This window comes from Tachyglossus aculeatus, chromosome 1 (genome assembly GCF_015852505.1).
Source record: "Tachyglossus aculeatus isolate mTacAcu1 chromosome 1, mTacAcu1.pri, whole genome shotgun sequence".
In the NCBI taxonomy this organism is placed as follows: Eukaryota; Metazoa; Chordata; class Mammalia; order Monotremata; family Tachyglossidae; genus Tachyglossus; species Tachyglossus aculeatus.
The window spans coordinates 43543847-43615935 of NC_052066.1; the positions used below are offsets into that span (position 1 = coordinate 43543847).

The 72089-nt window shown below is 43.1% G+C and overlaps 1 non-coding gene across 1 annotated transcript; it reads left to right on the forward strand.

The window, feature by feature from the left end:
- The first annotated feature begins 22472 nt into the window (after nt 1-22472).
- On the forward strand, nt 22473-22610 carry LOC119936665. The gene has a single exon (XR_005453819.1). It is a non-coding gene; the product is annotated as a small nucleolar RNA SNORA7 (small nucleolar RNA).
- Nucleotides 22611-72089: the final 49479 nt, after the last annotated feature.

Genomic DNA, 72089 nt, shown 5'->3' on the forward strand with positions numbered 1-72089 from the left:
CTCATCTTGCTTTGGGAGCAGTCATCCAAACTCTGAGTTCTCTGGCACCGTGCACACTACTTTTTCGATCAGTGACACTTAGCACACATTCATGCTGCACGTGTGCCAAGGCCATCCTCTGCACTGCACAACTTTAAAGTGTGAGATGTCTCCTCATTAGTATTGCTGCTACAATCTTAGTTTTTGTTTTTCCGGAATCAAACATCCCACTTGACATCTCATCGATTTGACTTTCGTGGTTTTGCTCTGCACAGATAAACAACCACGCTCCTCCACACTCTGTTTCGGCTATTGCTGGAATGGGATTGAGCTGCCATATACCTTCTTGAGAGCAAGCAACCTCCTCCTCCTCATCATCAGTGGAATTTTTTGTGTGCTTACTGTGTGCAGAGCACTATACTAAGCTCTTGGGAAAGTTCAGTATAACAAAGTTGGATATGTTCCCTGCCCATGACGAGCTTACAGTCTACAGGGCATTGAAGAATACTTTCTTTTCCTGATTATTATGTAGCTTGTTTTCCTGTGAACAACGGGGATCCTTGACTGTGAGGCCCCTGTGGGACAGGGACTGTGTCCAACTTGATTATCTTGAATCTATCCCAGTGCTTACTATAGTACTTAATAATAACAATGATAATGATAATAATGGTATTTATTAAGCACTTACTATGTGCCAGGCACTGTTCTAAGTTTTGGGGTAGATGCAAGATAATCAGGTTGGACACAGTCCCTGTCCCACATAGAATTTACAGTCTTAATCCCCATTTTACAGATGAGGGAACTGAGACACAGAGAAGTTAAGTGACTTGCATAAGGTCACACAGTAGACAAGCAGCGGAGCTGGGATTAGGACACAGGTCTTTCTGATTGCCAGGCCCACGCTCTATCCCCTAGGCCATGCTGCTTTTCATTATCATTAATAATAATAATATTAATAATAATGATAATGAGGGTGTTTATTAAGTGATTACTATTTGCCTGGCACGGTCCATCAGCCCTATTTTTGATGAAAATCCTCTGAGAATTTCAGAAATTTTGCAAAATTTCTCTCTTGGCACAGTTTTAATAATAATGATGATGATAATAACTGAAACAATACTTATTAAGCACTTTCTATCTGTCAAGCACTGTTCTAAGTGGGGGTCAGTCCAAGTTAATCGTGTCAGACTAGACTGTGAGCTCATTGTGGGCAAGAATTCATTCATTCAATTGTATTTATTGAGCGCTTACTGTGTGCAGAGCAATGTAGTAAGCACTTGGAAGGGGGAACTACAAATTGGCAACATATAGAGATGGTCCCTACCAAAAAATAGGCTCACAGTCTAGAAGGGGGAGAGAGATAACAAAACAAGTAGACAGGTGTCAATACCAACAGAATAGATAAATGGAATTATAGATATACACATATCAATAAAATAGAGTAATAAATATGTACAAATATACACAAGTGCTGTGGGGAGGGGAAGGGGGTAGGGCAGAGGGAGGGAGTGGGGGAGATGGGGAGGGGAGGAGGAGCAGAGGAAAAGGGGAGGCTCAGTCTGGGAAAGCTTTCTGGAGGAGGTGAGCTCTCAGTAGGGCTTTGAAGGGAGGAAGGGAACTAGTTTGGCATATGTGAGGAGGGAGGGCATTCCAGGCCAGGGGTAGGACATGGGTGAGAGGTCGATGGTGGGACAGGCAAGAACGAGGCACAGTGAGGAGGTTAGCGGCAGAGGAGCGGAGTGTGTGGGCTGGGCTGAAGAAGGATAGAAAGGAGGTGAGGTAGGAGGGGTCAAGGTGATGGAGAGCTTTGAAGCCGATAGTGAGGAGTTTTTGCTTCATGTGAAGGTTGATAGGCAACCACTGGAGTTTTTGAGAAGGGGAGTGAAATGCCCAGAGTGTTTCTGTAGAAAGATAATTCAGACAGCAGAGTGAAGTATAGACTGAGGCGGGAGAGACAGGAGGATGGGAGGTCAGACAGGAGGCCAATGCAATAATCCAGTTGGGATAGGATGAGAGATGGAACTAACAAGGTGGCGGTTTGGACAGAGAGGAAAGGGCGGATCTTGGCGATGTTGTGAAAGTGAGACCGGCAGGTTTTGGTGATGGATTGGATATGTGGGGTGAATGAGAGAGCGGAGTCAAGGACGACACCAAGGTTGCAATCTTGTGAGATGGGAAAGATGGTAGTGATGTCCACAGTGATGGGAAACTCAGGGAGAGGACAAGGTTTGGGAGGGAAGATAAGGAGCTTAGTCTTGGACATGTTGAGCTTTAGTTGTTGGGCAGACATCCAGGTGGAGATGTCCTGAAGGCAGGAGGAGATACGAGCCTAGAGGGAGGGAGAGAGAACGGGGAGGAGATGTAGATTTGGGTGTCATCTGCGTAGAGATGATAGATGAAGCCGTGGGAGCAAATGAGTTTACCAAAGAAGTGAGTATAGATGGAGAACAGAAGGAGACCAAGAACTGACCCTTGAGGAACCGCAATGCTAAGGGGATGGGAGGAGGAGGAGGAGCCTGCGAAGGAGACTGAGAATGTATGGCCAGATAGATAAGAGGAGAACCAGGAGAGGATAACATCCATGAAGCCAAGGTTGGATAACATGTTGAGGAAAAGGGCATGGTCCGCAGTGTTGAAGGCAGCTGAGAGGTCGAGGAGAATTAGAATAGAGTAAGAGCCATTGGATTTGGCAAGAAGAAGGTCATTGGTGACCTTTGAGAGGGAAGTTTCAGTGGCGTAGATGGGATGGAAGCAAGATTGGAGGGGCTTTAGGAGAGAGTTCGAGTTGAGGAATCGAGGCAGAGAGATTGTGTCTGTTGTTATATTGTAGTTTCCCAAGTGCTTAGTACAATGCTGTTGCACGCAGTAGGCACTCAATAAATACAATTGAATGAATGAGTGAATGAATGAATGAATGAATGAACGGGGTTTCTGTCCTAAATGGGGCTCACAATCTAAGTAGGAGATAAATGGGTATATCCCATATCAATCAATGGTATTTCCTGAGAACTTACTCTGGGCTGAACACTGTGATATCTTCCCTGTCTTCTCCTTTCTGCATCATGTAAGCTCTTTGGTCTGTGCCATTTATGTTAATATCTGTTTCCCCTGCTAGACAATAAGCTCCTTCTGGGCAGGAGTTGTGTCTGTCAACTCTGTTATGTTTTACTCTCCCAACACTTAGAACAGTACAGACAGTAAGTGCTCAATAAATACCATTGCTTGACTGATTGTACTGTGTTTTTATTTATTTTACTTGTACATATCTATTCTATTTATTTTATTTTGTTAGTATGTTTGGTTTTGTTCTCTTTCTCCCCCTTTTAGACTGTGAGCCCACTGCTGGGTAGGGACTGTCTCTATATTGCCAACATGTACTTCCCAAGCGCTTAGTACAGTGCTCTGCACACAGTAAGCGCTCAATAAATACGATTGATTGATTGATTGAAATGTATAAAACTGTAACTTTAGGATGGAGATATGGCCCCTATATATTGTTTTTACATCTTCGATGAATATAAAGAAGTCATTCTTATCCCCTGCACATATCTCCTAAGTTAGAATTTTGAAACTTTATTATTTTGCAAAATTCTCTTGAGAGTGGGAATCTCCAGAGGAAGGCAATAACTGACTGGTGGCTGGAAGCGCATTTCCTTCTGCTTATTTGAGACTCAGCACTGCTTTATTAGCATCCCGTTGCCACCTGTAATGAATATCACACTTATTTTTAATTTGTAGTATTCCTTCCCTTTCTGATTATACAAGATTGACTCATTCATTATTTAATCCAGTCTGTCTGACTGCTGGGCTTCCAAGTGTCAGGCTTAGCCATTTCCAGCTAGTGAGTTTATACCCTCGTATTGAAAACAACTGACTTTAGAGCTTGGGAAGCTCTCTTGATTATGGTATATGAGCTAATTTAGTATAAGTATATATCCACAGGGCATAGGGCTTCTTTCTCATTTTACTATTGTCCATGGTAAAGGGAAACAAGTTCCAGTATTCGTCTGTCATTAGCAGACAAAGGTTTTGAGGAGCAAGGGGAAATATTCACTCATTGCGACTTTAAATAGTCTGGAAATGAAAATACCACAGAAAACCAAGAAATGACCCTGATCCCTTCCCCCAGTCAGGTAAACCCTGATGAGAACAGACCATACTTTGGTCTCTAGGATGAAAATAGCCAACAGCTGACAAATGGATCACTATTTTCAGCTCCCTAATGTAACAGTAATAATAGTAGTACTAGTAATATTAATAGTAGTAGTCTTAGTAGTATTTGTTAAGCACTTCCTATATGCCAGGCAGTGTACTAACCTCTGCGGTAGATACATGATAATTAGATTGGACACTGCCCCTGTCCACATAGGGCTCACAGTCTTAATCCCCATTTAACAGATGAGGTAACTGAGGCGCAGAGAATTTAAGCGATCTGCCCAAGATATCTGACTTGTCCAAGAGAAGCAGCATGGCATAGTGGGTAGAGCATGGGCCCAGGAGTTAGGAAGGCAAGGGTTCTAATCCCAGCTCCGCCACTTTCATTCATTCATTCAATCGTATTTATTGAGCACTTACTGTGTGCAGAGCACTGTACTAAGTGCTTGGGAAGTACAAGTTGGCAACATATAGAGACAGTCCCTACCCAACAGTGGGTTCACAGTCTAGAAGGGGGAGACAGACAACAAAACAAAACATATTAACAAAATAAAATAAATAGAATAGTAAACGTACAAGTAAAATGAATAATAAATCTGTACAAACATATATACAGGTGCTGTGGGGAGGGGAAGGAGGTAGGGTGGGGGATGGGGAGGGAGAGAGGAAGGAGGGAGCTCAGTCTGGGAAGGCCTCCTGGAGGAGGTGAGCTCTCAGTAGGGCTTTGAAGGGAGGAAGAGAGCTAGCTTGGCAGATGGGCAGAGGGAGGGCCTTCCAGGCCAGGGGGAGGATGTGGGCTGGGGGTCGATGGCGGGACAGGTGAGAACGAGGCACAGCGAGGAGGTTAGTGGCAGAGGAGTAGAGGGTTTGGGCTGGGCTGTAGAAGGAAAGAAGGGAGGTGAGGTAGAAGGGGGCAAGTTGATGGACAGCCTTGAAGCCGAGAGTAGGAGTTTTTGCCTGATGCGTAGGTTGACTGGTAGCCACTGGAGATTTTTGAGGAGGGGAATAACATGCCCAGAGCGTTTCTGCACAAAGATGATCTGGGCAGGCAGCGGCGTGTCTGCTGTGTGACTATGGGCAGGTCACTTCACTTCTCTGTGCCTCAGCTACCTCATCTGGAAAATGGGGATCGAGACTGTGAGCCCCGTGTGGAACAGGGATTGTTTCCAACCCTCTTTGCTTGTATCCACCCCTGTGCTTTGTACAGTGCCTGGCACATTGTAAGGGCTTAACAAATACCCTTATTATTATTATTGTTGTTGTTATTGAGATCACACAGTAGACAAGGGGTGGAACTGGGATCAGAACTCAGGTTCTTCTCCTACTGATTCCCTGGCCCACTTTTTTTACTAGTAGTAGTGGAGTGATATTTACTGATTGCCCACTGGGTAAAACGCACTGTATTATAAGAGCTGGAAAAAGTACCCCAGAAGCATGCAACATATTTCCAGCACATAGGGTTCTTACCTTTTAGTAGGAGAATCAGTCATTCACAAATTGGGTAAACAGAATAAATAAATGGACTATAAAATTGATCATGCACACATACATAAGTGCAGAGGGAAGGAATAAATGTTTACATTTGTAAGTGCTAGAGGTGGCTGATGGGTGGCATTAATGATGGTATTAAGTGATTACTCTGTGCTAAGCACTGGGGTTGGTACAAGTATACAAGGATAAAAGGAAGTAGTATTTCATTCATTTGTTCCATCATATTTATTGAGAGCTTACTGTGTGTAGAGTACAATATAACAATAATGTTTGGGAGAGTGCAATACAACAGAGGTGGTAGACACATTCCTTGCCCACAGTGAGTTTACAGCATAGAGGGGGAGACAGATATTAATATGAATAAATAAATTCCAGATATGTACTAAGTACTGTGGGGTTGAGGGAGGGGTGAATAAGGAATGCAAATGAATGGTGATGCAAAATCAAGTGGGAGAAGAGGAAATGAGGGCCTAAGAAGGATTCTTGCAGGAGATGTGTCTTCAAAAAGCCTTTGAAATATACTGTTGAATATGAAGAGGGAAAGTGTTCCAGACCAAAGGCAGGATGTGGGTGAGGGGTCAGCGGTGAGATGGATGAGATCGAGGCACAGTGAGTAGGTTGACATTAAAAGAATAAAGTGTGCGGGCTGGGTTTTAATAGAAAATAGAGAAGCACTGTGGCCTAGTGGATACAGCATGGGTCTAGGAATCAGAAGGTCCTGGATTCTAATTCTAGCTCTGCCGCTTGTCCGCTGTGGACCTTGGGCAAGTCACTTAACTTCTCTGTGCCTCAGTGGCTTCATCTGTAAAAATGGGGATCAAGACTGTGAGCCCCACATAGGACAGGGACTGTGTCCAACCTGTTTTGCTTGTATCTACCCCAGCGCTTAACAAGCAACAGAATAATAATAATTATTATTATTGAGAGCTTTACAGCCGATAGTAAGGAGTTTAGTAAGGAGCAGTTTTGCTCTGTCCCCAGATGGCCTCCATTATTGCTTTTGAACCCATGAAAAGCAGTCCAGCTGCACACTGGTGTGATCTGGTCACCTTTCCAATGAGGCAGTGTGATCTAGAGGAAAGAACAGAGAGCTGGGAGTCAGGAAACCAGCTCTGTCACGGGCCTGCTCTTTCATCTTGAACAAGTCACAACATCTCTGGTTGTTTCCTCATCTGGAAAATGGGTATAAAAATAATCGCCTTTTCTCTATTTCATAGGGATTTTGTGAAAATACAATGAGATAATGTCAGATTTTTTAGAAAAAATTACAAAGTGCAATAGGAGGGACAAGGTGTTATTTCCAGTCTATTGCTAGCTTCAATTTCTCTAGTCAGGGATTCTTTTTCAGTTGCCATTTCCTGGACTACCGTTTTAGAGTCATATTTACAGTCCCATTTTATTTTCTATTTATGAAATTGTGCTATCTGATTTACTGGAATGACTTTTAAAGAGACTTGGGCCTGTAACAAGCACAAGCCAAAGTGGCACAAAGGTCAGCCATCGTTTAGTTAATTGAAGGAAAACAAACATGCATGTTCCTTGCATAAATAGTGCAAGTTAACATCAAACTCAACCCTCATGATTTGTTAAGAAAAAGAAATCCAATGAAAGTAGAAAAGAGAGGATGCTGAAATAGCTAAGCCTGACACAGCATAATATTTTTCTAATTTATTAAAAGTCATTACATTATGAAATTAGGATATTCAGAAACAGCTTTTCAGCTTTTAGCTCTTCTCTTTTAAAAAGTTAGGCACAAAAATTTCTCTTTGTACAGTGGTTTCTTTTACCCAAGGAAAGATTGATAAGGACTATCACTACATAACCTTGGAATAATCTAGATCTATTATCAGACTTCCAACTTTCATAAAGCCTTGAATACAAGATTTGATACCAAGAAGAAAAAAACAAACATAACTGAATGTAAAGATTCACTTTTTTAGGTGTCCACTTCGGCGACACAGTAGCAAATATTGAAAGGCTGGAGGATTCTTTAGCATTTGTAGAAAATTCTCTCTCATAAGGCTGCAACACTGGTAAAAAGGAATGTGTGTGTGTGTGTGTGTGTATGTGTGTGTTTAAGGGGAAGGAAAAGACAAGGAGCCAGAAGTTTTGGTGAAAAAATATAAAAAGAAAGAAAAAAACTATTGCTTTAAGTTTGGGAAAATATTTGTGTGATTGCCCAAGAATAAATTCCTTATTATAAAAATTTATAATAAGGAGCCCAACGCATCTGTTGTTATGGTAACTGGGGGAGCATCAAGATATTTCTGCCTCCCTCCACTAAAGCCGACCTGGGCTTCTTCGATCTAAGAGTCACTGTTTAGGCAGAGGAGCTGCAGTCCTTTTCTGTTGTTCCTCTATATTTCAGAGTCAGGAAATTGTCTAGAATTGGAAAACCCTCAGTTTAGAGTATGGCTTCATACTAGAGCTCTCCTCCCCTCCTGAAGCAGCATGGCTTAGTGGCTTGGGAGTCAGAGGATGAGGGTTCTAATCCCAGCTCCACCACTTGTCTGCTGCGTGATTTTGGACAAGTCACTTAACTTCCCTGTGCCTCAGTTACCACATCTGTAAAATGGGGATTAAGACTTTGAACCCCAAGTGGGACAACCTGATTACCCTGTATCTACCCCGGTGCTTAGAACAGTGCTTGACACGTAGTTAGCGCTTAACAAATAGCATTATTATTATTATTATTATTACTGCATTGGCCTCTTGACTGGTCTTATTGGCTCCAACATCTTCCTTCTTCAGTCTATCCTACATTCATCTGTCTGGATCATCCCTCTAAAATGCCAATGGAACCCATTATTTCTTTGCTTATGAAACTACCAGAATATGTATAAAATGGTAATAGTAGTCATAGTATTAGTAGAAGTAATAGTAAATGCCATCATTATTAGTAGAAGGAGGAGGAGGAGAAAGAGGCATGATCTCCCTAAAATCTCCTCAGCCCCTCCCCAGTCCCTCCCACCTCCTGACCCTCCTTCAACTCTCCCACCTTTCCCAGCAGTATTTCAAGAGGGGATCTCCTGACTTCTCTCACAATCCATCCCCTCCACCTGCGCATCGGACCCCATTCTTTCATACCTTCTCAAAACAATTGTCCCCTCCCTTCTTCCTTCCATTGGAGAAGCAGTGTGGCTCAGTGGAAAGAGCATGGGCTTTGGAGTCAGAGGTCATGGTTTCAAATCCCGACTCCGCCAATTGTCGGCTGTGTGACTTTGGGCAAGTCACTTAACTTCTCTGTGCCTCAGTTACCTCATCTGTAAAATGGGGATTAAGACTGTGAGCCCCCCGTGGGACAACCTGATCACCTTGTAACATCTCCAGCACTTATAACAGTGCTTTGCACAAAGTAAGCACTTAATAAATGACATCATTATAATTATAACCACCATTTTTAACTGTTCACTCTCCAATGGCTTCTTTCCCACTGCTTTCAAACATACCATATCTCCCCATCCTAAAAAAAATCCTCCCTTGACCAACTGCTCCTTCCAGATTTTTCTTCATCTCCCTCCTATCACTCCTCTCCAACCTCCTTGAGCGAATTGTCTACACTTGCTGTCTCCATATCCTTTCCTCCAATTTTCTCCTTCACCCCTTCAATTTGGTTTCTGTCCCTTTCACTCTTTAGAAACCACCCTCTCAAAGGGCCCAAATGATCTCCTTCTTGCTAAATCCAATGGCCTCTACTCCATCCTAATCCTCCTCAACATCTCAGCTGCCTTCAACACTATCACCCCCTTCTCCTGAAAACATTATCCAACCGTGGCTTCACTGACACTGTCCTCCCCTGGTTCTCCTCCTATCTCGCTGGCTTTTTTGTGGGCTCCTCCTCTGCCTCCCACCCCCTAACTGTGGATATCTCTCAAGGTTCAATTCTGGGACCCCTTGTATTCTCCATCTATACCCACTCCCTTGGAGAACTCATTCTGTGTACATATGTACATATTTATAATTCTATTTATATTATTAATGGTGTGTATATATCTATAATTCTATTTATATTGTTGCCATCGATGCCTGCTTACTTATTTTGATGTCTAGACTGTGAGCCCATTGTGGAGAAGCAGAGTTGCTCAGTGGAAATAGCATGGGCTTGGGAGTCAGAAGTTTGGGTTCTAATCCCGGCTCCACCACGTGTCAGCTGTGTGACTTTGGGCAAGTCACTTGACTTCTCTGTGCTTCAGTTACCTCATCTGTAAAATGGGGATTAAGACTGTGAGCCTCCCGTGGGACAACCTGATCACCTTGTAACCTCCCCAGCGCTTAGAACAGTGCTTTGCACATAGTAAGCGCTTAATAAATGCAATTAGAAAAAAAATAGGGATTCAATACCTGCCCCCCTTCCTCCCTAGAACGGAGCTCCATGAGGGACAGGGATGGTGTCTGACTTGATTATCTTATATATCTACCACAGCATTTAGTACAGTGCTTGGCTCACAGTAAGTGCTTAACAAATGGGACAACCTGATTATCTTGTAGCACCCCCAGCATTTAGAACAGTGCTTGGCCATTTGTTGCTGAATTGTACTTTCCAAGTGCTTAGTACAGTGCCCTGCACACCGTAAGCGCTCAATAAATTCAATTGAACGAATGAATGAGTGAATGAATGGATTCACTTCCATGGCTTCACCTACCACCTCTATGCAGATGATTCCTAAATGTACACCTCCAACCCTGATCTCTCTCCCTCTCTGCAGTTTTGCACCTCCTCCTGCCTTCAAGACACCTCTACTTGGATGTCCCACCTTCACCTCAAACTTAACAAGCAGCATGGAGTCATGGATAGAGCTCGGGCTTGGGAGTCAGAGGGTCATAGGTTCTAATCCCGGCTCTGCCACTTGTCTGCTGTGTGACCTTGGGCAAGTCACTTCACTTCTCTGTGCCTTAGTTCATTCATTCATTCAATCGTATTTATTGAGCGCTTACTGTGTGCAGAGCACTGTACTAAGTGCTTGGGAAGTACAAGTTGGCAACATATAGAAACGGTCCCTACCCAACAGTGGGCTCACAGTCTAGAAGGGGGAGACAGACAACAAAACAAAACATTAACAAAATAAAAAAATAGAATAGTAGATACGTACAAGTAAAATAAATAGAGTAATAAATATGTACAAACATATATACAGGTGCTGTGCGGAGGGGAAGGAGGTAAGGTGGGGGGATGGGGAGGCGGAGGAGGGGGAGAGGAAGGAGGGGGCTTAGTTATCTGTAAAATGAGGGTTCAGAGTGTGAGCCACACGTGGGACAACCTGATTACTTTGTATTACCTGAGTGCTTAGAACAGTGTTTGGCATATAATAAGCGCTTAACAAATACCATAATGGAGATTGAATCTGTGAGCCCCAAGTTAGACAGGGGCTGTGACCAACCTAATTGGGTTGTATCCTCCCCAGTACTTAGTACAATGCCCGGCATATAGTAAGCGCATAATAAATACCACAATTATTACTGTTTCTCCCTGGAAGCCACATGGCTTATCCAATAGATTTGTTAGTGTCACTTCCAAGCCATATTCACCATCAAATGGCAAGACAGACATTATGATAATGAGATCATGGAAGGTAGTCAATTTTTCAGCATTGAGTTATGTTCACAGCTTTACAGCTTTGATGGGTAGGACTTGCGAGGAGAATGACATCTTTAGCGACCTGTGTGCTCCACTGACAGCTCAAACTAAACTAAACATGTCCAGAACAGAAATCCTTTATCTTCCCACCCAAACCTTGCCCTCCCCCTGCCTTTCCCATCACTGTAGATAATATCGCTATGCTCCCTTTCTCACAAGCCCATAACTTGGCATTATCTTTGTTATCTCTGTAATACAACCCACATATTAAATCTGTCACCAAATTCTGTTGGTTCTACCTTCCCAACTGGCTAAATCTGCCCTTTTCTCTCCATCCCTCTAGACTGTAAACTGGTTGTGCACAGGGAACGTATCTACCAACTCTGTTGTGTTGTACTCTCACTAAGCCCTCACTAAATACCACTGATGATGTTGTTGATGATTATCCAAACTGCACTATGTTGGTGCAAGCACTTATGCTTGACTACCACAATAATAATAATAATGGCATTTATTAAGCGCTTACTACATGCAAAGCACTGTTCTAAGCGCTGGGGAGGTTACAAGGTGATCAGGTTGTCCCACGTCAGGCTCACAGTCTTAATCCCCATTTTGCAGGTGAGGTAACTGAGGCACAGAGAAGTGAAGTGACTTGCCCATAGTCACACAGCTGACAATTGGCAGAGCCGGGACAGACGTGGGGTGGAGTCGGAATTAGAACCCATGACCTCTGACTCCCAAGCCCGGGCTCTTTCCACTGAGCCATGCTGCTTCTCTACCTCATCTACTTCCTCACTAACCTCCTTGACTACCGTCTCTCCCCGCTCCAGTTCATACTCCCCCATGTTGCCCACTTCCTTTTTTGAAAAAAAAAATTCAGTTTGCAACTCTCCACTCCTCAAAAACTACCAAGCATTGCCCATCCACCTCCGCATCAACCACAAACAACTTATCATTGGCTTTAAAGCACTCAATCAGTTTTCCCCCTCCTATTTTACTTCACTGATGTCTTAACAACTTGTACTTCCCAAGCACTTAGTACAGTGCTCTGCACACAGTAAGCACTCAATATGATTGAATGAATGAATGAATGTACAGCCCAGCCTGCACCCTTCACTCCACTAGTTCTAGCTTGTTCACTGTGCCCCCACCTCACCTATCTTGCTGCCGACCCTTTTCTCATGTCCTTCTTCTGACCTGAAACTCTCTCTTCCTCCATGTATGCCAAATCCCCACTTTCCCCACCTTCTAAGTTTTATTAAATTCACATCTTCTTGAGTAGGCCTTCCCCAGTTATAATAATAATAATAATAATAATAATAATGGCATTTGTTAAGCACTCAACTATATGTGAAGCACTGTTCTAAGTGCTGAGGGGGGATACACTTGGATCTGTACCTTTTGGACACTTGGTAGTCACCCCACCCTCAGCTCCACAGCATCTTTATGCATGCCTGTAATGTATGTATTTTTATTAATGTCTCTCTCCCCCTCTAGACTTTAAGTTCATTATGGGCAGGTAACATATCCTCCCACAGTATGACCTAGTGTATAGAGCAGAAGCCTGGGTGTCATAAAGACATGGGTTTAGATCCTGGTTCCACCATGTGTCTGTTTTGTGACCTTGGACAAATAACTTCACTTCTCTTTGCCTGTTGTCTTGTCTTATGTTATTGAGTCGTGTCCGACCCATAGCAAAGCCATGGACACTTTTCTTCCAGGACATCTCACCTCCATCTGCAATCGTTCTGGTTGTGTATCCATAGAGTTTTCACGGTAAAAATACAGAATTGGTTTACCACTGCCTCCTTCAGTGAGGAAAACTTGAATCTCTGCCCTCAACTCTCTCCCCTGCTGCTGCTGCCCAGCACAGGTGAGTTTTGACTTGTCAGATTGCCTTCCACTCGTTAGCCACTGGCCAAGCTAGGAATGGAATGGGTATGCCTCTGTTTGACTCACCCTCCCATAGTCGTGACTGGTAGAGTACTGGAAACTCCTCAGGTGTGGTCTTGAGAGGGGCTGTACCTGTTACCACATCTGTAAAATGGGGATTAACACCTTGTGCCCCATAAAAGACAAAAAACAGAAAATGCGGAGCCTTCTAGACTGTGAGCCCACTGTTGGGTAGGGACCGTCTCTATATGTTGCCAACTTGTACTCTTCAAGCCCTTAGTACAGTGCTCTGCATATAGTAAGTGCTCAATAAATACGATTGATTGATTGCAGTGTACTCTCCCACGTGTGCTCTGCACACCTTAAGTGCTCAATAAGTACCACTGATTGGTTATTTGATTGAATGGATGGCAAAAGGATAATCATGAAGCAATTTTATGGTGAACTGAAATGGAGTAGTCAGAAGCAGCGAGGAGAGAACAGATGTTTCAAAGGAGAAAATATGTCCTGAAAAATGTGATTTAGCTGTAGATTATTGGGATACAATTATAACAAACCAAGTTAAGCTGATCAAGAAACAAAGTAGTTTGAAAAAAACAACACTGTGTAGCAAGCAGCACGTGCATCATGGGACTTCTCATCTTCCCTCCCTCTCTCTTACCCCAACTGTCCTATCACTGTAGACAACACCACTATCCTCCCTGTCTCATAAGCCCCAAACCTCAGCACTGCCCTGGATTCATCTTCCCGCTTCACCCTATGCATTTAGTCAGTCACTAGACTTTGTTGATTCTTTATCCACCAGATCCATAATCTGCTCCTTCCTCTAATTTATAATAAAAATGGCATTTGTTAAGTTCTTACTGTGTGTCAAGTACTGTTCTAAGCACTGGGGTAGAAGCAGCGTGGCTCAATGGAAAGAGCACGGGCTTTGGAGTCAGAGGTCATGGGTTCAAATCCCAGCTCCACCAATTGTCAGCTGTGTGACCTTGGGCAAGTCACTTAACTTCTCTGTGCCTCAATTACCTCATCTGTAAAATGAGGATTAAGACTGTGAGCTCCACGTGGGACAACCTGATCACCTTGTATCCTCCCCAGTGCTTAGAACAGTACTTTGCACATAGTAAGCACTTAACAAATGCCATTATTATTCATCATCATCATCAATCGTATTTATTGAGCACTTACTATGTGCAAAGCACTGTACTAAGCTCTTGGGAAGTACAAATTGGCAACATATAGAGACAGTCCCTACCCAACAGTGGGCTCACAGTCTAAAAGGGGGAGACAGAGAACAAAACCAAACATACTAACAAAATAAAATAAATAGAATAGCTATGTACAAGTAAAATAAATAAATAAATAAATAGAGTAATAAATATGTACAAACATATATACATATATACAGGTGCTGTGGGGAAGGGAAGGAGGTAAGATGGGGGGACGAGGGGGAGAGGAAGGAAGGGGCTCAGTCTGGGAAGGCCTCCTGGAGGAGGTGAGCTCTCAGCAGGGCCTTGAAGGGAGGAAGAGAGCTAGCTTGGCGGAGGGGCAGAGGGAGGGCATTCCAGGCCCGGGGGATGACGTGGGCCGGGGGTCAATGGCGGGACAGGCGAGAACGAGGTACAGTGAGGAGATTAGCAGCAGAGGAGCAGGGGGTGCGGGCTGGGCTGTAGAAGGAGAGAAGGGAGGTGAGGTAGGAGGGGGCGAGGTGATGGACAGCCTTGAAGCCCAGGGTGAGGAGTTTCTGCCTGATGCACAGATTGATTGGTAGCCACTGGAGAGTTTTGAGGAGGGGAGTAATATGCCCAGAGCATTTCTGGACAAAGATAATCCGGGCAGCAGCATGAAGTATGGATTGAAGTGGAGAGAGACACGAGGATAGGAGATCAGAGAGAAGGCTGGTGCAGTAGTCCAGACGGGATAGGATGAGAGCTTGAATGAGCAGGGTAGCAGTTTGGATGGAGAGGAAAGGGCGGATCTTGGCAATGTTGCGGAGCTGAGACCGGCAGGTTTTGGTGACGGCTTGGATGTGAGGGGTGAATGAGAGAGCGGAGTCGAGGATGACACCAAGGTTGCGGGCTTGTGAAACGGGAAGGATGGTATTGCCGTCAACAGAGATGGGAAAGTCAGGGAGAGGACAAGGTTTGGGAGGGAAGACAAGGAGCTCAGTCTTCGACATGTTGAGCTTTAGGTGGCGGGCGGACATCCAGATGGAGATGTCCTGAAGGCAGGAGGAGATGCGAGCCTGGTGGGAGGGGGAGAGAGCAGGGGCAGAGATGGAGATCTGGGCGTCATCAGCGTAGAGATGATAGTTGAAGCCGTGGGAGCGAACGAGGTCACCAAGGGAGTGCGTGTAGGTTGAGAACAGAAGGGGACCAAGCACTGAACCTTGGGGAACCCCCACAGTAAGAGGATGGGAGTGGGAGGAGGAGCCTGCAAAAGAGACTGAGAAAGAACAACCGGAGAGATAAGAGGAGAACCAGGAGAGAACGGAGTCTGTGAAGCCAAGGTCAGATAGCGTGTTGAGGAGAAGGGGGTGGTCCACAGTGTCGAAGGCAGCTGAGAGGTCGAGGAGGATTAGGACAGAGTATGAGCTCTTGGATTTGGCAAGCAGGAGGTCATTGGTGACCTTTGAGAGGGCAGTTTTCATGGAATGTAGGGGACGGAAGCCAGACTGGAGGGGGTCAAGGAGAGAGTTGTTGTTGTAATTATTATTATTATTATTATTATACAAGTTAACATGTTATTATACAAGTTAAGATGAGGAAAATGAGTCACAGCAAAGTTATAAATTGCCCAAGATCACACAGCAGGCAAATAAGTGCTTTAAAATCCATGCTTATATGTTTGGCATTGAATACTTGAATAACAGACTAAACAGTAGGTGTTATGGTACTGATTTTTTTTAAAAAAATAGAAGGTAGCTAGCCCTTAATGCACCCACCAGAAATAAAGTTCACGCGTGTGTGTATTTTTGTGTATTCCTAAATTCAGGAATGAGATAAAGAGGACAAGTGTGCTGTCCTCTATGGAATCCCTCCCATTTTGAACATCAGTTTTGGTCTGTGATTGTAACCTATGTTAAGCTAATTTATCTAAATTTAATCCTAGGATTTATAACAGCAAGTAACCTCTTTACAGTGTTTAAAAACGGAGACAAAATCATTTAGAAGCTCATTATAATGAAAATTTAGGAATATGGTGATTTTATGTGTTTTTCCAGCCTTCTTGGGTCTTCTTCCAAGAGATCATAGGAACCTTCAAAAAAATATGTCAACTGCAGATTTTTTTTTCATTTCTTTTATTTCTGAAGCCGCATGTGAGATTCACTTCTTTCCTAATGATCACTAAGTACCCGATACTTTATGCAGGAAGCTTATGTCAAACTAATTAACTTTTAATGAGAGGAAACTTACTGATTAGAATGTTTTTCTCGGTGCTTGAGCCAATAAATTCTGTATATAAAGTTGACTGCATTGAATTAATGTAAGGCTCTTTTCAGTAGAATTTTGCTAGAAACATGGCTTTATGCATGAGGAATGTTTGAGCTAAATATGGTCTAAGTGGATGCAGGGCTAAATTGAGGAAGATTGGGCCAAATTACTGGGAAAAATATTTCAGTTCAATTTAGTCGGAGTAGCAAATGAAAGAAGTTTCTGAATGAAAATGCAAAACCTTTCCAATGGTGCATGATATAAAGCACAGCAAAGTTTCCTCCAGAGTAAAAGCTGCTTTGTAAGAGCCCAGGATAGTGAAAAAGGTATTTAATTGCTGTTTCCATACCTAATTGGTGGTGCATGTCAATAGCACTTGAGGCAATAACTTCTGGGCAGAGTGGTAATTTATAGGCATAAACAGCTCGTAAATACATTTCTCAGTTCAAGACCTCTCAGGAAGGGAACGTTTCTCCCAAGCGTTTAGTACAGTGCTCTGCACAGTAAGCACTCAATAAATAACATAAATTGAGACAATGGCCAGGGAGTTTCAAGTGTGGTTGGTTTCTTGATCAAATGCTTTAAAACAGCCCTATTCTACTTACAAGAATCCTATGTTAACTTGAGTTTGGGAAGAGTCTCACTGAGCCTCTGAGAATCATGACTTAGATTAAGCCATGAGAAGGAGCATGGCTCAGTGGAAAGAGCCTGGGCTTGAGAGTCAGAGGTTGTGGGTTCAAATCCCAGCTCTGCCACTTGTCAGCTGTGTGACTTTGGGCAAGTCACTTAACTTCTCTGTGCCTCAGTTCCCTCATCTGTAAAATGGGGATTAAGACTGTGAGCCCCCCGTGGGACAACCTGATCACCTTGTATCTCCCTCAGCGCTTACAACAGTGCTTTGCACATAGTAAGCACTTAGTAAATGCTATCATTATTATTATTAAGCAGAAAAAAATAATGAATAATAGTAATTGCATTTTTTAAGCACTTCCTAGATGCAAAGCTGTATACTGAACACTGGGAAAGAAGCACACTGATACTCTTTTTAATTTTCCCTCTAGAATGTTCATCTTTCAAATATTCAATTTAATAATCACCTCCATAGGAATCCAAGAACCTAAGCCAAGGATGCTTGAATGGATTCTGTAAGTATGCAAGATAGTCACTGGCTAGAAGTCAGACATTAGGAATGTAGGCCAACCCTTTTCAGGCTTGTTATTAATGCCTGTCTCCCACTCGAGACTGTAAGCAGGGAATGCTTCTGCTAATTCTGTTATATTATGCTCTCCCAAGAGCATAGTGCACATAGTAAATGCTCAATAAATACCCATGATTGATTGATTGATTGATTTAGGGTGAAAAAGGGTGGAAAAGAAGAATAGACTGATTAGTTTAAAAGCATGGTGGATTGAGGCTTAAATTCAACCAAAGACAGGTCAAACAACTCCGCGAATGAGAGAGAGAAATGTTTGGCCCGATATCAGTGTCAAAATACTTGCCCTTCAACACAACCTGATCCGATATGAAGTTAAAAATAAATCCTAGGCAAAACTCAATGTAGAGCCCTAATCCCTGGCTGATGCTTAGCCGTATCCTCTCTTTGAAGCAAAATACCTTTCTCATTAGTGGACTTTTCTCCCACAGTAAGCAATTGGTATACGGTACTTCAGATATCAATATTTTAAGAAAGTAGCCAATGAACCAATCAAGTTGGAAACTGCTGTTGTAGGACATGCTGAGTATGTATACATTATTCATATTAAGATTCTTGATTCTCATTGTGCATTACAATGTAAATATGCAGTTGCTAGCTAGTTCATAGCCCAGATAGACTTTAACTAGCTTGGTACTACAGCTGTGCTGAATTATCCTCTGGGAATTTCATACAGTAGTTTTCTTGACACGGAAATACCAAATAGAGGATAATAAAAACATTTACATAGGATGGAAAAATATACCCAAAGTTTTGGGTGGTGATGTGGCATATCCAGCTCCTACTAAGAAGGAAGTTTATTTGAAACACCTTTTGAAAAATGTATACATAATTTTTCATTTTTGAAAGATTTAAAAAAAGTTTGCCTTAAATAAGATCACCTTTAAGCATTTTAAGGCAACAACCATTGGAATAGCAACACAAAGCAACTGCTAAACAGCTTCTTAAATGAAACGTTGTAGGAAGAGAATCGTGAGGGGTGATGAACATTTGGACTGAAGTGTGGGTTGAATTTGCCAAGGATATCAGGTAACAAGGATATCAGGAAGGACGTCAGGCTTACTGAAGTTAAAATGTAAAGTACCAAAGGTGAAAGGACTTCAATCTAGGTGCAGTGTGCTGGAAAGGGGAAGTTTTTTGATGGTTGTTTTTCCCTTGTCTTATGCTGTCAAGTCATCTCCAACCCATAGTGACACCATGGATACATCTCTCCCACAACGCCCCACGTTCTGGTAGTGTATCCAAAGTGTTTTCTTGGTAAAAATATAGAAGTGGTTTACCATTTCCTCCTTTCACACATTAAACTTGAGTCTCCACCCTCAACTCTCTCCCATGTCGCTGCTGCCCAGCACAGGGAAATTTTGACTTGCATCAGACTGCCTTCCACTCGCTAGCCACTGCCCAAGCTAGGATTAGAATGGGTATGCCTCTGCTTGACTCTCCCTCCCATAGTCAGGATGGGTAGAGTATTGGAAACTCTCTAGATGCAACCTTGAGAGGGGTGTTGTTTCCTACAACTCTGAATAATTACGATTCTAAGTAAGATGGATGGTGTTTGTCTTTCTAGCTTGGTTGCCTGTTTCCTCTGATGTGGAGTTTTCAGTGACATGAAAGGGAGCTCTCAACCCATGGCAAGAAGAGATGCTAATAGTGATATAATGTGAATAATGTAATGCATTGTTGTAGGTTATGGTACCATTGGCCAATCAATCAATCAATCATATTTATTGAGCGCTTACTGTGTGCAGAGCACTGTATTAAGTGCTTGGGAAGTGCAAGTTGGCAACATATAGAGGCGGTCCCTACCCAACAGTGGGCTCACAGTCTAGCAGCTAATCAGTCTATCTCCCTCTCTAGACTGTAAGCTTGTTGTGTACAGGGAACTTGTCTACCAATTCTGTTACACTGCACTCCTCCAAGTGCTTAGTACTGTGCTCTGCACACAGTAAATGCTCAATAAATAAGATTCATTGATTGATATAATTACTCTTTTGTATTGTACTCTCCCAAGTGCTTAGAACAGTTCTCTGCACACAGTAAGTGGTCACTAAATACCATTGATTGATTAATTGAAGATGACAACCTCTAGATAGGTGTCACCTTTTCCTGAACAACAGAGACTCAGAGATGAGTAAGGGAAGAAAGCAAAGTTGCAGGAAGACAGAGAGGAGAGAGGAAAGTGATGCAGGGAAATAGAAAAGATTGAAGAGAGATTTAGACAAAAACAAGATAGTGATAAAAGAAAGGTTACAGGCCCAGAGAATTGACTGACCTGAACTCCATTCTAGGTGGTTAATGATAATGGTAATAATAATAATAACAATAATAACAATAATAATAATAATAATGGCATTTGTTAAGCACTTACTATGTACAAAGCACTGTCCTAAGCACTGGGGAGGATACAAGGTGATCAGGTTGTCCCACATGGGGCTCACAGTCTTTATCCCCATTTTACAGATGAGGTAACTGAGGCCCAGAGAAGTTAACTGACTTGCCCAAAGTCACACAGTTGACAATTGGTGGAGCTGGGATTTGAACCCATGACCTCTGACACCCAAGCCCATGCTCTTTCCACTGAGCCACGCTGCTTCCCTGGAGTGCCACTTCAATCACTTCATCATATTTATTGAGCGCTTACTGTAAGCAGAATCACTGTACTAAGTGCTCGGGACAGTACAATATAACAGACCATCCCCTGACCCATCTAGATGGGGAGACAGACCACAATAAAATTCAGTAAATACAGATATATATGTAAGTTCTGTGAGCCTGGGAGAGGGGATGAATAAAGGGAGCAAGTCCAGGTAACCCAGAAGGGAGTGGAAGACAAGGAAAAGAGAACTTAGTTAGGGAAGGCCTCTTGGAGGAGACAGTTATTCAATAAGGCTTTGAAGGTGGGGAGAGTAGTTGTCTGTCAGATTCTTTCATTCATTCATTCATTCAATCATATTTATTGAGCGCTTACTGTATTCAGAGCACTGCATTATGCGCTTGGAAGTACAAATCGGCAACATATAGAGATGGTCCCTACCCAACAATGGGTTCACAGTCTAGAAGGGGGAGACAGACAACAAAATAAAACAAGTAGAACAAGTAGACAGATGTCAATAGCATCAATATAAATGGAATTTTAGGCATATACATATCATTAATAAAATTAATAGAATAATAAATATGTACATACACACAAGTGCTGTGGGGCAGGGATGGGAGTAGAGCAGAGGGAGAGAGTAGGGGCAATGGGGAGGGGAGGAGGAGCAGAGGAAAAAGGGGAGCTCAGTCTGGGAAGGCCTCCTGGAGGAGGTGAGCTCTCAGTAGGGCCTTGAAGGGAGGAAGAGAGCCAGATTGGCCGATGTGGGGAAGGAGGGCATTCCAGGCCAGGGGGAGGACGTGGGCCAGGGGTTGATGGCGGGACAGGTGAGAATGAGGCACAGTGAGGAGGTTAGTGGCAGAGGAGCGGAGTCTGTGGCTGGGCTGTAGAAGGAGAGGAGGGAGGTGAGGTAGGAGTGGGTGAGGTGATGGAGAGCTTTGAAGCCAAAGTGAGGAGTTTTTGATTGATTCGAAGGCTGATAGGCAACCACTGGAGATTTCTGAGGAGGGGAGTGACACTCCCAGAGCACCTCTGTAGAAAGACAATCCGGGCAGCAAAGTGAAGTATAGACTGAAGGGGAGAGACAGGAGGATGAGAGATCAGAAAGTAGGCTGATGCAGTAATCCAGTCGGGATAAGATGAGAGATTGAACCAGCAAGCTAGTGGTTTGGATGGAGAGGAAAGGGAGGATCTTGGCGATGTTGTGGAGGTGAGAATGGCAGGTTTTGGTGACAGATTGGATGTGTGGGGTGAACGAGAGAGTGGAGTCAAGGATGACACCAAGGTTGCGGGCTTGTGAGATGGGAAGGATGGTAATGCCGTCCACAGTGACAGGAAAGTCAGGGAGAGGACAGGGTTTGGGGGGGAAGATAAGGAGCTCAGTCTTGGACATGTTCTAATCCCAGCTCTGCCACATGTCTGCTGCATGACCTTGGGCAAGTCACTTAACTTCTTTGGTTCTCAGTTACCTCATCTGTAAAATGGGGGCTAAGAGTAAGAGCCCCACGTGAGACAGGGACTGTGTCCAATCTGATTAACTTGTAAGTATCCCTGTGCTTAGAACAGTACTTGGCACTTAATAAGTGCTTAACAAGTAGTTTAACAAGCTAGACCGGGGTCATTGTGCCTCTTGGAGGTTCCCATCCAGGAATCCACAACAGAAGGAGCTTGTGGGCAACAAGCCCCAGGGGTCATTGTAGAGCAAAAAACATTGAGCAGCAGAAAGCATCAACCCTTTAGAAATCATCTTATACAAGAGAAGGGCAGGGTATGAGAAGGAGAGTATTCCTGGCCAGTGGTGAGAAGTGAATGAGTAGTCAGTGGCAAGATAGACAAGATACAGTACAGTGAATAGGTTAGTGTTAGAGGAGCAAATTGTGTGAGCTGGGTTGTATTAGGAGGGTAGTGAGGTGAGGTAGGAGGGGGCAAGGTGATTTAGTGCTTTAAAGCCTATGGTAAGGAGTTTCTGTTTGATGTGGAGGTGAATGGGCAACCACTGGAAGTTCTTGGGGAATGGGGAAACATGGACTAAATGTTTCTGTAGAAAAATTATCCCTGCCTACAACGAGTTTATAGTCTAGAGCGAGAGATAAACATTAATATAAAAGAAATAGATTAAGGGATACATATGTAATGTTGCCCCTCTCAGGATCGCACCTGGAGAGTTTCCAGTACTCTATCAGTCTCAGCTATGGGAGGGAGAGTCAAGCAGAGGCGTACTCATTCCATTCCTAGCTTGGCCAGTGGGTAGCGAGTGGAAGGCAATCTGCTACAAGTCAAAACTCACCTGTACTGAGCAGCAGCAGCATGGGAGAGTCAAAGGTGGAGAGTCACGTTTACTGCGTGGAAGAATGCAATGGTAAACCACTTCTGTATTTTTACCAGGAAAACTCTATGGATACACTACCAGAATGATTGCAGATGGAGGTGGGGCATTCCGGGAGAGATGTGTCATGGAGTCGCTATAGATCGGAGTTAACTTGAAGCATAAGACAAGAAAAGACGTATGGGTTATGGCAGAGTGAATAAAAGGCGCAAATCCAAATGCAAGGGTGATGCAGAAGAGGGAGGAAGAAAGGGAAATGAGGGCTTAGTCAGGGAAGGCCTCTTGGAGGAAATGTGTCTTCTATAAGGTTTTAAAGGTGGGGAGAGTGACTGTCTTTTGGATTTGAAGAGGAAGGGCATTTCAGGCTAGAGGCAGGATGTGGGCGAGAGGTCGGTGATGAGATATGAGATCGAGACACAGTGAGGAGGCTGGCACTAGAGGAGCAAAGTGTGCGGGCTAGGCTTAATAGGAAAGCAGTGTGATAAATTAGGAGTGGGCAAGGAGATTGAGGGCTTTGAAGCCGATGCACTTAGGCCATCTGTGGCTTCAGCGGCAGCCCAAAGGGTAGATCAGGACTTGTGCAGGAGCTAGTCAAAGCCTCTCATCCAGGCCCCATTGCCAAATAAGGGTTTAAAAGACCCTGGCCTTGGTGAGGATGCCAAAGCATCTGAGTCGGACCCAGGAGCTGGATCAGAGAAAGGAAGAACCAGGCCCAGCCTTGAAGCCCAGCAAATGCAAGAAAGTCACCTTGTCCTTGGCTAACATTGGAAAGGGTATTTTTGTTCTTCCACCAGGCTCCACCCGTGAGTTGGGAAAGTCTGCTCCCATGCAGGTGAGCGGGCAGGAGGTTTAATAATAATAAATAATGGTGGTATTTGTTAAGCGCTTACTATATGCCAAGCACTGTTCCAAGTGCCGCAGGGGGGGATACAAGGTGATCAGTTTGTCCCACTTGGGGCTCACAGTCTTAATTCCCATTTTACAGATGAGGTAACTGAGGCAAAGAGAAGTTAAATGGCTTGCTCAAGGTCACACAGCTGACAAGTGGCGGAGCCAGGATTCGAACCCATGACCTCTGATTCCCAAGCCCACGCTCTTTCCACTGAGCCACGCTGCTTTCCTGTTAGTGGAGGAGAACGGTCTGGAAGCCAGCAGACTTGCTTTTGAGTCCAAGCTCTGCCCCCAGCCTGGTGGGTGACCTCGGGAAAGTCACTTAACCTTTTTTGGCTTCAGTTTTCTCAGCTGCAAAATGGGAATAAAAATACCTGCCATTCTACCTACCTTAAAGCATTATTGCAAGAGTAAAAATGAGATAAGTAACTGGAGAGCATTATCAACAAAATCAAGGTATTGGTGCAGTCAGTGTCCAGAGCAATTAGGCTGATATTATTATCATTGCTATGATGATGATTAATAAATTCAAAAATCTTCCCCTTCACACTGACCCCCGTTCTTCCAAGGCCTAAATCACTATAGTTGTCAGGGAGGCAGGCACCCTTGGAAACTGTGGCCCCAGTGGGAACCTGACTTGCAGTAGAGGGAGAAGGTGCATGGCATTGTCATCTTCTGGCATATTCTCAACTCCCCAACTCTTGAGACTAGGACTCTTTTGTTGCTCCTGGTGGCAGAATTATTATTAAATCATTACTAATTAAATAATTAGTTCAACCAAGCAACCACCTATGTGCCAAATGGAATATGACACATCACATGAGAGTTCCTACACTCTTTGTGATCAAACCATCTAGTCACATCAGGACCAGGCCAGTCACCAAATAGGGAAATTTTACACCTGTAACAGTATGCAAACTCAGAGACTCGGGAGAGGCTGGGATTAAATGTGGACGATATAATATGTAATTGTGGCAATTGTTGAGCCGTATTACATGGCAAGCACTGGGGTCGATACAAGATATTCATATTGGGCACAGTCCCTGTCCCACACCGTATTCACAGTCTAAGCGGGAAAGAGAATAGATATTGCACCCCCATTTTACAGATGAGGAAACTGTCCTGCAGAGAAATCAAGTGACTTGCCTAAGGTCACTTAGCAGTCAAGTGGCAGAGCCAAGATTAGAAACCAGGTATCCTGTGCTTTCTCCACAAGGCAAAGTTATTTGTGGAACATAATTACTGCATCACTTTCTGGGAGAATCATATTTTTCCCTTTGGTTTATATCTGTGACAGATGGAGTATGTCTGCTGGAGAAAACCAAGGAGAGGAAAGTTACTCAAATCCCAGAAGAGCAGTTTTGCATCCATTATTAGGAAGACATCTTTGTTAATACAGAAGCCAGGAAAGAGGGTTCAAGAATTGGTGACAAAATATTTACCTGTAATGGTTCCTATTTGCTCATTAGCATTGATTCCTATTAGGTTATTATGCTATGCTAAGGATGTCATTACTTATATTTCAAAATTTTAAATGTCTTTGGAATGGCACAACTGCTTGAAGATTGAAATTCTACTTCATGAAGTCCCTAGGCCAGGGAAACAGAGAAGCAGCGTGGCTTAGTGGAAAGAGCACGGGCTGCAGAGTCAGAGGTCATGGGTTCAACTCCCAGCTCTGCCTATTGTCAGCTGTGTGACTTTGGGCAAGTCACTCAACTTCTCTTTGCCTCAGTTACCTCATCTGTAAAATGGGGATAAAGACTGTGAGCTCCCTGTGGGACAACCTGATCACCTTGTAACCTCCCCAGTGCTTAGAACAGTGCTTTGCACATAGTAAGTGCTTAATAAATGCCATTATTATTATTATTACACTAGTGTTTAGAACAGTGCTTGGCACATAGTAAATGCTTTAAAAAGCCATCATTATTATTATTATTGTAGAAACCAATTTAATGAGTTAACCTTTTCAGTTGTTCTCCCTTGTTCTCATTTTCAATTACACATTTTCTCTGCTTGGTTTTTCTTTTATTTTTTCTGCTTTCAGGACATCTCTACTTGGATGTCCCACCGACACCTCGAACTTAGCATCTCTAAAACAGAACTCTTCATCCTCCTACCCAGATCCTCTCCTCTTCCCCATGTCATCATCTCTTAGAAAACAGTACCATCCTCTTTGTTTCACAAGCCCACAAGTTTGGTATTATCTTAGATCCATGTCTCTTTCAACCCACATATTCAGTCTGTCACCAAATCCTTTCGGTTCTCTCTTCCCACTATCTCTAGAGATAGTGTTTCTGGGGTCCACAGAGTCAAAGGCAGTTGAGATTGGGACGGGGGGATTGGGATAGAGCAGAATATTTGGTAAGAAGGAGATCATCGGAAACCTTGGAGAGGACAGTTTCAGCTGAGTAGTGGGACAGAAGGCAAATTGCAGGGGGTCAATAAAAGAGTCAGAGGAGAGGAAGTGGAGGCAGTGGTGTAGCAAACTTGCTCCAGGGCTTTGGAGAGGATAGGAGAAAAATGGGGTGATAACTTGAGGGGGCTGTGGGATCAAGGGGGTGCTGGTTGGAGAAAGTGGGGCTTGGCATTACCCTGGCTTACATTTCTGTGCCTGACAGATATGTGTGTGTTTCGGGGGGGGATAACTGAGAGAGAGATTTTCAATCAGTGCTTAGCTTACATTTGCTGAAGCATTATTAAAATCCACTTAAAAGAAATTAAAAGAACACAGTCCACCTCTAAATTCCCACCCAGCTCAACCCACCCTGACTGATTTCATAAGCCACAAGGCTGGCTAGAATTAGTGCACCTTCTGCATGTGGAATTTCTGTCAGTTTTCTCAGCTGCTACTCTACTATAACCTAGGAGAGCTGCAGAACAAAATCCTATAAGAAACCCCTGTTCTAAGATCAACACCATGGTTTTAATGTGCTAATTTTGCCTTTTGTTTTCCTCTTACCTGAGGTTACTGCCTTTGTGAAAGTAACAGGAGAAAGGAGGAAGGTCCGTGAGGATTTCAGGCTTTGAAATTTAGTAACCGGACTCCTCAGAAATCCACACCAATGTTCATAAGAACAATGTCCTAGGGTCAATTTGACCAGTGAAGCTTTTTGAACTGTCCCTGTTGCTTTTGTTCTATGCCTGTTCACCTCACCAGTTGCTCTCCCTTTCCACATTCCTTTTTCTTTTTCCCTCTCTATCAACATGTTGTATCCTGTGACACCAGCTAAATTAATCACTCGCAACACTCAGGGAAGTCACTGCAGGATGCGGAATAACAAAGACAACAAAAATATTGAAACACCGGAGAGGCCGGCTGGTCCTGTGAACAGAGCAAGCACAGCTTCGCCAGCTGGGGCCCTCCCAGCAATTCGAAGAACAGATTAAATCTGGGACAGTTTTTGATTCCATTAGTGTGAATTTGAGAATGGCAACAATAAAGAGCCAAGGCTCCCTGGGGAAGTGAGTCTTCTTCAGAAGACTCAATCCACTGTATAGACCAAGGTCGGAAGGAACTTTGGCTTTCCCTAGGGGTTATCCTCTTTAACGGTTCCGTAGGGTCCCACCTTCCATTTTGATTATCTCATTTGAGTGATTGCTACTACACCCCACCCCGGGATAGCAAAGCATTCCTTAAATCAGATACAGAAGGAGCAATCAAACATCCATCGGAAAAGGGCAGACTGAGCTCTAGTGTTTCAGTGGCCTAATTACATTCACGGTCAGCCAGTTGGAGGGAAAAAGAGGTAGTACTCGTAGCAATAATAGTAATACTATGTGCTGTTTACACCACACACTGGACTAAGCACTGGGGTAGAAATAAGATGATCAGATCAGACAGATTCCCTTCCCCCCCATGAGGTTCACAGTCTAAGAGAAAATGAATTTAAGCCAGTTTATATAGATGAGGAGCTGAGGTAAAGAGAAGTTAAATTACTCGCCCTATGTTTCACAGCAAAGAAGTAGCAGAGCCAGGATTAGTACCCCAACTCCCCTTCACTGAGGGGCACAAGTTAGACACAAACATTTATGATAATTTTTTTAATGGTATTTGTTAAGCACTATGTCAGGCACTGATCTAAGCACTGGGGCAGATACAAGATATGCAGGTCAGACACAGTCCCCGTCCAACATGGGGCTCAGAGTCTTAATCCTTATTTTAAGATGTGTTGAGGGAGACATGGAGAAGTTAAGTGTCTTGCTCAAGATCACACAGCAGACAAATGGCAGAGCAGGGATTAGACTCCTGGTCCTCTGACTCCCAGGCATGTGCTCTTTCCAGTAGGCCCCACTGCTTCTCAATGCCCAAGAATGCAGGGAAGGAGGAACTAAGAAGAGAAATCTTCACTCAGGTTTGCATCACTTGGTGGCAGGCCTCCTTTCCCATTACTAATCGTATTTAACCTTTTTCACCTCTTAGGGAAGGGGAAGATATAGTTTGAAATCATGTAAGCTGTTCTACAAGACTTCAAGTTCACAGACACTTCCACTAGACTGTGTGGCTTAGTAGAAAGAGCACAGTCGTGGGAGTCACAGGACATGGGTTCTAATCCCGGCTCTGCCACTTGTCAAAATAAATAGAATAGTAAATACGTACAAGTAAAATAGAGTAATAAATCTGTACAAACATATATACAGTTGCTGTGGGGAGGGGAAGGAGGTATGGCGGGGAGGATGGGGAGGAGGAGAGGAAAAAGGGGGCTCAGTCTAAGAAGGCCTCCTTCAGCTCAGCTGCATCAGCTGTGTGACCTTGGGCAAGCAGTTTAACTTCTCTGTGCCTCAGTTACCTCATCTGAAAAATGGGGGTTAAGATTGTGAGCACCAGGTGGGACAGGGACTGTGTCCAACCTGATTACCTTGTATCTACCCCAGAGCTTAGTACAGTGCCTGGCATAGAGTATGCACTTAACAAATACCACAGTTATTATTATTATTATTATCAAGTGTATTTATTGAGCACTTACTATATACAGAGCACTATACTAAGTGCTTGGGAGAGTACAATATAACAGAGTTGGTAGACTCTGTTCGCAGCCCATAATGAGTTTACAGTCTAGAGATGGGAATGCAAAGGAAGGCAAGCTAAATAGTGTCTTGGGAGACCACCTTGGCCAAGGATACTCCGTCTGGAGCAGCAGTGTGACACAAGGAGTCTCTGTTTTGGAAGCCTCCCGCTGTTCAAGGGTGATGGAGAGAAGTGACTTAGGATCAGCATCCTGCGATCCCTGAACTGCTCTCCTTCCATGGAAATATTTGCCCAGGTTGCTTCAAGTGTTGAGGGTCTCGGACGTGCCTTACTCTTCACATAGGAACTCACAGGGGATTCAGGAGGGAAGAGAAATCAATTCTTGTTTGTGGAAGGTAGATGGAAATTAATCAGAAGTGAGGGAGAGGACTTGAAAATCGAACTTAATGGAGAGGATAGTGGGAGTGAGGTTCTGGGGAGACTGAATCCCCACTCAGCAAAATGAACTCACCCTGTTTCAAGGAGGGAGAAGCAGCATGGCTCAGAGGAAAGAGCCTGGGCTTTGGAGTCAGAGGTCATGGGTTCAAATCCCGACTCTGCCAATTGTCAGCTGTGTGACTTTGGACAAGTCACAACTTCTCTGTGCCTCAGTTACCTCATCTGTAAAATGGGGATTGACTGTGAGCCCCCCGTGGGACAACCTGACTACCTTGTAACCTTTCCAGTGCTTAGAACGGTGCTTTGCACATAGTAAGTGCTTAATAAATGCCATTATTATTATTATTCAACCTAGTCTGCCATGGTCATCTCATCCAAGGAAAACTGGTGGAAGGAGGACAAGGGTGAGGAATAGGGATTCGAGGGACAATTCAGGGAGGAGAGAAATTAAGTCATGGAGAGTTTTTTGGGTGAAAAGAGATAGTGGTGGGGCCTAGGGATGTTGGGAAAACAAAGTTCCAAATATGGATCTTGGGTAATTGTAATTGAGAAGCATTGTGGCTTAGTGGAAAGAGCATGGGCTTGAGAGTCAGGGGACATGGGTTCTAATCCCAACTCTGGCATTTGTTTGCTCTGTGACCTTGGGTAAGCCACTTAACATTTATGTGCCTCAGTTCCTTCATCTGTAAAGTGGGGATTAAAACTGTAAGCCCCATGAGGAACAACCTGATTACCTTGTATCTACTCCAGCTCTTAGAACAGTGCTTGATACATAGTAAGTACCATTATTATTATTAGATTTTAAGCTCCTTGAGGGCAGGGATCATGTCTACCAACTTTTGTACTGGGCTCTCCCAAGTACTTACTACTGTGCTGTGCATGGAGTAAGTGCTCAATAAATGTCATTGATTGATTATACATGTTCCTGTTCGCGGTAGAGCCATTTGCAGTGTGGGCATCTGTCATAATTTGCTGCCTATGCAGCCTACCTCAGGGGCAGGTTCACACTATGGACAGCAAATATGTCTGCCAACTCTGTAATATCGTATAATGTACTCTCCCAACATTTATGACAGTGCTCTGCACACAGTAAGCATTCAATCAATACTATTTTCTGAGTGATTGATTGACTATTTATATTTAGTGTCTGTCTCCCCTTCTAGTCTGCAAGCTCGTACAGTGCTCTGCATACGGTAAATGCTCAATAAGCAGCGTGGCTCAGTGGAAAGAGCATGGACTTGGGAGTCAGAGGTCATGAGTTCTAATCCTGTCTCCGCCACATGTCTGCTGGGTGACCTTGGTCAAGTCACTTCACTTCTCTGAGCCTCAGTTACCTCAAATGGGGATTAAGACTGTGAGCCCTAAGTGGGACAACCTGATCACCTTGTATCCCCCCCAGCACTTAGAATGCTTAGAACAGTGCTTTGCACATAGTAAGCACTTAACAAATGCCATTATTATTATTATTATTATTAATAAATACAATTTTCTGACAGTAAGTGCTCAGTAAATACCATTGATTGAGCGATTGCCCGATTAATTACTTGCTTTCCTGGGATGCATGGCTGGGGAGATCAGAGCCCAGAGTGTCCAGGGAACTTAGTTGGGTGGCTGACTATATTGTACTCTGCCAAGTTCTTAATATAGTGTTCTGCACACAGTAAGTACTTAATAAATAGCAGTGGCTCCCTGGAACTCCCAGGGACATCCAGACTTTTGTCTGGACCATGGAGCTTCTTGGGCCAGACTCAGCTATTCTTCATGAGCAAATTAGGAGAAGCAACCCAGGAAGGCTCCACTCCCTTCCTCCTCCTTTTAGAAGGGGAGGGGCAGGATATTTTTATCTCGGAGAAACTCAGCTTCCAAGCTTAGATCAAACAGGATCTACTAGCAACAGAATACTTGGAGTTGTGTAAATTAGCAGCATAATCGATCCTCAAAGGTAAACCTTTCCTGGAAAAATGTCCCTTGCTACAGACATTCCAGCTCCAAGAATTCAGTAAATGCAAGGGAAACACTGATGGAAGAGGCCAATGTAATCTTTTAGGAAACAGAAGAGACACTGGAAATCGAAGGAGAAACATGTTGGTAATCAAGAGGTCAGAATGCCAGAGTCATGGAATAACTACAGCCTCAACTGGACATTTTGTGTGTACTCAAAGGGGGTGTAGGAATTGTGATCATTTGAAGCTTCACTCTGAAACCAGCTGGGAAAGCAGCATGGCCTAATGGAGAGAGCTCAGGCCTGGGAGTTAGAGAAGTACCTGGGTCCTAGTCCTGACTCCTCCAATTGCCTGCTGTGTGGTCTCGGGCAAGCCACTTCACTCTCTGTGCCTCAGTTACCTTCTCTGTTAAATGGGGATTAAAACTGTGAGCCCCATGTGGGACATGGACTATGTCCAACCTGCAGCATGGCTCAGTGGAAAGAGCCCGGGCTTGGGAGCCAGAGGTCATGGGTTCTAATCCTGGCTGCACCACATGTCAGCTGTGTGACTTTGGGCAAGTCACTTAACTTCTCTGGGCCTCAGTTACCTCATCTGCAAAATGGGGATTGAGATTGTGAGCTCCCCATGGGACAACCTGGTCACCTTGGAACCGCCCCCAAGACTTAGTGCTTGGCACATAGTAAGCACTTAACAAATCCCATCATTATTTATTATTATAATTATTATGCTTGTACCTACCCCAGTGCTTAGTACAGTGCCTGGCATGTAGCAGTGCTTAACAAATACCATAAAAAAGAAAGTATTTCTTATTGGGCTGGAAAATGTACAACATACTTTGGTGTCTCAGCCGCAGGCCTTCTGTACAGCTAAGAAATATACTTATCCTGTGACAAAGAACTGTAAACGAGATAATAAAAAAATTATTGCGGGATTTGTTAAGCGCTTAATAGGTGCCGAGCACTGTACTAAGCCTTGGGGAAGAAACAATTTATCAGACATAGATAAATGGATTTCTGGCAACACGAGCCAAGAAATGATTTGGCATCCTCAATTCTCTTGTTCGCCGTGGTTCCCCTAGAGAGGGCCAGATGTAAATGGACTCTATCAGAACCTACTAGTGCGTAGCTCATTGAAAGCAGGGATCATATTTCCTCTCTTCTACTCTAAGCTCTTAGGAAAGTACTGAAAACACAGTAGGCCCTCAATAAATACCATGGATTAATTGATCGACTAACAGAGGAACAAAAATTTTATACATCATTAATACGAAGGCTTGTTTTGGAAGCTAAGGATGGCAGCATCGAAAGCTCTGATGGGAATATTTGTTGACAAACTAGGCAAGTGGTCTGCATTGTGGATTATCTGCATCCCGTTCTTCCCTATTGCTCCTCAATCAATTGGTGCAGAGCACTGGACGAAGAGCTGGGAAAGTAATAATAATAATAATTGTATTTGTTAAGCACTTACTATGTGCCAGGCATTGTTCTAAATACTGAGGTGCAGATAAGCAAATCAGGGTGGACACAGTCCCTGTCCCATACTGCGCTCATGGTCTCAGTCCCCTGAATTGATGATGGCTCTTTTAGAATAACAAATTTAGAGATGAAGTTATCAGTAATGGCTTAAACAGGTAACACAGGGGTCAAAACCTCCCCATTAGAAAATCATCTGTGTCCCGGGGCTCTGTTGACTTTGGGGCTCAGGTATTCCACGTGTTAAATGGGGATGCTGTTATCAATCTCTTTGGCAACGGTTTGGGGAATTTTCATGTTGTACCCATCAAGATGTTGACACAGAACATTCAGCTGGAAACGTAGCTGTTATCTCGTGAAAGCTAGAGTCAGTGGAAATGAAGAAAAGGCCAGTTATTTGCTTTTGTTTACTTTTGTTTCTGGTGATCTCTGTTTAGGGCTGCTATAAACAACACAATTCTATAATCAGGGACAACCTTCTAGTTTGCCCAGTGTGGCCAGGTCTGCAGATTCCGCATTCACCTTTTCAGCAACACGGGCATTCATGGATGACTTTCACCATCAGTGGTGTCGTCTTCAAACATGAAGGCCAGAAGTGTGGCCCAGTGGAAAGAGGAAAGTGGCCTGGAAGTCAGAGGACCTGGGTTTTAATCCTGGCTCCGGCACTTGCCTGCTGTGTGACCTTGGGCAAGTCATTTGACTTCATTAAGCCTCAGTTCCCTCATATGCAAAATGGGGATTCAATAACTCTTCTCCCTCCTTAGACTGTGAGCCCCATGTGGGACCTGATGATCTTGTATTCATTCAATTGTATTTATTGAGCGCTTACTGTGTGCAGAGCACTGTACTAAGCGCTTGTATCTACCCCAATGCTTAGTGTAGTGCTCAGCACATAGTAAGAGCTTAACAAATACCACAGTTATTATTATAATTATGTGGGATGTTGGAATGATGAATATCACATTATCATCACCGTCATCATCACGGAATACTCACTATGTGCAGAACGCTGTACTAAGAGCTTGAGAGAGTACAGTGTGTGATTTCCTTATCATGAGGTTTAATGAGAACACAACCCATCCATGTTATCTGTCTCCCCACTTCTCGACTGTGAGCCTGTTGTTGGGTAGGGATTGTCTCTGTTGCTGAATTGTACTTTCCAAGTGCTTAGTACAGTGCTTTGCACACAGTAAGTGCTCAATAAATATGATTGAGTAATGAATGAGAATTAGGAATATTAATGTTTTTAACTTGCTACTGTATATATAATTTGGGTTTTCTACTCTCCCCTGTTAGATGGTAAATCCTTTGAAGACAGATACCATATCTTCAACTTCTATTTCATCTTTCCAAGCATCTAGAGGAGCAGTATGGCCTAGTGACGAGAGTATGGGCTAGGGAATAAGAGGTCCTGGGTTCTAATTCTGGTTCTGCCACTTGTCTACTGTGTGACCTTGAGCAAATCACTTAATGTCTCTGTGCCTCAGTTACCTCATCTGTAAAATGGGGATTGAGACTATGAACCCCACGTGGGACAATGCCTTGTATTTACTCCAGCGCTTAGAACAGTGCTTGGCACATTGTAAGTGCTGAACAAATACCACAATTATTATTATTATTATCTAGTACAGCATTCACACAGCAGATGTTCAATAAATACCAATGACAATGATTGCTCCGAACAACTTTGCAGGCGAGCTAATTGAATGAAAGTTCCAAATTTTCTTTATTTCACATCCACTTTGCATTTTCCCAAAATATAGCTTGCACTTCAAAAATTAGGAGGACAAAAGACAGTTTATGCCAGAAAGGTGCCCCGATCTCATCTATCTTGCTACCGATCTCTTTCCCACATCCTTCCCTATTAAAGTCGTGTCTTCTCCAAGAGGCCTTCCCCAGTTGAGCCCTCTATTCCCCGGCTTTGTTTCCCTTCTGTGTCATCTATGCATCTGGATCTGTGACCTTTGGGCATTTGATATTGGCCCCACCCTCAGCCCCACAGCACTTATGTACATAGCCATAAATTATTTATTTGTACTAATATCTGTCTTCCCCTCCAGATAATAAGTTCATTGTGGGAAAACAACGTGTCTGTCAACTCTGCTGTATTGTACTCTTTCAGGTGCATAGTACAGTACTCTGCACACGGTAAGTGCTCCGTAAATACTGTTGACTAATTGAGAGCATTTCAAATTCAACTGCTAGTGACAGCAAAGGATTCAGAGAGAGAAAGCACGATTGAAAGGGGAATGGAGAATTCTAGGAATTTATTCATTCAATACACCAGGAAGCCAGCTGGAGGGAGAAAGAGAGTTTATTAATGGACCCAACTCATCCTCCCAGTGGGAAAGAAGGTGGACGCTCTCACACATCCTGATTCTCCAAGGCAACTCATGAACGTTGATTCTATTTTAGTAATATATGATAGAGAAATACACCTTGATGATCTCATTTGAACAAAATTTCATTTCTCTTCCTTGCCCACTCCTCTCCCTGGGTAGAGCTGAGATGAATATCAGCATTTGTTTCTTTATTTGCTGGCTTTCGGGTCTTTTCCACATATGACCTGAAGAGGTTGTTTGCAGTAAGTGTACTTTTTATAAGGGCAAAAAATCCGATACAATTAACAAACATTCCCTGAGCACAGCCGGCCCAGATGCTCAGGAGTGTGAAACCTTTTTCCTAATGAGTCCGCAGAGTCGAAAGAATGGATCTATCGCTCTGGCCCAGTGGCCCGGGGCCTGGAGATCTAGCCACAGTAAACACGTGGAGCGAACACTGTAGGGTTTTTGAAGGGGACAGAGAACGTGGGCCCTGCCCGAGGTTGGACTGGGGGCGTGGGAGCACCCTGAGCTCTTGGAGTCTTTTTTCTGGTGGCTCAAAAAGCAATTTTCCCATGCATCTGAGACGTGCAGGCGGGCTGAGTTGTGGGTAGCCACAAAGGCATAAATCCGAATCCATGAGCGGAGCGGAAAGGCAACCCAAGAGAGCTTCCTCAAGGGCTGAGAGGAACACCAGTGTACGACCTGTTTTCTAGCCATAGGGTTTATTTGATGTTCGGAATCTCTCTTATCTCCGCCAAAGTAACACCAGGCGTTTTTTGAGGGAATGCCAAACAGCTGAATTTGAGATGTTTTTGTCTCTGCTGAAACTGCTGTTAGAGAAATCAAGCCTTCTCAGATGCAAGGTCTCAGAACAGATGAGGAAACCAAAATTGGTATTGAAAACTATTCAGTATTCAGTGACATTACTTACCTAATGCACACAACTTTCAATCATTTTTGATTGATCCTATAATTACAAAATTTGTTTAAGGCTGTTATATTATCTTCTCATTTGACACAATATGGCACAATTTTGTTTTAGGATTGAAAACCAAATAAGACAACTGCAGTTGGTGGTGTTTCAAAGAAACATTCTCTTTAAGATGAAATCAATCCTGTTTCAAGTTTATTCCCCTGCTTTATCATCGAGGCTCTAGGGGTGTATTTTGCTGAAAAATGTCTTTTTGATTTTTCAGAAATTCTTTAGATTAATATGCAGCTGTCATTGCAAGGCAAATCTAGATTTGCTTTTATGTTTCTTTCTTTCCCCGGGCTGCAACTAGTGTCTACCTCTCTTGGAGAAACAGTCCATTCATTTCTGACTGGGCTCGATAGACCAGGTCAGGAGCAAAGAATTCATCAACTCATCTTCATTTAGAGCTTGTCACACATTCTGCCTATTTGCACTGACAAAATATCCTCCTGTGCTTGGTCCGGTCTGGTCCCTAGACTGGATGATTTATTTTTAATTTTGAATTATTTTTAACGTTAGTTGAAAATGTTATTGTTTAAAAAGCGAGCAAATAAAAACCTATTTTCTACCAGCCAGCCACCGCCACCCAACCTCCAAACAATCCTAAGGCCAGATTTTCCTCTAGAAAAGAAAACCCCCTTTGATCATTCCAGCCAAGAAAATTCACCTTAACCTAAATGATTAGAAATTCTGGGTAAAAGCATTATTTTAGTGGACTGAAATTTAAGGGTAGTTTCTAGCATAGATGTAGTCTATGTGCATCTATGCAATATAAACACTAAGTGGAATGTTATGTTTTTGTACTGCACTCCCAATTCCTCAGACATCTGGTTTCATGCTGGACAGTTTGATTTTTCAGATGGCCTGTCCCATGTCTGGTTCAGATACTCTACCAGACACATTTAGATCCACTTACAATTTTTCATCACCAATCCTCCTTCAACCACAGTGCCAGGGTCCTGAGTTTGGCTACTCAGGAATGCGGGGGTTCAGGAGTCCCTATAGGAATAATAGTAGTAATAATAATAATGTCTGTTAAATCCTTACAGTGTGTCAAGTACTGTTCTAAGCACTGCGGTAGATACAAGATAATCATATCATAGCTTCATATCTTCTAGACTGTGAACCCACTGTTGGGTAGGGACCATCTCTATATGTTGCCAACTCATACTTCCCAAGCGCTTAGTACAGTGCTCTGCACACAGTAAGTGCTCAATAAATATGATTGAATGAATGAATGAATGAATATTGGATACAGTCACTGTGCCCCATGAGGCTCACAGTCAAAGTAGGAGAGAGGGCAGGTATTGGTCTCAGTCAACCAGGGCAGGAGCAAAGAATTCACCAAATCATCTTCATTCAGAGCTGGTCACAGGTGTGAACTAGGGTAGTTTGTTTAGAAAGCGAGGTTTACATAGTTCCACAAAATGGCACCAGCTGTAGTATCATCACATTACCATGCCTGGTCTGATAATAATAATAATAATTATTATTATTATTATTGTTATAATAATAGCATTTGTTAAGTTCTTACTTTGTGCAAGGCACTATTCTAAGCGCTGGGGAGGATACAAGGTGATCAGGTTGTCCCATGGGGGGCTCACAGTCTTAATCCCCACTTTACAGATGAGGTAACAGGCACAGAAAAGTGAAGTGACTTGCCCAAAGTCACACAGCTGACAAGCAGTGGAGCCGAGATTAGAACCCATGACCTCTGACTCCCAAGCCCGGGATCTTTCCACTGAGCCATGATGCATGTGATGTCACATACCTGTCCCTGTCTGGTCCTGAGAGGGGCTTCTGTGGACTCTACTCTCAACTCTTCTCCCTCTGGACTGTGATTCATGCCTCCCCCTGCCCAAAATGTCTTAAATGGTCAACTTTGCAAACCATATCCCTCTCCTTGTGTAAAGCCCTCCTCAAATGCCCCCTCCTCCAGGAGGCATCACTTGATTAACCCCCATGTTCCTGGTCAATCAATCAATCATATTTATTGAGTGCTTACTGTGTGCAGAGCACTGTACTAAGCGCTTGGGAAGTACCATGCATCATCTGTAAAATGGAGGTGATAGTGCCTGCCTCCCACTACTTCACAGAGTTGTTGTGAGGATAAAAGAGATCACTGATGAGAAAGTGCTCTGGAGGAAGAAAAAGGTCTATAGAAATACACAGTATTATTAAATAGCGACCCCATGAGAAGTTTCCTGATTTAAGCCCTGAATGTATATACTGAGAATCCTATTTTACCAGGTGTTATTTTAAGCACCATGGTTCAAAACTGATCATTTTACAATGATGTTTATGGCATTCTATCACATTTCCTCTCTCCTCAGTGTTTTCTTTTTCAGCCCTTTGAAAAGCATTTAACAAGAGAAAGGGAACATAGACTTGCGTTGGACAGAAGGATATGTCAATTGCTATATCGTCCTCTCCCAAGCACTTAGTACAGTCCTCCCATGCACCATCCACTGGGCTTCATGGTAAGAGCAAGGACCTAGGTGTCAGAAGAGCTGTGTTCTAATCCCAGCTCTGCCATGTGCCCACTGGGTGACCTTGGGCAAATCACTGAAAGCCTCTCTGTTAAACGGGGACAAAATGCCTGATCTCCTGTCTACTTAGACTGTGAGCCTATGGGGCACAGGGACTGTACTCCATCTACCCCAATGCTTAGTACAGTGTTTGGCACACAGTAAATGCTCAACCGATATGATAAGTATTCATGCAGGATTCACCCCTAGGCCCTGTCCCAATCACCTTGCTCCCTCCTACCTCACCTTGCTACTCTCTTACTACAACTCAGCCCACACTCTTCTTTCTTCTAATGCTAATCTTCTCACTGTACCTTGACCTCATCTATCTCACCACCGACCTCTTGCCCACACTGTCCTGGAACGCCCTCCCTCCTCATATCAGAGAGATAATTGCTTTCCCCCACTTCAAAGCCTTATTGAAGGCACATCTCCTCCAAGAAGCTTTCCCTGACTAACCCCTCCTCTCCTCTTCTCCCACTCCCTTCTGCACTGCCCTGACTTCCTCCCTCCCATCCCCACAATACATATGTCAATATCGGTAATTTATTTCTATATTTATTCATTTAGGTATATTATCATCATCATCAATCGTATTTATTGAGCGCTTACTATGTGCAGAGCACTGTACTAAGCGCTTGGGAAGTACAAATTGGCAACATATAGAGACAGTCCCTACCCAACAGTGGGCTCACAGTCTAAAAGGGAAAACACTGTTCTAAGTGCTGGGGAAGTTACAAGGTGATCAGGTTGTCCCACAAGGGGCTCACAGTCTTAATCCCCATTTTACAAATGAGGTAACTGAGGCACAAAGAAGTTAAGTGACTTACCCAAAGTCACACAGCTGACAATTGGAGGAGCTGGGATTTGAACCCATGACCTCTGACTCAAAAGCCCGTGCTCTTTCCACTGAGCTACGCTGCTTCTCATATTAATGTCTTTCTCCCCCTCTAGACTGTGAGTTCTCTGTGGGCAGGGAATGTTTCTGTTTTTTGTTGTATTGTATTCTCCCAAGTGCTTAGTATAATGCTTTGCACACTGTAAGTACTCAATAAACATTATCGAATGAATGAATGAATGGATAATTGGCATATATAATGCCAACCTGTCCCATCCCAGGCCATGGAGGGTTAAGTGGGTTGATGGAAAAGGAACAAAGCTATTAAGTAAATTCCTCTGTCAGGAGAAGTGGGAAAAGGGAATGATCCCTCCCTCTCCCTGTCCCTGTTGGACAATTCTGTGTGGGTCATGCTCTATTGTCTCCATTTTTTTAATGGTACTTGTTAAGTGCTTACTAGGATACCACACACTATGCTAAGCACTTGGGCAGATGCAGGATAATCAGGATGCAGGTTGGACACGTTGCCTGTCCCACATGCGGCTCACAGTCTAGGTTGGAGGGAGGATGATTGAATCCCCATTTTACAGTTGAGGAAACTAAGGCACAGAGAAGTTACATGACTTGCCCGAAGTCACACAGTAGGAAAGTGATGGAGCTGGGATTAGAATGCTTTCTATTAAGTGATGCTGCTTCTCCTCTATTCAGTGATAAGCTTCTCAAGGGGGAGATGACATCTTTTTTACTTTCCCCAGGGGCCTAAAGTGATCTGCTGAAAATAGGCACTCGGAAATTTCCCCAGATCCTGTACATATATTCCCCTCTCCATCCCCCCATCTTACCTCCTTCCCTTCCCCACAGCACCTGTATATTTGTTTATATGTTTGTACATATTTATTACTCTATTTATTTTACTTGTACATATCTATTCTATTTTGTTACTATGTTTGGTTTTGTTCTCTGTCTCCCCCTTTTAGACTGTGAGCCCACTGTTGGGTAGGGACTGTCTCTATATGTTGCCAACTTGTACTTCCCAAGCGCTTAGTACAGTGCTCTGCACACAGTAAGCACTCAATAAATACAATTGATGATGATGATGATATATTCTAAAGGGCACCTATTATCAATGTGTACTGCCTATGGTACCCTGACTATAATGTGCTCCAGTTTATAATTAGAATGAGTTCAAAGGTTGTGAGCATTAAATATTCTAAAGTGGGAACTGTATTTGTTTATGCAAAATTAGCCATCCTGTGTATTCTGGAAATCAGAGAATTGTAATTGACTACAATTTACCATTTATATTTAAAAGGCCCAATCTTTTGTTCTCTCCTCTATTTGCAACTCTTTTAGCATTTAATTGTAATGGATTCATTTTTCTCCTAACCCTTGCAGTTGTTAATTATAGAGAAAATTTGGAGATGTAAGGTGGCAACAGATAAGAAAAGTGACAACTGAATCCAACAGGTCGTTGCCATTTACTCTCCACAGTATTTATGTACATACCCATAATTCATTCATTCATTCAATCGTATTTATTGATTGCAATCTATTTATTCATATTAATTCTGTCTTCCCCTCTAGACTGTAAGCTCCTTGTGGGCAGAAAATGTACCTACCAACTCTCTTATGTTGTACTCTCCCAAATGCTTAGTACAATGCTCTGCAGGCAGTAAGCACTCACTAAATGCAGATTGATTGATTGATTAATCTGCAACTTTCTAAATGGCAAATAAGCAGACCATGACAATTTGTGATTCTTTCCAAACATTCTTAAACCTGGAATATCAACAATATCAAAATGAGCATATTCTTGCAATTTAATGCATTTTGGACTTTTCCTTAGTCACATGTCTCTATTATTTAAAAAAAATTTTTTTTTGGAGAAACACGTTTGCCGTATCATGCAGTATCATGTACCCGTGTACCTAGAAGGGCTACAAATACTCATCTCTTTTATTAGTGATATTTATCCTGGAATTTAATAATAATGTTCCTTTTCTTTTGTACAAAGTCCTATTTCTGCTATTATGTAGTTAGAATTACAGAGGGGCAGAATTGGAATGACATAAAATTTGAAATCTTCCTGTGAAAAAGGGACTGTTTAAATTTTACTCTCTTCTCATCATTGTTCTACATTTAACATTCTCTTTTCCCACCATTTTGCCTTCAGAGATTAGCCATAAACCTGAATTGGACAACAATAATGTCAAACAGCAGGAGTCCAAGTTTAATTACGTTTGAAAATGCAGGGATATGAGGGATGTGACTTGTAAAAAACAATGTTTGAAATTGCTAGTAACCTGTTGGAGACATGAGACATTTAATAAAAATTGTGGTATTTGTTAAGAAGTTACTATCCTCCGGGCACTGCACTAAGCACTGGGGTAGATACAAACAAATTCTTGTCTCATATCGGGTTCACCGTGTTAATCCCCATTTTATAGATGAGATAACTGAGGCACAGAGAAGTTAAGTGACTTGTCCAAGGTCACACAGCAGAAATGGCAGAGTCTGGATTAGAACCCAGGTTCTTTTGACTCCCAGGCTGTGCTCTATCCACGAAGCCGAGCTGCTTCTAAATGAAGAGCCCTGATTCATTTGAAACGGGGCAAACACCTTCCCAATGACAAAATAATTTTGTCACCCAGAGACTGTGTAGATGAAAATTTGAACTCAGATAATGCACACCCTGTAAAGAGCCACTTCCTAGGAATAGGTCGAAATGCCAATTCTACGAACAATTGATCAGTGATATTTACTGAGAGCTTACTGTGTGCAGAGCACTGTATTATGAATTTGTGAACCTACAGTACAAAAGAGTTAGTAGACACGTTTCCTGCCCACAAGAAAGTAGTGTGGTTTAGTAACTAGAGCATGGGGCTGGATGTCAGAAGGATTTGGGTTATAATTGTGAGCCCTTTGTTGGGTAGTATATGTTGCCGATTTGTACTTCCCAAGTGCTTAGTACAGTGCTCTGTGCACAGTAAGTGCTCAATAAATACGATTGAATGAATGTATGAATGAATTCCAGCTCTGCCACTTGTCTGCTGTGTGACCTTGGGGAAGCTACTTAACTTCTCTGGCTTCAGTTACCTCATCTGTAAAATGGGGATTAAGACCGTGAGCCCCACATAGGGACAGGGGCTTTGTCCAACTGGATTAGCTTGTATCAACCCCAGTGCTTTTAGAGAACCTGGAACATAGTAAGAGCTTTACAAATACCATTTTTTTTTTTCGAAAAAAAAAAAAAGGAACTTGCCATCTAGAGTTGCTAACAGTCTAGCCTATCTGGGAGACGTTGACATGGTGAAAATAGATGACTGGGTAAATGGTTTTGTTCTTGTAAACTCACTGCGGCCAGGGAATGTGTCCGTAGTTTCCCATGTGCCTAGTCCAGTGCTCTGCACACAGTAAGTACTCAATAAATTCAATCGATTAATTCGTGCAAGCATTACTGCTTGAAGATCCCTCATCTTTCCTTCCTTGCCACCCTGCTTTCCTAGGGAAAGGTGTTAATTAAATAATGGGACAGACTGGAACACACCTCTTGTAATTGTTTTTATTAATAATAATAATAATAATAATAATATTTCATTCATTCAATCGTATTTATTGAGTGTTTACTGTGTGCAGAGCACTGTACTAAGTGCTTGGGAAGTACAAGTTGGTAACATATAGAGATGGTCCCTACCAAACAGTGGGCTCACAGTCTAGAAGGGGGAGACAGAGAACAAAACAAATTAACAAAATAAAATAAATAGAATAAATATGTACAAATAAAATAAATAAATAGAGTAATAAATACGTACAAACATATATACAGGTGCTGTGGGGAGGGGAAGGAGGTAAGGTGGGGGGGATGGGGAGGGAGACACTTAATATGTACCAGGCATTATAGTAAAGGCTGGAGTAATTGGTAATTGGTTTGGACACAGTCCTTGTGACTCACAGGTTTCCCAATCTTAATCTCCATTTTACAGATGAGGTAACTGAGTGTCCCAAGGTGAACTGGGATACCCTCCATCTCAAGGTCAAACACTATCTCATGGATGCTCGAGCCAGCAGAGTGGAACTTGGAAGCATTGGGTGGGACATCGCCCGTGTAACTGAAACCGCTATTTTGACAGCCCAAGCCAGAAATACATAATAATAATAATAATAATAATAATAATAACGGTATTTGTTAAGCACTTACTATGTGCAAAGTACTGTTCTAAGTGCTGGGGAGGTTACAAGGTGATCAGGATGTCCCATGTGGGGCTCACAGTTTTAATCCCCATTTTTTTACATATGAGGTAACTGAGGCCCAGAAAAATTAATTGACTTGCCCAAAGTCACACAGCTGACAATTGGAGGAGCTGGGATTTGAACAGGTGTCCCTCATCCCTGTGTCAACCAAATAAACTATGGAAGAGGGGGGAGCGGCGAGATTGGACAAGCTGAGGTCGGAAGCTGGAATGGTCTGGGGGCACAGGTAATAAATACCTGTGGCCTCTCACCTTCTTGGTAGCGAATCAACTGCTACAAGTCACCTCTGCCCAGAGCATGGGATGCCTGCTCTGCCTGCACCAAGTGAGGAGCCGTGGGATGGGTGAGTGTCCCGTTGAATGCTTGCGGGGCTGGAATTGGGGGTGCTTCGCACGGGCCTGTAACTTGTAAGTGGATTCCTCCCGAGTGGGAAACATTTGTGGGTGGGAGCTAGCTGCTTTGTCATGCGAGAACAAGGCATAAGTGAATTACTCCTGAGTGGGAAGCGTTCATGGGTGGGAGCTAGGGGATTCATTCATTCATTCAATCATATTTATTGAGCGCTTACTGTGTGCAGAGCACTGTACTAAGCACTTGGGAAGTATCGCCACATGTAAGTAGCGCATAAGTATATTCCTTCCAATAGGGAAGTTTCACTGTAATTAAATAATCATATTCCTCCTGAAAGGGAAGTTCAATTTGCCGCATCCAAATAATTGAATAATTATATTCCTCCCCAAAGGGAAGTTCAAGTTGCTATGCCCAAAATAATTATATCCTTCCTGAAAGGGAAGCTCAGTTTATCACATGGAATAAATATTGTATAAACTCAGCCTTTCTGACCCCAGTCTCTCTCTCTCTCACCACCCTAATTCCCAATTGCGTGCCAGGACAACAAGTGACACTGAGGCAGACAGAGAAGTTAGGTGACTTGCCCAACGTCACACAGCAGGCAAGTGATGGAACAGGGATTAGAACCCAAGTCCTTCTGACTCCAAGGCCTGTGCTCCAACCATCAGGCCACACTTCTTTTCTAGTTTCTATTACAAATAACCTATGGAAAACCATTCAGCCAGCTACTGCCCCTTACAGTCCTTGTTTCCTTTCCCTTCCCCCCATGGCCATTTTAGTCTAGTTAGATTGGAAAAAAAAAAACACATTAGGGGGATGGTATTACACAACCAAAAGAGAAGCTAATGATAACTACATTCTCATATTACCAGAGGTTAGCAGAGAGCTACTCTAATATGACAGCTAATATAACTCACCGATGCAATTACTCAAAAGAAGAATACCATCAGTATCTTGTTTCATCCCACCAGTTACAATTAGATAGACCAGATGGATAGGTACTAGTGAGACAGATTGATATGTCCCACAGACAGATTTAAAAGACACAAAGGGCCCAAGGTTGACTTTACAAGTGTTATGAAAGAAATTTAGACTCAACCGATGAATGGGCTGATTGCAGGTGGGCCTGAAATTAAGATTGCCCCCCTTCCCACTCCTCCCTAACCAAATATCTTCTTGTAGTGTCTTCTTGGAGAAGACTACACAACGGCAGTAAAAGCCCATGGCAGTCATTTTGTTAGTTTCAAATACTATTATTAAAGAGAAAATTAAGTATGTTGAAGCTCATTTTTCTCCTTTGATAGTTCCTCATTTGCAGGTTTTTAATAGTTGGGAGAGGTAGTGCTGAATCATTCCCTGATACCTCATGTTCTCCATTATCATTAGCTTGGGTTGTGACTGGGCTAGGCTATCTCTGCACATTCTCTGAGGGAATAGATCCACAGACAACACCACTAATGATAATTGTGGTATTTGTTAGAAATTACCATGTGCAAAACATTGTTCTAAGTGCTAAGGTAGACACAAGGTAATCAGTTTGGACGTAGTCCGTGTCTCTCATGGGGATCACAATCATGATCCTCATTTTACAGATGAGAGAACTGAGGCCCAGAGACATGAAGTCACTTGCCCAAGGTCACACAGCAGACCTGTGGCAGAGTCAGGATTAGAATCCAGGACCCGATTAGAACCCAGGACCTCTGACTCACAGGCCTGTGCTCTTTGCACTAGGCCATGGTCCTTCCTACCTCACAAATCCTCCAGTCATGCACCACTTATCCTCCACTCATCTCTCTCATTATAATCTGTCACCAAATTCAGTTGGTTCCATCTTCACAACATCAGTAAAATCTGCCCTTTCCTCTCCATCCCAATTGCTACCATTCTGATCACTTATTATAGCTCTACTTGACTCCTGCATCAATCTCCTCACTGATTACCCTGCCTCCTGTCTCTCTCCACTCCAGTCCACACTTTGCTGCCTGGGTCATTTTTCATGTCTCCCCATTCCTCGAGAATCAATCAATCAATCATATTTATTGAGCGCTTACTGTGTGCAGAGCACTGTACTAAGCGCTTGGGAAGTACAACTTGGCAACATATAGAGACAGTCCCTACCCAACAGTGGGCTCACAGTCTAGAAGGGGGAGACAGAGAACAAAACCAAACATATTAACAAAATAAAATAAATAGAATAGATATGTACAAGTAAAATAAATAAATAAAGAGTAATAAATATGTACAAACATATATACATATATACAGGTGCTGTGGGGAAGGGAAGGAGGTAAGGTGGGGGGATGGAAAGGGGGAGGAGGGGGAGAGGAAGGATGGGGCTCAGTCTGGGAAGGCCTCCTGGAGGAGGTGAGCTCTCAGTAGGGCCTTGAAGGGAGGAAGAGAGCTAGCTTGGCGGATGGGCAGAGGGAGGGCAATTGAGAACCTTCCACGATTGCCCATCCACCTCCACATCAAACAGAAACTCCTTACCAATGGATTTAAAGCAATCAGCTAGCTCACCCTCTCCTAATTTACCTCACTGATTTCCCACTACAACCCAGTCCACATATTTCACTCCTCCACTCACATGAAACTACTCACTGTGCTTCAGTCTTGTGTATCCTACCGCCAAACCCTGCCTAGGTCCTCCATCTGGCCTGAAATCCCTCCTCTTTCACATATGATGTCTCCACTCTCCCTACATTCAAAGCCTTATTCAATTAATGAATCATATTTATTGAATATTTACCGTGTGCTGGAACACTGTGTTAAGCACTTGGGAGAGTACAATACAACAGAGTTGGTGGACATGTTCCCTATTAAAATCACATCTCCTTCAAGCGGCCTTCCCTGACTAAGCCCTCATTTCCCCTGCCTCTTCTCTCTTCTGTCACCCTTGCACTTGGATCTGTACTCCAAGCACTTGATTTTTTTATGGTATTTGTTAAGCACTTACTATATGTCAAACACTTCTAAGCACTGAGATAGGTACACATTAATTAGGTCGGACACAATCCCTGTCCCTCATGGGGCTCACAGTCTGAGTAGGAAGGAGAACAGCTATTTAATCCTCACTTACAACTGAAGAAACTGAGGCACGGGGAAGTTAACTGACTTTCCCAAGGTCTCGCAGCAAACAATTGACAGAGCTGGGATTAGTACCCAGATAATGCCAAGCCCATGCTCTTTCCACTAGGCCATACTGCTTCCCTCCCCACACCCTCAGTCCCACAGCACAGTTTTAGACTGTGAGCCCACTGTTCGGTAGGGACTGTCTCTATATGTTGCCAACTTGTACTTCCCAAGCACTTAGTACAGTGCTCTGCACACAGTAAACGCTCAATAAATATGATTGATTGATTGATTGTATACATATCTGTAATGTATTTCAATGCCCATCTTCCCCTCTAGACTGAAAGTTCCTTGTGGACAGGGATCCTATCAACTCCACTGTATTGTACTCTCCCAAATCCTTAATATAGTGCTTTGCAAAAACTATGTGCTTCATAAACACCATCAATTGATGGATCATGCTATTGTCTATGATGGCACCTACTCCCCGTTTAAAAACCATTTGAGTCTATGAGACTCATGAAGTGAACCGTTACTTAAATAATCCAGAATGGGAATGTTACAAAATAATTTGAAACATTGGTGAACTTAACAGATATTCAAACCCCTAGGTGCTAAAATCCAATGTGGAGTTATTTAGGGAAGACATAGACATTCTTTGAATCTAGGCTAGTGACCATATTTGTTGGTGATGATGATGAAGATGATGATGATGAATCAACCAATGGTATTTATTAATAATAATAATGATGGCATTTGTTAAGTGCTTACTATGTGCAAAGCACTGTTCTAAGCACTGGGGAGGTTACAAGGTGATCAGGTTGTCCCGTGGGGGCTCACAGTCTTAATCCCCATTTTACAGATGAGGGAACTGAGGCACAGAGAAGTTAAGTGATTTGCCCAAAGTCACACACCTGACAATTGGTGGAGCCAGGATTCGAACCCCTGACCTCTGACTCCAAAGCTTGTGCTCCTTCCACTGAGCCATGCTGCTTCCACGCTGCTTATTGAGCAGTTACTCCATGCAGAGCACTATAGTAAGCACTTGGGAGAATACGATGCAGTAGAGTTGGTAGTCATGCTCTCTGTCACCAAGGAGTTTACAATATAGAAGGGGAGATACCAATTAAAATAAATTACAGATGGGGTAGCAAAGTGCTTCAGGGATACAGACGCAAGTGCATAGGCAGACACAAAGCGGAGAGCAGATAGGGGAAATAAAGGGCTTTGTCTGGGAAGGCCTCTTGGAGGAGACATGATTTTAGGAGGGTTTTGAAGATAGGGAGTGTGGTGAACTGTTGAAGATGAAGGGGCAGGAAGTTACAGCTTGAGGGAGAATGTGAGCAAGGGATTGGTAGCAGATAGATGAGAGTAGGTTGGTGTTAGAGGAATGGTTGGGTTGTAGTAGAAAATCAGCAAGGTTAGGCAGGTGGGGGAGAACTGACTGAGTGCTTGCTTTAAAACAGATGGTGAGGAGTTTCTGTTTAATGTGGAGGCGGAGGGCAACAATTGAAGGTTTTTGAAGAGTGGGGAGCTATAGACTGAATGGTGTTTCAGAAAAATGATCCGGGCAGCCGAGTGAAGTATGGACTGGAGAGGAAAGAGACAGGAGGCTGGGAGGTCAGCTAGGAGGTTAATGCAGTAGCCAAGATGGGAAATAATGAGTGCTTAAATCAGCATGGTAGCAGTTTAAATGGAGAGGAAAGGGCAGATTTCAGTAATGTTGTGACTGTAGAGCCGACGGGATTTTGTGACAGATCGACTATTTGGGTTGAATGAGAGAGATGAGTCGAGGATAATGCAAAGTTACTGGCTTGTGAGAGTGGAAGGCCAATGGTGCTCTGTACAATGATAGGAAGACCAGGAACTGGGCGGGTTCTGGTATGTAAAGTTTGAGATGTCAGCATGACATCCAAGTACAGATATCCTGGAGGAAAAGAAAATATAAGATGGCAGGAAAGGAGAGATCAGGCCTGGAGAGGTAGATTTGGGGATCATTCACATAGAGATGATGATTAAAAGCCTTGGGTGCAGATGGAGAATAGAAGGGGACCCAGAACTGAGCCTCAAGGGACTCCCACAGTTAGAGGGTGGAAGGCAGAGGAAGAGCTGTGAAAGAGACTCAGAAGGAGTGGTCAGAGAGAGACAGGAAAACCAGAAGAGGACAGTTTCCGTGAAGTTAAGGTTAATAATTATTCATTTGAGATTTAATAATTATCTACAAAAGTGTGATGGCTTTAAATGAGGATTCATTCATTCATTCAATTGTATTTATTGAGCGCTTATTGTGTGCAGAGCACTGTACTAAGCGCTTGGGAAAGTACATTATAACAATAAGCGCACATATTCCCTGCCCACTAGAGAAGCAGCGTGGCTCAGTGGAAAGCACGGGCTTTGGAGTCAGAGGTCATGGGTTCAAATTCTGACTCCGCCACTTGTCAGTTGTGTGACTTTGGGCAAGTCACTTCACTTCTCTGTGCCTCAGTTCCCTCATCTTTGTAAAATGGGGAGTAAGACTGTGAGCTCCCCTTGGGACAACCTGATCACCTTGTACCCTCCCCAGCGCTTAGAACAGTGCTTTGGCACATAGTAAGCGCTTAATAAATGCCATTTAAAAAAAGGAGCTTACAGGCCTAATCAAGTTTGGAAAACAGGGACTTATCAGTATAACTTACACTGAAGCAATTATATTTCAACACCTATACAAAACTGCTTGTTCTGGAATATATTTGTTGTGCCAGTGACTGTACTAAGCACTGGGAGGGGGATACAAGCATATCGGGTTGGGCACAGTCCCTGTTCCCCGTGGGGCTCGCATTCTCATCCACCTGCCTGGATCCCAGGGGCCACAGCAAGTAACTTCTGAGATATCTTCCAGCTTTTGTTTTTGATGATTCTTTGTATTCAGTTCAGCTCCTGCTCTTTTCACTTCACTGCAACTGTTCTCTCAGTGATCACCAATTGCCTTCTTGTTGACAAATGTAATAGATTATTCTTCATCCTCATGGCCCTTGACCTCTCTGGTGCCCTTGACATTGTAGACCACTCCCTTCATCTGGAAACATTATCTAATCTCGTCTCACACCTTGCTGGCCTCTCCTTCTCAGTCCCTTTTATCAGCTCCACATTTACCTTTCAGATCCCTAATTGTGGGGATTCTTCAAGGCAGAGGGTCTTTGTCCCATTTCTTCCCTTCTCACTTTATATTCACTCCTTTGGGGAGCTCTTCAGTTCCCATAGCACTTCCACTGGCTCCCACTCCTGCCATTTTGCTTTAAGGCACGGAATCAGTTCCCTCCCTCCTACTTTTCCATTCTCTTCTCAAGCTACACTTCAGTTCACACTCTTTGTTCTTCTGCAGCCAGATACTCACTGTGCCTTGTTTTCATCTCTCCATCCGTTGGCCTCTTACTCAAGTCCTCCCTTCTGCTTGAAATTCCCTCCCCATTCATTTCCAAGATACCAACAGTTCTCCCCATTTTCCAAACCTTTCTGAAATCACATCTCCTCTGAAAGGCCTTCCTTGATTAATTTTTAATCTCCTCAGATTATATTTTCTCCACCTGCCACTTCCACTCTTCTTAACCACCTATGCCCTGCATATTTACAATCTGCCTAAGCATATATGTGCATGTCATGCTTACCCGATTATTGAAACACCAACTCCAGTACATATCACCTTTCCTTTATTCCTCCTAATCTGTCATTTATTTTAGTCTGTTTCCCCCACTAGATTTGAACTCCTTGAGGGTATGGGTCAAGTCTATTAATTCTACTGCATTTTCCAAAGCACTTATTACAGAGTACTCTGCACACAGTAAGTGTTCATTAAGTTTTACTGATTGATTGGCTAGGGATTGCAGAAAAGAAATGCAGATTTTCTCTTTATGATAATCGAGAGAAAGCATTCAGGAGTACATCTGCTTTTTCCTGGCTTAAATCAATCAATGGTATGATTGAACACTTACTGTGAGCAGAGTACTGTACTAAATTCATTGTCATATTTACTGAGTGCTTACAGTGTGCAGATCTCTGTACTAAGTGCTTGGGAGAATAAAAAACAATAAACAGACACATTCCTTGCCCACAACAAGCTCGGGGCAGTATGTCAGAGTCACCAGACATGATCCCTACCCTCAAGGACGTTACAGTCTAGTGGCTTCCCTGTGTTGGGCAGCAAGATGCTTTCAAATTAGCTGGAAAATGGGCAACTATTCCTCCTTTTTTGCCCTTATGTATCTGACCTATCTCCATTGTTCTTACTTTTTATGTAAAGACTTAAATCCTGTTACATCTAAACCAGTGAATTTCAAGTGAAATTTTTCAGTGGGAAAGGTGTTTTTTAGTGATTAAATACAGGACAAGTCTGGTGTTAGTAACTGATTCTCATAATTTTTGGATTGCTTAGGTACAGTGGCTTGTTGCATCTAAAGGTCAGGAAGGTGTGTGTCAATATTCTACCTCAGACCCCATCCAAGAATTTTTTTTTTAATGGCATTTATTAAGCACTTACTATGTGCAAAGCACTGTTCTAAGCGCTGGGGAGGTTACAAGGTGATCAGGTTGTCCCACGGTGGGCTCACAGTCTTAATCCCCATTTAACAGATGAGGTAACTGAGGCACAGAGAAGTTAAGTGACTTGCCCAAAGCTAACAATTGGTGGAGCCGGGATTTGAACCCCTGACCTCTGACTCCAAAGCCCGTGCTCTTTCCACTAAGCTACGCTGCTTCCCAATTCTAAAATCTCTAAAACATCCTAATTGACTGAGAACTTCTCAGGCTTTTCCCTTTTCAATCCTCTTTTATTCATTCAATCGTATTTATTGAGCGCTTACTGTGTGCAGAGCACTGTACTAAGCGCTTACTGGACTGGATACTTTAAAGGCAGTCTTCGGAGCCCAATCAGGCCGCTGGTGTCTGTGTCATGCTGCCAACATTCCTGAGCATCAGCTGTCAGTCAGGTGTACAAACAGGCCAATCAGAATCAATCAATCAATCGTATTTATTGAGCACTTACTGTGTGCAGAGCACTGTACTAAGCGCTTGGGAAGTACAAGTTGGCAACATATAGAGACAATCCCTACCCAACAGTGGGCTCACAGTCTAAAAGTCAGAAGGCACACACTAGGGAGAACATGCCACCGTGTGTCTGATCCCTTGTCTCTTCAAGCTTAATTTAGCTCACTCAGTTGAGACAAGCCTTCTAGTTACTAATTCCCCTTGGCTAGAGTAAGAAGGAACCATAGAATCATATGGTCATTAAAAACAGATAAGAATTATTAACTTCCTTCATATTTTTTTCCCCAATAGCAATACCTGGGGTAGAGTGATAACCACCTTTATTGCACCATGCAATTCCCAATAAATTTCTGGGCTTAGGGAACTTCATTAATTCTTTTCATTTTTACTGAATATAGTTTATTGTTTTGTAAAAAATAAGAAATGTTAGGAGGAAAGTTTTTTTTTTAATTCTTCCTTTTATGGCACGACAGTTCAACGACATCTTTCCATTAGATCCCAGTGAATTTTTTCAATCCAATATTTCTATTGCCTCTACCTTATACCATGATATAACTTTAAGAAACTTCCTGACTATTTAAATTTCAAGACCAATGCCCAAAGATTATGGTTGTAATACTAGTAATTGAGGCATTCATTAATAATAATGATTTTTTAAGCAACTGCTATGTGCTAAGCACTGCAAAAGACACAATACAATTTTATGAGATAGCCTCTGTCCCATAGCCTGAGTGGGAAATTGAAGTACCAAGAAATTAAATGGCTCACCCAAGGTCTCACAGCTGTTAAGAAGTGAAGCCAGGACTAGTACCCAGGTCTTCTGACTCAAAGCCCTGTGCTCTTTCCATTAGGCCACACTGCTTCTGGCCCATGGCTTAGCGTATCAGGGGTGTAATGTCTTACTGGTCCCCAGAATCTTTTTCCCCACTCAGATTTGGTTATCTGTGTAGCTTGAAATAACATCACCATTATTATTATCAGCAGCTGCTACTGCATCTAATCACAGGGGGCCAAGCAGGAGAAGAAGTACCATTTCTGCCTGCTCCTGTCTCCATGAACATAGGGTTTGACAGACAATGACCTACAATGGGAATGCCTCAGCTGAAGCTATTTCAGGCATTTTCCAGCTGTAGCTGTAAAAGTAGCTAAGTGGCTGGGAGGGAACTTAGAGATTGGAGGAACAGGAATTCAGGCAGAACTTTTGGTTTTAAGCTCCAGAATAGAACCAGAATGTAGCTAGGGACAGGGCAGCAAGAAAGATCCATGAGGTAGCCAACCACATTGGCTCCCTTGCCTTCTTTTCTGAATCCCAGAGAGGACAGAATAAAGCTGTCACAAGGAGGACACTCCCACTTGCCCCAGGCAGACTGTGGTTGTGATCAGAAGCTACAATAATTTGCACTTGCAACGTTTGTTGTTGCTGATAAATGGGCAATCCAATGGATCGATGAAATGAATCAGCTGCACACCAGGCCTTGTGGTGAGTGAATGGGATGGTTGGGACAGCTATTGGTTCCATGCTTCAGAAAGTTCTTCCCCTGCCCCTATATGCTGCTTCATTCCTCCCTGAATTGGTGTTCAGCCTTCAGAAAGTTTTGAGCAATGTCTGATTTGAGGCATTTGACACTTTAGAGGCTTATAGGCATTTAGTTCAGTGCCAGTGCTTAGGGTTCAAATCCTGGCTCTGCCAATTGTCAGCTGTGTGACTTTGGGCAAGTCACTTAACTTCTCTGTGCCTCAGTTACCTCATCTGTAAAACGGGGATTAAGTCTGTGAGCCCCCCATCGGACAACCTGATCATCTTATAACCTCCCCCGTACTTAGAACAGTGTTTTGCAAGTAGTAAGTGCTTAATTAATGCCATTATTATTATTATTATTATTACAGTTCCTGGCATATAGTAAGAACTTAACAAATACCATTGTTATTATTATTATTATTTATTAGTGGCAGCCCTGTTTCTGGTGGCCATTTTCATGGCCCCTGACATTCAGTGCCAATTTGGGCTTAATTCTGTCCCTGTTTGGTCCTAGGTTAAGCGTGGCTGCAGGCTAAGGTAATACTTGGCCACCATGCCCTAACAGGCAACTACTGGGGCTACCCCAAAGGGAGGGTGCGAGTTGTCCCATGAGTCAAAGGTGGCCAACGCGATGAGGCACAAGTAATCAGTCACTCGATCACTTACCATTTCACCATACTAAGATCTTGAGAGAACACAGTGCAGTAGAGTTGATACAAACAATCCCTGCCTTCAAGAAGCTTACAATCCTGTTAGAAGCTGACAAAAAGTGACAAACAACCGGCTCCATAGAAGGGATATCCCTCTAGACTGTGAGCACCCAGATCCATAGAAGGAACATCCCCCTAGACCGTAAGCTTGTTGTGGGTAGGGGATATGTACTTATGTATTTATTGAGTGCTTACTGTGTGCAGAGAGCACTGTACTAAGCACTTGGGAAGTACAAGTTGGCAACATATAGAGACAGTCCCTACCCAACAGCGGGCTCACAGTCTAGAAGGGGGAGACAGACAACAAAACATATTAACAAAATAAAATAAATAGAATAAATATGTACAAATAAAGTAAATAGAGTAATAAATACGTACAAACATATATACAGGTGTGCAAAGCACTGTATTAAGCACTTGGGAAGTACAAGTCAGCAGCAAAGTTGGTGGGCTAGGGTCAGACTGAAGCAGGAAAGGAATTATACTCTTCCAAGTGTTTTGTACAGTGCTTTGCACACAGTTGGTGCTCAATAAATGTGATTAATGATGATGATCATGTCCCATGTGCCTGACTCTGGGAATTAATTTATTACTGGGTAATTTCACCACCGTCCTCTTCACCTCATCTTTTGTGGTAAATCAATCGGTCGTATTTATTGAGCACTTCCTGTGTGCAGAGCACTGTTCTAAGTGCTTGGGAGAGTACAACTCAACAATCCCCTGCCCACAATGAGGTTACAGTCTAGAGGGGGACACAGACATCAATATGAATAAATAAATTACAGGTATACACATTAGTGCTGTTGGACTGGGGTGGTGATGGTGAACAAAGGGAGCAAGTCAGGGTGATGCAAAAGAGAGTGAGAGAAAAGGAAATGAGGGCTTAGTCAGGAAAGCCCTCTTGAGGGAGATGTGCCTTCAGAAAGACTTGGAAGAGGAGGAGAGTAATTGTCTGTCAGATATGAAGAGAGAAGGGCATGTCTGGCCAGAGGCAGGATGAGGGTGAGAGGTCAGCAGTGAGATAGACAAGATTGAGGTAAAATGAGTAGGTTAGCAAAGTGTGTGGGCTGGGTTGTAGTAGGAGAGTAGGGAGGTGAGGTAAAAGGGTGCAAGGTGAGTGCTTTAAAATTGATGATAAGGAGTTTCTGTTTGATGCAGAGGTGGTTGGGCAACCCCTGGAGATTCTCGAGAAGCAGGGGAAACATGGACTGAATGTTTTTATATGAACATGATCCAGGCAACAGAGTGGCGAGAGACAGGAGTCAGGGAGGTCAGCAAGGAGGCTGATACAGTAATCAAGGTGGAATAGGATGAGTGGTCGTATTAATGTGGTGGCAGTTTGGATGGACAGGAAAGGATGGATTTTAGTGATGTGAAAGTGGGACCGACAGGATTTAGTGACAGATTGAATATGTGGGTTGTATGAGAGAGAGGAGTCAAAGATAATGCCAAGGTTACAGTCTTCTAAGGCAGGAAGAATGATAGTGCTGACAGTTCTGAACTAAGAGCCAGGATGATCTGGGTCTGGTGTAAACATCAACCTTGTACTCTAGCAGCCAAGATCATTGTGTGGGAATGGCATCATGAATGGTATTTATTGAGTGCTTGACATTTGCGGGGCCTTGTACTAAGCACTTGGAAAAGTACAGTACAGTAGAGTTGGTAGACCTCATCTCTGCCTCCAAGGAGCTTATAGTCTACAGGGGGAGACAAACATTAAAATAGATTATAGATAGGGATAAGAATAGGGAGTATAAAGATATGTCCATAAGTGCTGTGAGGCTGAAGATGGGGTGAATATCAAGTGTTTTAAAGGTACAAACTGTAGTGTAGAGTCGACACAGAAGGAAAGGTGGGTTGGGGAAATGAGGCCTATGTCAGGGAAGGTCTCTAGGAGGAAATGTGGTTTTGAAGAGTTTTGAAGGTAGGGAGAGTTATGGACTGTCAGACATGAAAAAGGAGTTCGCCAGGCCAGAGTGGGGATGTGGGCAAGAGATAGGAAGCGGAATAGGTGAGATTGAGGTAAAGGGAGCATATTGGTGTCAGAGGAGTGAAGTATGCTGATTGGGTTGTAGTAGGCGATAAGTGAGGTCAGGTAGGGGTGAGAGCTAATTGAGTGCCTTAAAATGATGGTAAGGAGTTTCTGTTTGATGAGAAGAGGGATGGACAACCATTTAATCAATGAATTAATTGTACTTTGTGGTCATCTATGGTTGTTAAACACAATATTAAGTACTTTGGGTGTACAATCCCTGTCTTCAAAGTGCTTACATTCTACCAGAAAAAAAAGATATTAAAACAAAGTACCAATGGGAAGAAGTTGTAGATGTATAAAATAATGTACACACGTGCTACAATAATAATAATAATAATATTAAGTGCTTCCTATGTGCAAAGCACTGTTCTAAGCACTGGGGAGGTTACAAGGTGATCAGGTTGTCCTGGGGCGGTCTCACAGTTTTAAGCCCCATTTTACAAATGAGGTAACTGAGGCACAGAGAAGTTAAGTGACTTGCCCAAAGTCACATAGCTGACAGTTGGCAGAGCCGGGATTTGAACCCATGACCTCTGACTCCAAAGCCCATGCTCTTTCCACTGGGCCACGCTGCTTATGAATAGTAACATGCTTCAGTGGCATGAAAGTGCTGAAGTGGCATTTGGGGAAAAGGGGAGGAATTAAAAATTCTTATTTCAGAAAGGATTTAGAGAGGTTCAGGTACTTGGATTATTCCAGAGAGTATCATGCAAGGCCTCCTGGAAGTAATATTATTTTAGAATGGCTCTGAAGTTTTGGAGAGCTGTGGTCTGTCAGATGAGAAGGATGAGAGAGTTCTGGAATGGGGTGGGCCTGCGTGAGAGGTAGGGAACTAGCATGGTTTGGTGGAGAAAGCACAGGCCAAGGAGTCTTGGGACCTGGGTTCTAATCCCAGGTCTGGCACTTGTCTGCTGTGTGACCTAGAGCAAGTCATTTAACCTCTCTACACCTCAGTTTCCTCCTGTATAAAAAGTGGGGATTCAATACCTGTTCCCCTACCTACGTAGACTGTGAGCCCCATTTGGATCATGGACTTTGTCTACTTAGAGAAGCAGCATGGCTCAGTGGAAAGAGCCCGGGCTTTGGAGTCAGAGGTCGTGGGTTCAAATCCCGGCTCCGCCACTTCATTCATTAAATCTTTTGGGTAAGGACTGTCTCTATATGTTGCCAACTTGTACTTCCCAAGTGCTTAGTACAGTGCTGTGCACACAGTAAGCACTCAATAAATACGATTGATTGGTTGATTGATTAAATTGTATTTATTGAACACTTACTGTGTGCAGAGCACTGTACTAAGCGTTTGGGAAGTACAAGTTGGCAACATATAGAGATGGTCCTTACCATCAGTGGTAATGGTTGGTCCAACCATTACCAACAGTGGGCTCTGGGCAAGTCACTTAACTTCTCTGTGCCTCAGTTCCCTCATCTGTAAAGTGGGGATGAAGACTGTGAGCCCCCCATGGGACAACCTGAAGACCTTCCCAGCACTTAGAACAGTGCTTGGCATATAGTAAGTGCTTAATAAGTGCCATTATTATTATTATTATTATCAAGCCCAGTACATAGTACAGTGTTTGGCACATAGTGCTTAACAAATGCCACAGTCATCTATCATCATTATCAGGTCAAGATTAAGAGAGATAAGAATGAGGCCTAATGAGTAGGTTAGCCTGAGAGAAATGAAAAATTTAATGCTAACATTCCCTAAAGGCAATGTTTTTTGAAGAAGAGGGAGAGAATGATATTTTTAAAGAATGATCTAGAGAAGCAGCGTGGCTTAGTGGAAAGAGCACGGGCTTGGGAGTCAGAGGTCGTGGGTTCTAATCCTGACTCCTCCACTTGTGAGCTGTGTGACCTTGGGCAAGTCACTTAACTTCTCTGTGCCTCAGTTACCTCATCTGTATAAAGTGGATGAAGACTGTGAGCCCCATGTGGGACAACCTGATTACTCTGAATCTATCTTAGTGCTTAGAACAGTGCTTGGCACATAGTACGTGCTTAACAAATACCAAAATTATTATTATTATTATTATTTAGGAAGCAAAGTGAATAATTTTGACATTTGTTGAGTGCTTAGTATGTACCAAGCACTACACTAAGCGCTGGGGTGGATATAAGCTGATCAGACACAGTCCTTGTCCCACATGGGCTGTGTAGTCTAAGAGGGTGGTAGAACAAGTATTTTATCTCCATTACTTACAGATAAGGAAACTGAGGCATGGAGTGGGTCACACAACAGGCAAATGGCAGATTCAGGAGTCAAATCCAGGTCCCCTGACTCTAGGCCTGTGCTCTTACCCCTAGGCCAACGGCTTCCCCTAGGCCAACAGTTTCAGGGGAGAAACTGAAGCAATCAATCAGTCAATCTAATTTATTGAGCTCTTACAATGTACAGAGCACTCTACTAAGCACTTGGGAGAGTAAAATGCACCACAATTAGCAGACACATTCCCTTCCCATAGTGAGCTTACAGTCTAGTGACAGGGAAGTCAGTGAACAGGCTGTTTAAGTAGTCGAACTATGCTATGGTACGTTCCTGGACCTGAGTCATGGCCATTTAGGTGCTCTGCACACAGTAAGCGCTCAATAAATATGATTGATTGATTTAGGTGGAGACAATAAGAAGATCCTGGAATTGTTATAGAGGAAAAACCAGCACGACTGAAAGCACTCAATCACTTTGTCCACTCCTACCTCATCTCACTACTCTCCTACTACAACTCAGACCACACATTTCGCTCCTCTAACACTAACCTTCTCACTGTACCTCCATCTGGTCTATCTTGCCGCCAACCTTTCGTTCACATCCTGCCTCTGGCCTGGGACGCCCTCCCTCTTCATATCTGACAAACAATTACCCTCCCCTCCTTCAAAGCCTTGATGATAATAATAATAATAATGATGGCATTTATTAAGCGCTTACTATGTGCAAAACACTGTTCTAAGTGCTGGGGAGGTTACAAGGTGATCAGGTTGTCCCATGGGGGGCTCACAGTCTTAATCCCCATTTTACAGATGAGGTAACTGAGGCACAGAGAAGTTAAGTGACTTGCCCTAAGTCACACAGCTGACAATTGGCGGAGCCGGGATTTGAACCCATGAACTCTGACTCCAAAGCCCGTGCTTTTTCCCCTGAGCCAGCCTCCTTCTTTTTGCTGCTTCTGTGCAGATGAAGACAAATCTCCTCCAAGAGGCCTTTCCTAAGCTGTCCTTCCCTCTTCTTCCAGTCCCGTCTGTGTCACCCTGACTTGCTCCTTTTATTCATCACCCCTCCCAGCCCCATAGCATTTATGTACATAGCTGTAATTTTATTTCTTTATACTAGTGTCTGCGTCCCCTCTAGACTGTAAGCTCCTCGTGGGCATGGATTGTGTTTGTTATACTGTTATATCGTACTCTCCCAAAAACTTCGTACAGTGCTCCGCACACTGTAAGCGCTCAATAAATATGAATGACTGACTCACTGACCGACTGAGAGCAGAGTTAAGAATAATGCCATGGTTACCGGCTTCAGAGGCAAGGAAGGTTGAGGTGCTGGGAAACTTGGAAAAGAAGATTTGGAAGGGGAAATGAGCAGCTTCAGTTTTAGTTAGATTGCTGGGGCTTGTACTGGTGTAACATCTTTATAGAGATATCATGAGGCAATTTAAGACTGTAGGGAAGGAAAGAGGTTAGAGCTAGTGAGGTAGATTTGGGAGTGACTCATAGAGGCCATAGTGAAAACTTTAGGAGGGGATAAGCCCCCCAATGGAGAGAGCATAAAGGGAGAAGACACAGAGACAGAATTGAGCCTTGAGGAACATGCACTTAAGGGAGAGTAAGGCAGAGGAGAAGTGGGAGGAAGAGCCTAAGGATCAACAGAGTTGAAGAGATAACTGTCAGTAAAACCAAGTTTAGCTAGTATTTCCTGTCTATCAATCAATGATACTTATTGAGTGCTTACTCTGTGCAGAGCACTGTACTAATCACTTGGGAGAGTACAACAGAGTTAGCAGATGCTCACAATGAGCTCACAGTCTAAGTGGAGAGACAGACATTAATATAAATAAATAATTTATAATATATAATTTAAACATTTACAAATAAGTGCTGTGGGGTTGAGGGTGGGTCAAGTATCAAATGCCCACAGGTCTCAATGTGGAGGTGGGAATCTGGGAGAGAAGGCAGGTTGGGAGGTTGGGGTTGGATGGTGATAATTCAAAGTTGGTGGTTAGAAATAGTCTTCTAGACTGTGAGCCCACTGTTAGGTAGGGAACGTCTCTATGTGTTGCCGACTTGTACTTCCCAAGCACTTAGTACAGTGCTCTGCACACAGTAAGCGCTCAATAAATACGATTGAATGAATGAAATAGCATAATGACTAATGAGAAGGCACTATTCAAGGACCTTCATTGGACGATGTACATGGTGTGTGGAATCTCAAGATCAATCAGTCAATTGTATTTATTGAGCACTTTTAATGGTATTTGTAAAGTACTTACTATGTGCCAGGCACTGTACTGAGCTCTGGGATAGATTCAAGCTTATCAAGTTGGCGCAGTCCCTGTCCCACATGGACTTGTCTTATTCCCCATTTTGTCTTGTCTTATGCTGTCTAGTCCTCTCTGATCCATAGCGATGCCATGGACACATGTCCCCCAGAATGCCCCACTCTCCATCTGCAATCGTTCTGATAGTGTATCCATAGAGTTTTCTTGGTAAAAATACAGAAGTGGTTTACCATTGCCTTCTTCTGTGCAGTAAACTTGAGTCTCCGCCCTCGATTCTCTCCCGTGCTGCTGCTACCCGGCACAGGTGAGGTTTGACTTGAAGCAGATTGCCTTCCACTCTCTAGCCACTGGCCAAGCTAGGAATGGAATAGGTATGTCTCTACTCGACTCTCCCTCCCGTAGTCGAGACTGGTAGAGTATTGGAAGCTCCAGGTGCGACTCCGAGAGGGCGATTCCCCATTTTACAGATGAGGTAACTGAGGCATAGAGAATTAAGTGGCTTGCTCAAGGTCACACAGGAGACAAGTGATGGAACTAGAATTAGAACCCAGGTCATTCAGTGGTATTTATTAAGCCCTTACTGTGTGCAGAGCACTGTAGTAAGCACTTGGGAAAGTACAATACAACAATTAACTGACATTCTCTGCCCACAATGGGCTTGCAGTCTAGAGTCAGGGAGACAGACGTCAATAAAAATAAATAAAATTACAAATATATACATAAGTGCTGTGGGGCGGGGGCCAGGAGGTTGGGTGGGGGGAGGCGGGTAGCAAAGATATTCTGACTTCCATGTCTGTGTTGTATCCACTAGGCAGTGCAGAGCACTGTACTAAGTGCTTAGGAGAGTGCAAAATAGCAGAGTTGGTAGACAAGTTTCCTGCCCACAAGGGGCTTACAGTCTAGAGGAGGAACTTCCAGTCTAGAGAGACCAGGTTCATTGGTATTCATTTTCAGAAAATCACTGAAATCTCAGTCTTTTCCATTCTCAGATACCAAAGCAGTGTGCTTCCCCAGCTATATGTGGCAGGAAGACAGACCCAGCCTGGAGAGCTAGTCACATAACGTGTAGCATACTTAAAACAGAATAATTAAGATTACTTGAAAAAGTCCACAATGACTTCTTTTCTTCCATGAGGGAGTGGAAGAAAAGGTTCCATGTAGCAATGACACTGATGATGCTAATTCTCTAACATTTTGTTTAAAAACAAGTGCCAGCCCTCTAAAAATATTATCTGCATAATTTATCTCTAACCTCTCTCTAAATCACCAGTAAGAGAAGCAAATTTCTGGCATCAGAATAAACTTCAACAAGATCTTTTTAAGTTATATGACACTTCAGTTTTTCCTTGCTTAATTTCGTTGTGAACTGGAGTCATAAAGCTGAGTTACCAAATGAAAATGTGAATGCATGGTGAATGATAGAAATCCAGCATGAATTTGGCTTCTTCTTTTCCATTTGCACTGGAGGGGAATGTTTGTTTTGTACACAGTTTTAGATGAAGTATGACTCATGTGCATCTTATGGATTATACAGCTGTCATGACTGTTATTAAGTCACTATGGATTACCCTACATTACCACTAACGAGGAGATGCATTATGGTGTATCCAACTGCCTGGCAATTTCCAACAGGAACAATCAAAATAAGTACGTTGTTTTCCATTATTCCTCCAGAAAGATCACACATTCTAATTACTGTATACAATATACCATGTAAAATGTTATCCATTTATTTTTTACAATAGATATTGTGTCATTTAATTAATTTAGACTAAAGAGGAGCAATCAAGATTCACTAACAACATTTCCTTAGGGATTATGAATGAACCAACCTCATATCGGATACAGCATTCACAGCAAAGGCTGTGCTAATATTTATTTATGAGTGATCAGGGTTTGGAAAAAGAGCGGACTTTCTCTTTGTCAGGGAAAGGCGAAAATATCATCTTTCCCCAAACGGGATAAACTTTTATCCCCAAATGGAAACTTCATAATGGCCATAATGGACAAGTCGACACTGCAGAAGGAAGCATAGAATTATTCAGATAATCCAGGCTACCTATCCAAAAATTCCATTACCTGAAATATTTAGCAAAGGCAAAGGAGATCTTGACAAGAATTTTCTAGATAAATGCTTCCATTCTCCATGGCATTTTGTCTATGTAGATATGGGGAGAGACTGCAAATTCAAAACAGTGCATGAATAGATCATCCAAAAGCTATATTGTGTAAAAGGGTAGGAAGTTTCGTGTGTGCATGTATGTGTGTGTGTGTGTGTGTGTGTGTTTGTGTGTATGATGAAGTATGAAAGTTACTGTAATGATATTTGATCTAAATTCTTTAGAGGAGCCCCTATATCCCCCCTGAGAGGATTTTCACTCAGGGCTTAATAGGGTGATATCTGACATTTGCCTTCTGTCTTTCACTTAATGAAGAAATGGTATTTTTTGGTGGACAAAGGGAAAGAGCAGCAGCATGGCCTAGTGGAAAAAGCACGGATCTGGAAGTGAGCAGACTTGGGTTCCAATCCTAAATCTGCCACCTGCCTGCCATATGACCTTAGACAAGTCAGTTTACTTCTCTGTGCCTCCCTTTCCTATTCGGGAAATTGGGATAAAATACCTGTTCTCCCTCTCCCTTGGACTGTGAGCCCTTTGTGGGACAGGAATGGTGTCCGATCTGCTTATACTGTGGCTATCCCAGCACGTAATGCAGTGTCTGGCACATAGTAAGCACATAAGAAAAGCAGCGTGGGTCAGTGGAAAGAGCCCGGACTTTGGAGTCAGAGGTCATGGGTTCAAATCCCAGCTCCACCAATTGTCAGCTGTGTAACTTTGGGCAAGTCACTTCACTTCTCTGGGCCTCAGTTACCTCATCTGTAAAATGGGGATTAAGACTTGTCAGCCCTCTGTGGGACAACCTGATCACCTTGTAACCTCCCCAGCGCATAGAACAGTGCTTTGCACATAGTAAGCACTATCAAAAAAGCTATCATTATTATTATTATAGTAAACCCTTACCAAATATTATCATCATTATTATTAGAGAGTGTGGGAAATGTGGCCATGGCATATCAAAGGAACAAAGAAGATCTTCAACTAGACACAGAGATAGATATTTGACATGCAAAGCATTGTTCACAACTGGTTTGTTGAAGGTTGCAGAAAAATATACGTGGTAGAATAAGTGCCTGACAGGCTTGGACAATGTAGGTAAAGATGATCTGACCGTGTTTGGAGCTTTTGGTTTTTGATTCCAAGATATGAGATAATAAAATAAGCATTCCCCTCCTATGTAATTCCATTTAAAAAATCTCATTCTCTCAGCACCAAATTCTCCCCCTCAGTCTGCTGCAGGCTGGGGAATGATATGATTCTATTATTAAGATAGATTGATTGGCACATGCTTTAATTTTAATCCTCAGGTTTATTTTAAAAAGGCATTTAGAAACTATGTTTTGCTAGAAGTGTTTATGGGGTATGAGGCAACATAACACTGATAGCCTGAAGAAAGAATACTGCAGTTTAGCATTCTTGTCCCTGAAGAATCCATCTTTATATTATGGAAATTTCTGCAGACCTTAGGCCATGAGTATTGAACAAATTTCACCTTCCACAGCTTCTCATTGACCTGCAGTACAATATAGGGGTTTTTGAACATAAAAGGATCATTGACAACCTCTATATTACTCTAAGAATTTGTTTGCCCATGTAATTAAGAATGTTCTGAAACTTTGTTAATTAGAGCTATGTTACCATCAGTACCTAAGCTTTGGTGATTTATCAAATATAAACAACTCTATTAATTCACCAGTTGCCAATTAGATTATTTGCATATGTTTATTTGTTGCCTCTCCTTTCTTCTTAGCTCTATGATACCATGTTTCCCTTTTCTCAGCATTGTAGCATTGACTGTTAAAACCCAAAACAGCCAATTGTAGATGGTAATTAAAATCTTTGGGCAGCAAAAACTCTTTCCTCTGGTATTATTGGTATATACTCATCCTATTTGAAGAGTGAAGAAAAATAAAATGGAAATTTTATTTAGGACTGTTCTTGTCAGTATTCCAAGCTTCTCAGTCTTTCTGTCTGACTCCTCTCTTGCCTTCGACCTGGTAACTGTGGGAGTCCCTCAAGGCCGAGTTCTGCATCCCCTTTAGTCTCCAACTAACCCCACTCCTTTTCTGAACTCATTTGCTCCCTTGGCTTCAACTACCATCTTTATGTGGATGATCCCCAAACCTATCTCTCCAGCCCTGATCGCTTTCCTTCTCTGGAGCCTTGCATTTCTTCCTGCTTTCAGAGACATCTCTAATTGAATACTCTGCCAAAACCTCAAACTTGACATGTCCAAACAATCAATGATATTTACTGAGCACTTACTGCGTGTGCAGAGCACTTGTATGAAGTTCTTGGAAGAGTGAAACACAACCGAGTTCGTAGACATGTTCCCTGCCCACTAGGATTGTACCGTCTAGAGGGGGAGACAATAAAATACATGACAGTTATGTACATAAGTGCTGTGGGGCTGAAGGTGAGGTGAATATCTAATATGCTGAAAGGAGAGGGAGAAGGGGAAATGAGGGCAAAATAAAATCATCTTCCCACCCAAACTCTACCTTCCGCAAGATTTCCCATCACTATAGACAACCCCACTATCCTCCCTGTCTCACAACCCCATTACCTGGGCATTAATTCAACAAGTATATTGCATATTTTACCAAATCCTGCTGGTTCTTTCACAAAATCTCCACAATCCCCCCTTCCTCTCCATCCAAACTGCTACCTTGCTCTTTCAAGCATTCATCATTTCCTGCCTCTAATACTGCATTAACCTCCTTGCTGACCTCTCCACTTCCTGTCTTCCCCCTGTCCAGTCCATATTTCACCATGTTGCCCAAATCAATTTTCAAGAAACTGTCAGTCTACATATCCCACTCCTCAAAAACCTCCAATGGCTGCCCATCCACATCTGCATCAAACAGAAACTCCTTACCATTGGCTTTAAAGCACGCAATCAGCTCTTTCCATCTATGTAACATCGCTGATTTCTTACTGCAACCTAACCCTCACACTTCATTCTTCTGACATCAACTTTCTCACTGTACCTTGATCTCATCTTTTTCACTGCCAACCCCTTCCTCACATCCTTCCTCTGGTCTGAAAATTCCTCCTTCTTTTTATCTGACATACAACCTGTCTCCCATTCTTCAAAGTCATCCTAAAATCAAATCTCTTCCAAGAGGCCTTCCCTAATTAAGCCATCACTTTTCTAAGCCCTCTGTCTTCATCTAAAGTCTATAGGTGTGTTCCTCCTAAGCATTTTGATATTCACCCCACCTCTAGCCCCATAGCACTTATGTACGTAACCATCTATAATTTGTTTTTTGTGTGCTTCCCCCTCTTGTCTGTAAGCTCCTTGTGAGCAAGTTCGTCTATACCTACTGTTATATTGTACTCTCTCAAGCACTTACTGGACAGTGCTCTGCAGACACTAAGCACTCAATAAATGCAATTGATTGAATGATTTATTGCTATTGTAGTTATAAACAGCAGCATGGCTCAGTGGAAAGAGCACGGGCTTGGGAGTTAGAGGTCATGGGTTCAAATGCCAGCTCCGCCACTTGTCAGCTGTGTGACTTTGGGCAAGTCACTTAACTTCTCTGTGCCTCAATTACCTCATCTGTAAAATGGGGATTAAGATTGTGAGCCCCACGTGGGATCATCTTGTATCCCCCAGCACTTAGAACAGTGTGTTGCCATAGTAAGTGCTTAACAAATACCATCATTATTATTATCAAAAATTTCAGATACATTATCTTGACTGCTACATGAAACAAATGCTTCCAAAATGAACACTAATGTTTGACTCCAAATGCATTTTATTTCTTCTCCTTTGCTTGACAACAAGTGATTTGTTATCTTCTGCATGCTATTTGGGGAGTGAAATGCTACCGTAAGAGCAGCATGGCATAGTGGAAAGAGCACAGTCCTGGGTGTCAGGTAATGGGTTCTAATCACAGCTCTGCCACCTGCCAGCTGTGTGACCTTGGGCAAGTCACTTCTCTTTGCCTCAGTTCCCTCAACTGTAAAATAATAATAATAATAATAATAATAATAATAATGGCATTTATTAAGCACTTACTATGTGAAAAGCACATACCTCAACTGTAAAATGATGATTAAGGCTGTGAGCCCTATGTGGGACAGGGACTGTGTCTAACCTGATTACCTTGTATCTACCCCAGCGCTTAAAACAGTGCTTGACGCATAGGACTTAACAAATGCCACCACCACCATCATCATCATTCTATGCAGAGCACTGTACTAAGCTCTTGGGAGAGTCCAGTAGAGTTGGTAAGCATGGTCCCTGCCCACAACTTGCCTACACCTCCATGAAATTCTTGGTAAGCTTCTCGAGGCAGTCAAACATGTTTGGTGCCATGTTGCTGTGAAACCCAGTTGACTTTGGAATTAAGATGATAAAACTAAAGTCGGTTGCTTCCAGTGAAAAACATATTTGTCCCTCTACTCACTTTCTCCTTGGTTTGGTGTCTTTTTCATTTGCTTCCTTGTGTCTGTAGTGGACCTCACTGGCCATCACTGGTCATGCGTTCGAATCCCGACTCCACCACATGACTGCTGTGTGACCTTGGGCAAGTCACTTAACTTCTCTGAGCCTCAGTTACCTCATCTGTAAAATGGGGATTAAGATTGTGAGCCCCACAGGGGGCAACTTGATCACCTTGTATCCCCCCCAGCGCTCAGAACAGTGCTCTGCACATAGTAAGCGCTTAACAAATGCCATCGTTATTATTATTATTATCCCTTTCTTTACTTTTCCCTGTTTTCCCTTGAGCTGACCCTAGTCATAATGCCCAACCAAATGATGAGGGGTAATAGCAATTCATTCATTCATTCAATTGTATTTATTGAGCGCTTACTGTGTGCAGAGCGCTGTACTAAGCACTTGGAAAGTAGAATTCAGCAATAGAGACGATCCCCGCCCACAGCGGGCTTACAGTCTAGGAGACTTGTAGCAATGGGACAAGAGGCCAGAAGCAGGGGACAATGGGTGACAAAGGGTGGCTGATCTGTAAAGAGATCCAGGTGTGGGAACACCTGCTCTGTCAGCCTTTTCCCAGAACCCCTGATGGAAGCCCAACTGAGAGAGGGAGAGAACTAGGCAGCCATCGAGAAGCAGTGTGGCCTAGTGGAAAGAGCACAGGCCTGGGGTTCAGAAGACCTTGGTTCTAATCCCAGCTCTGCTTTTTCATTTATTCATTCATTCACTCAATCGTATTTATTGAGCGCTTACTGTGTGCAGAGCACTGTACTAAGTGCTTGGGAAGGACAAGTGGGAAACATATAGGGACAGTCCCTACCCAACAGCGGGCTCACAGTGTAGAAGGGGGAGACAGAGAACAAAACAAAACAGGTGTGGACAGGTGTCAAGTCATCAGAACAAATAGAATTAAAGCTAAATGCACATCATTGACAAAATAAATAGAATAGTGAATATGTACAAGTAAAATAGAGTAATAAGTAAAATAAATAGAGTAATAAGTAAAATAGAGTAATAAATAAAATGACTGCTGTGTGACTTTGGGCAAGTCACTTCAGTTCCCTGTGCCTCACTTTCCTCATCTGTAAAGACTTTGAGGTCCTCGTGGGACAGACACTGTGTCCAACCTGAATAACTTGTATCTATCCCAGTGCTTAGTACAGTGCATGACACATAGTAAGAGCTTAACAAATACTATAATCATCATCGTCATCAGTCAATCAAGCAGGATAGCCTAGAGGATAGAGCACGAGCTTGGGAGTGAGATGGACCTGGGTTCTAATCCTGGCTCCACCATTTTTCTGATCTGTGACCTTGGACAAGTCACTTCACTTCTCTGTGCTGCAGTTACCTCATCTGTAAAATGGGGATTAAGACGGTAGGCCCTAATTGGAACAGGGGATGTGTCCAATCTTGTAAGTAGAAACAGCATGGCTCGGTAGAAAAAGCACGGGCTTGGGAGTCAGAGGTCATGGGTTCTAATCCCGGCTCTGCCACATGTCTGCGGTGTGACCTTGAGCAAGTCACTTAACTTCTCTGAGCCTCAGTTATCTCATCTGTAAAATGGGGATTAAGACTGTGAGCTCCACGTGGGACAACTTCATCACCTTGTATCCCCTCCAGTGCTTAGAACAGTGCTTTGCACTTAGTAAGTGCTTAACAAATGCCATTATTATTATTATTATGTACCTCAGTGCTTAGTACAATGCCTGGCAATTAGCAAGTGCTTGCCCAAGTCCTGCCTCTGACCTAGAACACCCTCCCTCCTCCAATCTGAGAGACAATTACTCTGGCACATAGCAAGTGCCTGGCACTCAATAATAATAATAATAATGGTATTTCTTAAGTGCTTACTATGTGCCAAGCACTGTTCTAAGCACTGGGGTAAATGCAAGGTAATCAGATTGTCCCACATGGGGCTCACAGTCTCAATCCCCATTTTACAAATGAGGTAACTGAGGTCCAGAGAAGTTAAGTGACTTGCCCAAGGTCACACAGCTGACAAGTGGCGAAACAGGGATTAAAACCCACGACCCCTGACTCACAAGCCCATGATCTTGCCATTAGGCCATGCTGCTCCTCTTACTATTTATTGATTGCCTAGGGTGTGCAGAGTACTGTACTAAGCTTGTGAGAGAGTTCAGTGAAGTTAGATGACTTGTTCTCTGTGCCTTCAGGGATCTTAAAATTTATTGGGTGAAGGGAGACATTCTAAAATTGTATGTGGCAGATGAAGGAAAAATGAATACATGGGAGATTTAGTGTTAACTCAATTAACAGGGGCTGTTAGGAAGATACAGAAGTGCTATGGGAGGTTGTGAGTACAAGTGTGCAATTGGCCCAGAAATTCTTAGGGATCAGGTGGATACCACCTGGGGAGAAGTAATTAACTGGATCTCCTGGAGGGTATGTGCTTTTACAAGGACCTTGAAGGAACTGGTGTACTTGTAGAGGAAAGGTGTTCCAGGGAGGAGGGAGATCATGAGCCAGAGATCAGTGACAGGAGAGATGAGGAGGAGGCACCAGTGAGTGGATCAGCTTGAGACAAACAGAATGTGTTGATCTGGTACAGTGGGGGTGTAGTGCAAGAATACAAAAGATATACAGAAAGGGGAAAGATAATTGAGAGCTCTAGAGACAGAGTTCAGGAGTTTCTGCTTGATTTGAAGGGAAATTAAAGGTTATTGGGTAGTGGGGAGATGTGTCCAAAACAATTTAGAAGTGTCCCACCTAAACCCTGTTAGTCCCTGATTTTTCCATCACTCTAAATAAATAATAATAATGATGGTATTTGTTGAGCGCTTACTATGTGCGAAGCACTGTTCTAAGTGCTGGGGAGGATACAAGGTGATCATGTTGTCCCATGTGGGGCTCACAGTCTTCATCCCCATTTTACAGATGAGGTAACTGAGGCTCAGAGAAGTTAAGTGATTTGCTCAAGGTCACACAGCAGATATTTGGGGGATCCGGGATTAGAACCCATGACCTCTGACTCCCAATCCCATGCTCTGAGCCACGCTGCTTCTCTAAGCAGCATCACCATCTGTCTTACAAGCACGTAACCTTGACTCCTCTCTTTCATTCAACCCACATATTCGATGTCACCAAATCCTGCCCGTTCAATCTTCACAACTTCGCTAAAGTCCTCCTTTTCCACTCCATCCACTCTGCTACTACATTGATCCAAACACTTACCCTATTCTGCCTTGATTACTGCATCAGCCTCCTTGTTGACCTCACTGCCTCCTGTCTCTCCCCACTCCAGTCCATACTTCACTCCTCTAATGCTAACCTCACTCTACCTCAATCTCATCTATCTTGCCACTGACCCCTCTCCCACATCCTGCCTTTGGCCTAGAATGCCCTTCCTCCTCATATCCAACAGACAATTACTCTCCCCCCTTCAAATCCTTATTGAAGGCACAACTCCTCCAAGAGGCCTTCCCTGACTAAGCCCTCCTTTCCTCTTCTCTCACTCCTTTCTGCATCACCCTGACTTCCTCCCTTTGCTGTTCCACCCTCCCTTCACTTATGCATATATCTGTAATTTATTTATTTAAATTAATGTCCGTCTCCCCTTCTAGACTGTAAGCTCACTGTGGGCAGGGAATTTGTGTTTACTGTTACATTGTACTTTCCCAAGTGCTTAGTACAGTGCTCTGTGCAAAGTAAGCGCTCAATAAATACATTTGAATAAATGAATGAATTAACACATCACACTGGTGCCCAGATCCAGCGCTTAGAACAGTGCTTGGCACATAGTAAGCACTTAACAAATGGCATGACTGGTATTATTATTTTTCTATGAAGCACTTAAGAGAGTACAATACAACAGAATTAGTAGACACATTCCCTGCCCAAAACAAGGTAACTTTCCTGAAGAGGGCAAAGGGAGAACTCTAAGGATAACCGACGGTAATGACTAAAGGAGCTAACCCATTTTCCCCTTCCCCAGGTCTAATCCTGGGTCAGGGTAGATTTTTTTTTTTTACCGTACTTGTTAAGAGCTTACTATGTGTCAAACGCTGTTCTAAGCACTGGGTTACAGGTTAATTAGGTCTGACAGTCTAAGTAGGAGGGAGAAAAGGTGTTTAATCCCCATCATTTACAGTTGAGGAAACTGAGGCACAGACAAGCTAAGTGACTTGCCCAAGATCACACAGCAAGCAGTTGGCAGAGTCAGTATGAGAATCCAGGTCCTCTGACCCTCAGGCCTTTGCTGTTTCCACTGGACCACACTGCTTCCCTTCCTGTCTCCTCAGTTCTTAGCTTGTGAGTCACTACTGCTGGCTTAGTTGCCGGAGAATCTGTCAATCAAAATTCTCAAACAAGGTTATTTGAATCAGGAAAACGGCAATGCAAGTGTTACGTTTTGCTAATCTAGAAGATCACATCCTCCTGAATACAATAATTGTAAATAATTTTCAGCTTTCTGTCTTCCCCATTCAATTGTCTCTGCACTTTCAAGGCAGAGACGTGTCTTGCTTCTGTTGTACTCTCACAAGTATTTAGTATGATGCTTTGCACTCAGTAGGCATTTCAAGAAATACCACAGATTAATTAATTGGATGATGGTGTCAAAGTTTGAGAAAAATTTGCTACAATTCTCTATTTCCTGCTTCTCCAAAGGTCAAAACCCAAATGACAGCATAGTTTAGCCATACATTTTCACAGACCGGTAACCCCTATGAGTTTCTAATTAATTGCCTGCAATAATTTGGTGGCCAAGTCCGTGAGAGAAGTTGAAGTGTTAGAATATACATGGAAAGTTGAGCCTCCTGGGTTTCAAAGTATTGTCATCTAGATAACAAAGAAAGACCCTTTTTTCACTGTGGTTTATTATTAGCCTCTTCTAGCTGGTTCTTCCCTCTTCCCTGTACCAAACTCATCTTGGGCAAGTTCCATTTTTTTTTCTTCTTCCTGCCACATTTTACCGGCAATCCAGATTCTATCCCTCTGCATCACTGGGCACATCTCTTTTTCCCATGTGATGCTCCTACTCCCAGAGGAGAGTCACAGATCAACTGCCAGGAAGAAAGGAATCAG